The sequence below is a fragment of the Nelumbo lutea genome, chromosome 6 (genome assembly GCF_056320005.1).
Source record: "Nelumbo lutea isolate HS-2025 chromosome 6, American lotus-T2T, whole genome shotgun sequence".
Lineage (NCBI taxonomy): Eukaryota > Viridiplantae > Streptophyta > Magnoliopsida > Proteales > Nelumbonaceae > Nelumbo > Nelumbo lutea.
The window spans coordinates 38,553,835-38,624,510 of NC_142689.1; the positions used below are offsets into that span (position 1 = coordinate 38,553,835).

Consider the following 70,676-nt stretch of genomic DNA (forward strand, 5'->3'; position numbering starts at 1 on the left):
AGGTTTAAGTTGAGCATCACTCCTTGTGTGTTAACACCATTTAACCTTACCCTAGCAAGCTCAAATGTTAAGGGGGACAAGTAGGTGGATTTCTTGCCCATTTGCAGGAAAAACTAGATGAACTATAAGGTGATATCAGAGTTCAACAAGGTGATTATAGAGGAGTATTTGTGTGGTGTTGGGTTTGTCATTTATTTCCCTTGTATTTATGATGCGGATAATGTGCATGAATATTGCATTAAGCAAATGACTAAAGAGGGGAGAGACAGAAATAGAATTCTTTGTCGATTATAATGATGAAGATGCTAGGATGGGTGAGTATACCTATTGGACTAGGGTGCTAAATATTCTAGATAGCCATGGTATGTTGAAATTCGTTGCTTATAGGGTGAACTAGTTTCTAAAACAACTTGGCTATGATGGGATAGTACCATAGTTCCTTACCGTGGACAAGCAAGATGCATTCTCTCATCCCAACCCAAACTTTCCATTTGGAAGGTGCATAAGCCTCCATTCACGGTGTATGAGAATAGGTTGATAGTAGATCTGAATAAGTTATGAGCTTGCAACAATAATTTGAAATGCTGATAGAATTTTTCACATAAAGATCAGGGGCTTAGCATTCATTGGCCCCTCTAAAGGGGTAGTCGTAGAAAAGAAAGAGAAAGGCCCTGGACTTTAGGCTTATTGGAGGTAAGCATGTTAAGCCCCCAACAAAGAGGTGGACATCAAAACGTAAGGTCCTTCTTGCAATGATTGGGCCTGGTGTTATGACCTTTGCAAATGTACCAGTGGCTAATATTGGAGAAGTGGGAGAAGAGGTGCAAGTTGAGGCAATGGTGGGAACTTTCGAAGAGACCCTGTGAGTATCACTAGTAGTAGCAAGGAAGGAGTGGAGATCATTTCCATTAATAGTGAGGAAGAGGAAGGAGTAAACATGTGATGAGGGGGCTACTCCACCTTGCAAGCCCAACACAACTAAGGTTAATAAGTGTAAAGCTTTGGTGGTGGTTATGCCAAGGCGTAAAAAGATGGTATGTCGCCTACGTAATGTGAAGGTAAATTGTGAAGCACTTAAATTTTGAATTGATATTTTATTTGGTTGTGATTTAGCTATGTTTTTGTGCAACAAATTAAGGCATCAATTGACAAAATTACATATATCCATTTAGAAAACAATGCTGTGATGGAGGCAGATGTAAATATTGTATCCTCAAGCACCATTGAGGTATAAACTGAATGTTTTTATATTGTTGCATTGGGCTTGTATGGATACTTACTAGTTTATGATTGTGTAGGTTCATGGTCTTCTAGTTCACCTATTGCTATGATAGACTCTTCGGCAGTTCCTACTTCTAATATGGTGAGGGAACAAGTTGGGACCATGATGGTATTTGCCTTTATGTCTCCCACCATGCAGTTGGAATCTATCGTGGAAGTTAGAGATGGCGAGTGCAATTCTTCATCACAAAAAAGCATGGTTGCAGAGGTCAATGCTAGGGGTACTGAAGATATAGTAGATATAGAATTGGCTACATTGGATCAAGAGTCTGCAATTGTTGTTGAAAGACTAAGGAAGGAATATAAGGACCATGAGATGCTATCATAATCGATTGATGTAGTGGATCCCATGGTTTCAAAGGCACTTTTTTAAATATTTACCATTGCCCTATAAAATGATCATGTTGCTTCAATTGAGTTACCTATAGGAGTAATGGCTTCTGTGCTTAATACTTTAGCTGCATTGATATAGTATATAAACATGAAGCCTATCAAAGAACTAAGTTGGATTGAGTGCGTGTTGTGGATGAAGACCAGCGACATGTTTGAGCACATGGATTTTAAGGTGAATCTCAAAATCGAACAGGTTGCCCAAATCACTCACTGTTTATGGAACTACTCATTGAGCAAGCTATCTCGAATATAAATGTAAAGTTATTTTTGCGAGTCTATGACTTCAGCTAGAGACATTGGAGGACAAGGATTCAAAGTGCATGCGAGAACGAGATGGATTGGTGTCATATTTAGCAAAATTGTACAAAAGGCATTGATTCTTTAAAAGGTGTCATCACTGCAAACCAAGTGGTTATGTGGCTAACTATTATATTTGTAGATTAGATTGATGATGACACACAAGCAAAACACATAGGATCAACAATCTCCTCATGTTGATGATGACAAAACATTGATGAAAATAATAATAAAATAGTTAAATTTAGTATGACAATACTACTCTCTAAGATCATGCTACATGAGACAATTAAGCACAATAATGCATATAACGAATTTAGCTCAGTCAACAAGACAAATGAATAATGATTTAAATAATAGCATATATTCAAATAATTAGCCATACTTGACAAGCAATGGCTATTCAAACTAATAAATACTAATGAGCATAAGAGTAGTCAATATATATAACAAATTGCTAAATGGTTTTAATTTTAGCATATACACCATTTAGCTCCCCTAAATCATTAAGGGGATTCTCTGACTATTAACCATTTAAACAGAGTCATCTAATGGGGAATATTCTTCTTTTCATTTAGTTTCCTCTTGGATCCATCATTTGGATCAAACATTTCCCTTGAATCATTATAGGGAACCCCTTTAAATTAATATGGGATATTTTTTTGTATCACTCCCCCTAAGTTGTTGCATATTCATATATTTGGAGGTGGAGCTAAATCCCTCCTTTTTCATCCTCTTAGGAGATGAGATGATTGTCTCCTTTTTTATATTGGATAGATGCATTTCTATTATTGTCATTTCTTCCCATATTGGATTATTACTTTCATAGGAGGTAGTTGTAATTCCTCCATTTTCACATAACGGGAGTTGATACACTCAAATCTCCTTTTGCATGTATATGGGAGATTAACCAAATCCTCCTCTTTTATATGGAAGTTAAAATTCAAATCTCCTTAGAAATTGAAACATCCAATTCTCCCTTGCTAACTAGGAAAATTAATTTCATCACATTAGCATCTTATTCCTAATTTCATTTCATGCAATAATCATCATCATTTACATTTTTATCAATATCATATTTTCTCTCCATTTTGTCATCAACAGAAGGGCAGGTAGCAAGGGATAATCATTAATCTCATCATTCATCAGCATTTATATAATAAGAAAGGAACTAAGGCTTAACAATTGGACTCATTAATACTTGGGATTAATACTCCAACACCAACTATTAGCAAATGCTATTCTCTCAAAATGAATCACGTAAACAACATAGCATATGAGAGATGCAAATTATATATCATTTATCAAATATGAATTGGACATTCATTTATTCATATAAAGTCCATTTTACCTAATCATTTTGTTGAGAAGGGTGTGTCTTAACCTTCTTAAGAATTCACATGTGCTCACAATAATGATACACTTTGAGGATTTAGTGTTTGAATCCTCCCTTTCTCAAATGCTTTTCTTAGTTCACTGTGCCATTCTTTTGTCTTGATCATGATCAACATGATATGAGCATTCACTTGCTGTAGAGATTTTTAAAGTATGAAATTCCCCCTTTCACAAATGCCTTTTTCACATTGTGGCATCATCAAAACACATAGGTATACATCAAATGAATGGATAAGCTAATGATTCACAAAGCATTCTTTCCTGAAATGAATGGATTTCATCTTTCTCTACCTCTAGCTTATTTCTTGCATGACCCAAGCAATCAATCACTAGATAATACAAGATTAGTAGAAAGGGAAACTAGCTTCTCATGCTCATCCTTGAGATTCACAACTTTCGATTGTAGTTGTCCAGTTATTTAAACTAATTTGAGCTCTTTGTCATGTAACTTTTGCATTCGAGCTTCCATTTCTCTCAACTTCAAGAGCACTTGTTCATCTTCATAAGATATCCTCTCATTTAGACTAGCTATCATCTATTGCATCTTAACCATCCTACCGGTCATGTTATTGAGATGTTATTCAAGTTGTAGTGTCATGAGGGATGATGTAAGAGGGAGGGGTCTTCAAAAGTTATATCTGAAAGATAGGACAATTGGTGCCCACTAACTTCATTCTAAAAAATTCTCGAAGTTCACATGTATGGGACTAATTAAGGTTACACTCTTTTTCTTTCCTTCCCAAACCCCTTCTCTACCCTTCTTGAGATTCGTAAGTTTTATTACTTTGATATTAATTATTTTGCAACCCTCAACACCAATGTTCAACTCATTCAACATATTTACTCTAAGTCCCGTAAACATCTATTCAACAACATTTCATAGGGCAACAAGGTTGTACCACTTGCTGCACTCTCGTCCATATGTCTCATTCTGACGTAGGGCAAACTAATGGGGGTTCCTGTCTTAATATAGTACAATAGTAGTAACTCTACTATGGAGATTTGGTCGAAAGAGACATCCTTTGGGAGTAAGGCTTTTTCTACAATTATGTAAACACTACAACAAAATTGGGCTACAGTGGAGGATTTTATAGCGACAAAAGTATAATTACCACTAGACCTGTTCATGGGCCGGGCCGGGCTTTTACTCTGTATTAACAGAATTTTCTAAGGCCCGAGCCTGAGCCTGGCTCGACCATCGGGCCTATAACTTGGGCCCAAGCCCAACCATGACAAAAATCCCAAAGTCTGGGCCTGGGCCCGAGCCCGAAATTTAGCCCATATTGTTAGTGGCTGAATAGAGAGAGAGAGAGAGTATAAAGAAAAGAATAAAAAATGTATATATTGAATTATAAATATATATTTTAATAAATATTGTATTATTTATATATTTTATATAATATATAAAATACATATTATAAATTTTATAAAATATATAATGTTGAGTCGGGCCAGGCCAAGCTTTTTTTGACAAATCCTGAGCCCGGGCCCGAAATACAATCGGGCTTATTGTGTTAGGCCCGAGGTCAGGCCCACGGGCCTAATTACATGACCAAGCCCGATCGGGATGCGCGCCAGGCCATCGGGCTACCCGGCCCATGAACAGGTCTAACTGTCACTATAAATCATGTTTTATAGTATAATTTCCAATAAAAGCTATAATATTGCGGCGGATGATATACCGAAGATTATGTAATTGTCGGTATATGCCTTTCTTAGCAGCACATAATGGCAACTACCACTATAGATAGTTGACGATTAAATTAAAATAATAAGAAAAAATTGAGAAATGAAAATTTTATAAATATTGGGCGGGTATATCCCCACGCATAGTTAAGCAAAGAGAAACAAGGGTTTTTAATTTGACAGAATTGTTACATTTGCTCTATTGCTTGTATGAACTGCTTGTGTACGTTTGAAGACCAACGAAAGAAGGCTACCTCTACCGTCTAATGTCGGCACCATGCATCCGCTCGAATTAAGTGGTTCTACATCTAGTAGTGTCTCTGGCATCTAGTGTTGGCATCATGCATCCACTCGAATAGTGGTTGAGCGAACAATATGAATTTCACAATTGTTAAAGGAAACTTTGCCAGCGTTCTCATTCATAGAAGACAACTCCTCTGCAAACAAATCGACCCCACCAAATCAATGCAACCTACCGGTAGTCTCATTCTCTTCCTCCTTTTTCTCTTACTGAAAGAATGGTAGGATCCATCTAATGGACACCATAAAGGTTGCGGAATGGGTGGGCGAATTTCAAAAATTTCCTACCTTCTCCCAACTGGGAATCATATTCCCTAAATTTAGAATACAATATTCAAGGATTCTATTTGAACCATAATCAAACAAGATCTGTACCAAAAGATAAAAGGGAGGAATATACCTTATCCGGAGAAGCAGTATCTCCCAAAGTTGGTGTTCACGCCAAAGAATGCTCCAAGATCCGTTCCTGCTGAAGATGACACAACTGTGGATGGAACAGAACCAGCAGGGTGCGTCCTACACACTAGATCCTTCACAAGAATCCTCTGGAAACACTAAACACTGAATCCTTTTAGTCTTTGTTGCAAGACTAATGTCAAGAACAGATTTCTTGACTTTCTTTTTCTGCAAAGATCTAATCTTGCAAAAAAACAGATGGCGGCGGCAGGAGGAGAACTCTAAAGGCAAAAAGGCTGAACTGCCTTTTTCTTTTCTAGAGTATGAATGAGATCCTATCTCAATTCGCAGGAGATATCTTATATCTTCAAGGTGGTTCGAAAATCTGATATTTTCTCTTTCTTGCTTAGGGTTTTTCCTCCTTTCTTCTTGATTAAGAATCCTCCTAATTAGGAGTTATCCCAATCCAAATCAGTATTTGGATAGGGGATAATCTTAATCCTATCTGCAGATAAAATTAGCTTACTCCTAATCTTATCAGGAGGTTACCAGAGTCAAATCTAATTTGAATTTGGTCTCCAAGAGTGGATAAGGCTAAAGGCGCAATCCTTTTACTAACATTAATCTCAGATTCGCCCCAAGGATGGGTGATCATATCAGCCCACCTCGAAATGGGCTTCTGTCCCATTAAGTGTTCAGTGTCTAATTACTTTCCAATCTGCTGCCCAGTTGGGCTTCTTTGTATGGCGTGGGACCCAAGCATTGATCTACACACCAGCCACATGGGTTCGGCCCAGCTTTTAATACAAGGCCCAGCCGAATTCACTGAAAAACTCAATGAACCCCTTGAGTCCATCATATGGACCCTATGGGCCCAACACTTACATTAAGTGGTCCCTGGGCCAAGCCATCTTATAAAAACCCAGGGACTGTGGGCAGGTGCAAGATTAGCCCATCAGGTATTATCCTCAATGGTCTTACACTTAACCTCTCAGCCCTTAATGATCAAGCACTGCCCGACAAGAGAGGACCTCTCCCTCGGCTGCAAGGAACAGTGCTGCACTCTCCTCTCACATGGATCCCGGGAATTAAAACCATTTGCAAACAATTCGAAACCGTACATATATATATAAATATATTAATTTTGCAAAACAAAATTCCAACGATTGAAATCAACTGCCGGCAGCTTGGTTTCCATCAGAGAGAGTGCATTCCCGATCATTACCCTTTGTCCGACAAAGTGGCTGATTCTGTCACTATGATCACCCACTCAGATGAATTCTCAAACTGCCCCAACATACCCAGGTTTTGATCCCCGCTAAGGATCTCACTGATTGACATATCAAAGGCAGCCTGATCCAACACCTAGTGAAATGTCATAATCGAGTCTAGGGGTCAGGTGTAACTTTCCAGTTTTGCCCATCTATCTCCAAGGTCCAGGGCAATACTGGAAATCTGGTCCGGTTCAAGGATTCAAGTAATCCCATACTGCATGTGCATCGGGTCTTACCCTGATGGCTGAGACAGGCCATCCCAACACTTGGTGGCACACCAGCATCAGCCTTGGCAGGATAAATCTCCCCAGACTTATCCAACGGCTGTGAACATTTAAAACTAACACGAGTCTCTATAAATGTCCAGTTTTAGGGTTTTACACAGAATTAAACCAAACAATATGAATCAAACATGCACTTTATTTATTTCCACTAAATAACAAAAGTACATCAAATCAAATTGAAGCTAAGGGCATACAAAACTGTCTAACAGCTAACAAGTCTGATTCATTGATTTAACAGGACAACCAAGCACTATCATCTTTTTCTAAGTTTGAAGAGTGCTTTGCACAAGATCAAGCCAAAGGAAAAAAAAAGTGTTTCAACAGGGAACAACATGGAGGATTTGCATGACATTCAAAATAGCTGAATTTGGGTATCTTATCATGTGAAAAAAATCCTCCCCTAATTTTCTCCTATTCATGTTCTATTCTCATTCTTAATGGTTGGATGTTTTCTATTTTTTTAATTTTCATGTGGTTATTTTCTATATTAATTTTTCTTATCTCAAACTTTTAACTTCAATGCTTTTATTACCTTAACAAATATTGTTGCTCTGGTGTTGGGCAGGTTCATATGTGGTGTAGAGAAAGTTGAAAAACTTTAAAAGGTAGAATCTATATGCTTCCTCTTAATTCCTTTTCTTTGCTCCTTGTTCTTGGTGGTTCATCTGAAGTTTTAAGTTTTGTTTTCTTGATTAACTAGTGATCATCAAAGCTAAAAATTAATTATTAATAAAATAACGTAAATTTTCCGCACTTTGCCACTCAAGGTGTTTGTCAAAAGTTCTTTGGGCTCAAAATAAGACAAAAGGGACAGGAATGAAAAGTAATTAATGTAAATGAAAACTAGAACCAATTTTGGGCTATAGTGTCCATTGGGAGCCGCTTTGGAAGCTTGAAGGATAGATGGATTAAATTATCCTTCATAGACACCAGAAAGCATATGCACAAAAGAGATGCTAACCAAGCTAAGGCATTCTCTGCTGATCTTAAGACAATGAGTAAGGAGATGGCTCATTTTAAAAGTTATAGATGGAATGGACTTGTTTAAGGGATGAGATGAAGGGGTTGGCAAGATCAAAATTGTTAATGTTTCATTTGACCAATTGAAGAGCCTTGTGTTACTAACATTTTCCAAGATCCCTTAAAATTTAAAGCAACGAGTGTTATAGACAATGATAGTAAGTCTTGGTATTTGACAAACATAGTTTGTTTGTTCCCTCACTACATTTTGGATATGAACAAGTACATTCTAGCTGGGAATTTGGTTAAGCAAATCAAATGTGTACTATAGAATCTGTTTAAACTTGGGCAGTCAGATTTGGGAATGCCTGAAGTGTGTCAATATCTTGAAACATCCTCCTATTACTTCTACCTTGGGATTTTACTAAAGGAGTACAAATTCCAATGGCTTAAGAAATTCCTTGGCATAATATCTTTATAATTATCACACCCTTTATTTTTAAATAGCAATTTCAAGGTTGAAAAAAGTTATAGATGACAATTCCTAACATTTAACTTTTTGATAGTAAAATGCTCTAGATTTGCATGGGGCAAAGTTTATTAATATTACAAGTACTTGCATAAAGATGTGGCAAATGGAGAATGTCATGAAGAGGTATATTGGGAATAATCAGGAAAAACTCTTTTAGTGGTTACCTCTCCTATGGTGGTATAGCAAATTAATGGTATAATTGCAGGTTTGGAGGGAATTAATGGATGATAGAGGTAAACCTTGTACAAAACTAATGACTTGATTCATCCTAATCGTAGGATTCCAGAAAGGGGGATGTACTATAGTGGGGCAGCACTAAGACAAGGTATATATGGTGTGGGACCCCCTGTCATACTTAGGAGAATGAATCTTTAGAATCCATAGGCATGTAGCATGGGTTGAGATTTTGTATCAATTGGCATCCCTCTTACTATTGGGTCATTCTTTTTCTTAAATGGTTTTGACTAGTTGAGAGTTTTTTTTTTTTTTTAAGATGTAAGGTAAAATAAATTTGATCCATATAGTTTGTTTGGTGAAAAAGAAAAAAAAATTATCAAAAGGAACTCTCCACTATAATATTCCCTACCAACCCCACTTTCTCCTCCTCCCTGCAATCGTTGTCCTCTTCTTCTTTATCAAACTCAACATCATTTTCTGTACCATCTTGAATTAAGCATTCCTGAAATCTCATCATCATGCCCAAGTGCCTCTAGCAACTCAAGTTCAAGTATAGCAAGGTTTTCCTCACTTATCTCTTCCATCACTATCATCCATAGATAGGTAATCTTTTTAAGGCAATATAACTGGAACATAGTTATTGAACTAGAGCATTTGAATTCCCAAGTATCCAAGTAAATTAAATAAAAAAATACTACCATAATACAACCAAGTTATTGTTGCATTTCATATAGGCTTTAAAGATATAAATTTATGAAAGAAGATAAATTATTGAAATTTGAAAAACTTTAGCCAAAATCTATGGCTGCATGGCTCTCAAAGGAACTTTGTTAACAAAAGTGAAGAGAAAAGAACATAGAGGGGCCCCAACTCTTGGAAGAGATCCAAAAGAAGAGTACACAATAACCAGCATATATTAACCTAAACAAATCAGAAAAATTGAAAACACCATCCTCTTGGCTGTACCCTAGGCCCAGTGCCCCCACACAATAAAATATCTTCCCACTCCCTCCCTAGCTAAACTATCTGCAATGTGAATTTCAATGTTTGCATCTTTTACAAATTTTTGGAGTTATGCTTTTGACTACTTAAAATATTAATCCTGATTTTCTCTTGAGTAGTTGGTTTCATGATTTGTCTTCTAATTTAATGATGTTACACTGAAACAGAACTTCAAATTAAGGTCAGTACCCTCTTGGAAGTACAATATTAGACCTACTCCAAAAGAGTACTCTTGGAATCCCAAGAATGTTGAGAAGTGAAAATTTTCGGTAATTGTAGCTACAAGGATTTTCTTGTAGGTTCTCTTTAGAACACTGTAATCTGAGTTGGCAATCATGGAAATGGTCCTTTGTGTGTGCCTTTTATAGGTCAAGATTCATTTCTCTATATATAGTTATAACTAATTATCATTATTAGACCATTGAATAGAAACTTTCCTTTCTTTGCTTTTTCCTATTGTTGTAGGTAGCTCATCCTTTAGCCTTCACCTTCGACATCATTTATGGAAGCATGAAGCCCAAGTATCTCAAAGTAACTCAGGTTGTTCCTATTGGCATTTTAATTACAAATATGTTTATTCACTCCAATCAAATCCAGATTTTTTTTTTGTGGATTCTGAATTATTTATAGTGTATTTTTCTAGATATTCTTCTCACTAATATTATTGTGAACAATAAATTTTGCCCTTCTTGTGGTTTAGTAGCTTTAGAAGAAATTTAGGAGTAATGACAAACCTCCAAAAGGCTCAAATAGGAATACAATATTAGTATGAATCCTAAGGTATTCAGAGCCTTTTGCTTTTTATTCCTTGTAGTAGCCATAGCCTACCTTATCCAAATCTTTTAATATTCTTTTGTTTTTATTGTTGGTTAATTAGCTATTGTAAACTACTATATTTTGCAGACTAGTTACAAAGCTTTATTCAAGCCATACACATGATAAAGAGCATAAATTCATCAAGTTGATGGTTAGATTAAGATGAGGTCTCCTAAAGCATATGTTTTCAAGATTATGGGAGGCTGTAGCAAGCAATGTTTTTCCATGAAGTAGGTACTGACCCTGTCTATATTCACCTCTTGTACAAGGTTGGTGGAAAGGGACCTTTCTGCTTTAAAAATATTACCATCCTAGTAATTATAATCTCATATTTTCTTATCATTTTAGGATTCCTTTTATAATTGAACATTGTTTGATTAAGCCTATATTGGCTTGTTCTACATTTTTTGGTCTTGTCTTCCTTGAACAGAGGTCTCCTCGCTTTGTTCACACTAGAATGGAGAATTGCCATTGGAGGTGTTCAGATAGATCTTCTTTGCATCTCATGCCATGGAAGGTTCGTATGCTTACTAGATATGTGTCTATTTGCTCTTTCTAAACAATATATACTTATTAGCTATTTGACCACTTTGTTACCTTGCTTCTTTCTTCAATTTTGTATAATTTAGTCTTAAGAATAATAATTATTGGTACAAGTTAGGCTGGGTTAGGTCAGGTCAGGGTCAACACTAACCCAACCCAAGCTATTGAAACCTCAACTAAAGCGAAGTTTTCTAGTTGGGTCAGTATTGGGTTGGCCCAACTTCTCTATTTCCTTGTACCAAATGTCTTTCCTTCTTAGAGTTAAGAGTCAAGGTAAATTAAATAGTTATATATAAAAAGGACATGGTTATCATGCTTATGAAAACTTTTGCCTTTAAAGTTAAATTCTTTGACATGCATGTGAGATACATATATATGCAAGATACATGAATATTTTGCCCAAGTCTAGGTTACCACAAATATGCATCATAAATTGCTAGCTAGTTAGCTGGCCAGTTTTTGAGAATATACTATAGCCATGAAAAAAAAAAACCTGTCTTTCCTGTTGCTTTAGGTGATTAGTTCCCTTTTCTTAAAGAACCTTTATTAATTGGTCTTAATCTGATGGTTAGTATACCAATGGATTTGTTGGCATGATAATAGGATCTCTCTATCCTAGTGATGGTTATTGGGATTAGTTAGGTTGTGATGGTTTATCCCTAACCACGTAGGATACTAGTATAAGTTAAATACTTAATCATTTGTCTCTAATTGTTCTAATTATTCTATTTGTACAATTATTGTCATGTGTCTCATTTCCTAATATAATTGTGATTGATTTAGTTAATGCTTTTGAGGATCCCATAAGGAGAACTGAAAACAAATAATTGAGAGAAAAATGAAAAGTAGAGAGATCTTTTGGACTGCATTCAATAGCTGACTTATTAGGTCATAATTGGGTGGATACCACACCCAATTACTTCATTCAATGGTTTACTTATCAAGTAGTAATTGAGTGGATGCCATACTCATAGGATGGACCATGGGCACCCTTGCAAATGTTGTATGGTCATCAATTTATGTAGGTTTTCATTCTATGTTAGATTTTATTTTTTTTATAAAATCAAAATCTAATTTTTATATTTTTTTTTGCCCTTCAAATTGAATGCAAATGTAAGGAATGACAATAGATATGGATGAAGAGATTTGAGATCAAGATTTTTCATTTTTATTATGTTTTATTATATGTAACAAGATAAAATGAAATTTGTGATACATCTTTTACACATTGATGTATGGAGACTATATTTTCATGTACTTTTAGTCTTTTAATTAATATATTATTTTTATAGAAACTTATTTGCAAATTTGATGCAATGTGAAGATAGAAGAGGTGGTCTTTCATGTAAATATGTTATAGGTTGGAAAAGGCAAAAATCTATAATGTGAAAATAATAACAACAAATACTATTGATAAAATTTTTACCTATAGTGGCAGGTATATCTATCACTAAAAATAACTTTTGGACATATAGCAGTGGATATATTTGCCGCTATATGTGTGACCGCAATTGAAAATAGCCATTAGAAATTATTTATTGTAGTGGAAATATTTGCCACTATATCTCAAAGCATAGGTTTATTGTGGCAAATATAACAGTCTTTAGCGGCGAATATAACTACTGTTGTTGATTATGCTATTGCGGCGATTATTATATCTGCCACTAAAACCTATACCAACACGACTTACAGCGACGGATGCTAATCTGCTGTAATTATGCCACTATAGGTCTATAGCATCGAATATTTCTGCCACTACAGATCAAGTCTGTTGTAATGAAATCATCTTCATGTAGATACTAAGGCTCTTAGTTTTGGGTTTATACCAGTCGTTGATTTCAAGTCCTCAAAAACTTCGTATAGGGCTAAGACATTCAACTTCAAACTTATTTGGCCATTCTTTCTTGGAATAGAACAATGGTCTCTAATTTGAGATTCCTAATAGGTCTCCTAGCTCAACTTGTTCTTAACCATATTCTAACCCCTTTCAGAAATGAGTTGATTTGATTGTCAGTAATCCCCATATTGAAACTATTGTAGAAGTGTCTTACTAATGTGTAATAGACAAGTTTCTTGATTTTTAAGATTCTATACTAGTCTACTTACTCAAAGAGGCTAGAACATTTACTCCTTCCTTAATTTAAAGCATCAAAGTCTACCCACTTTCCATCTAGGATTCTTCTATGGAAAAAGGTATCGACATTACCTCTTTTTGTCTTTAATGGTTTGAAAGTTGGGTCCTTTACTATCCATTCCTCGATCTTTCCATGCTAGACGTTGCCTTTTTATGTTTGATGGAGAAGCCATTATGAGACTAGCAAAGTTTGACTAGTGGATGGTGAAGTGTTTGGATAGGCTTGGGCACTAGCTAAGTGGTACGTAGGTGTTGATAGACTACATATATAGTCGACTACCAACCCATATCAATCAATTGCCAATAGTTATCAGTTGATTAAACATAAAACCTGAAATAATGCTATCTTGAGCTGATCTGTAAGTTGTTTAAATTATTAATTTTATTATGCTTATTCTAAGAGCATGAATGGTTAGATCATTTAATGGGTTTATGATTGGATTGAGATGTAGACATCATCTTAGATTGACTGCAAGATTTTTCTTTAAACTTAAGCTAGTCAATTTTACCCAATTTAGATCTCTTTTAAGTTGAATAATGAGTTTCCCTTTTGAATTTACTTTCTTAACAGAATTACCTAGATTTTTTCTTACTTTTCTCCTATTCTATATTCTACAAACACTACCTTTAATCAGAGTGCCAGGTCTTAATATTACCTCATTATGCTTACTTCCTTTGATGGAGTGAATCCACTGGTTGCTTAGAGATTAATTGATGCAACTTCATTTTCTTGATACAACATGTCCCAAGTGATGTCTCCATACTTTGTGAACGATGTTCTAACATCTCTCTCCTATTGAGACTGAATTTGAGAATGTGAAGGAGTAGCTTCCTTTCATAGAACCTCTAAGGAAAGACCATCATTACAAGATTTTTCATATGTTGCCTCTTCTTTCTTCTTCATAGTGCTAATGGTGTGAGGAACATCAACAGATAAATGTTGAATGTCTTGTTTTTCTTTATTATTCAAAGTCTAGTCATAATCTTAATTGTGATCCTTCATGCAAAAACATTAGATACTACCATATTTATTGGGAAGATGTCCAAGCTATTCTTGGATCAAACCTCTCTTTAGGAGGTCTATTTCTCTTTTATTTGTTTCATCCCTAATAGATAGACCTTTCTCTATTGCTTCCCAGATCACCACAAGAAACAAGAGTTTTAACAACCAATAATTAGTGATTGATCCAAAAACTCGTTATAAATCATTAATAATGTCAAACTTTATGTATTGTTATTATTATTTTATAAAACATGATAATTTAGTGGCCTATTTCAAAACCCATCATTATCGATGGAAGTGATTTTGTGCTAACTTGAAACATTAAAACATGAAACTTAAAGTAAATATAGATTCCATCATTAATTGCAAAAGAATTGAAGTAGTAAAATAGCTGCTTACGGGGATTTTTCCACTGGTTCAATATTTCCCTTGAAGTCTCTCTCTCCATCATCCCATGCACTCTCGAAATAGCTTTTTCCCTCTTTCTCTTTAGCATTTTTTTATCCTATTTCTCTCTAGTCTTTGGCATAGCTTACGGTCCATACACAACTTAGATGAAGTCGGTACTGCACAAAGGACATAATTGATGAGAATAAAAATTATCATATTTTTATCCCTAAATATATAGTCTTTTACACTTAATTAGTACTTAATTGAACTCATTATTCTTGTATTTCGATTCAGAGCATGAAAGAAGGCATCAGGAGAAAAACAAGATTAATCGGGTAATTTTGCACAGTTTCGGCGCTACGTAATAATCTGGGCATAAATCCCCCATTCGGAATCCAATTGAGATGATTCAAGATGCATTGGAAAGATAAGGAAGAAATCTACAACTTTCATGTTTTGAGTTTTGATAGATTCGGGCTGCATCGAAGTCAAAATTGGGCCCAAAGTCTGAGCAAATTCGTAGGGAAGCCCAATTCGTAGCAGAAACCCAACTCGCAAAGAAGCCTTTGTAGCTGCCCAATTCGTTGAGGAAGCCTAATACGAATGCAAGAATAAGAAACTGCAAAGAGTCCTATCAAATTTAATTTTCTGATGTAATTCTAGAAAGATAAATGAGATTGAGATTACTAAATAAAGAGATAAGGATAGGATTAGATTAAGACTTTCTATTTTTGAGGAAGAACTCCAAGGAGTTGGAAACAACCCCTCCTCCTAAAGCTATATAAAGTGGGGTTGGACTAGCACTAGGGCATCAATCAATTTCTGGAGAAATCCTCCAAGAGAGCTTCAACCTTCAAGAAGGTAGTCAGCAACGCAGGAGGAGAAAAGGAGGAAGGTGGCAGCAAGGAGAAGAAGTTCATCGATCTCAACCTCAAGGGGCGACATCATGAGTTCTTTCTTATACCTTGTTTGTTTAATTTCCTTTATCATGAACTAATCTATTTGTAGCTAGGGCTGTGAAAAGCATAACCACGACCATGGATTGATTTTTATTTAATTCAGCTGAGTTGTTTTTATTTTCATATTGTCTATGAGTTATTATGCATAATGCAATTAGGAGCTTGGCCACCTCCTAGTTGATTTGGTTTATATGAATGAATCAGAAGGGGAATTCATATAAAAGACTAAATAATTCATAGTGTGAATTGAATGGTATATAGGAATAATACATGATTCATCTGATGACACAGGTTTTTCATATAACTTAATGCACTTTCTATCTCGAGAACTCTAATCGAGGGATCGAAGGGTTACTTGATAGAAGTAGGTCTAATATATCCTGGGAGGGAATATCAGATAAATTATGAAAGACTTCAGCTTATGAAAATAAAAATCATCTTGGTTAATTTAATAAATTGATGTTCATTGGGATGGTTAGGTGGACCAATAGTCCTTGTGCTTTCAATTAAATCGTTGCAAGTTCAATCGTTGATTGCCTTTGTTTTTATTTCTGTTCTTTCTTTTTCTATCTTTAATTTTTAGTAGTTCCTATTGTTAGAATTCAGTTGTTCAAATAATTGAGGGAAGTTATATTCTAATACTTATTTTGTTAAATTCTCGTGGGAACGATATCTTTATACTACTTGATAACTAGCGCTTTCAAGTGAATGCCTATAAGGGGCATTTTTGTCCTTTGAGTTTGGAATTGTATTTCCCCTGTTAAGAATCTATTAATAGGTGACTAGGCAACAAGGCGCCCCCTGTCACCCAACCTTGCCCTGGCAATTGGCGCCTTGAAAACTATGTGCCTAGTTGAGTGTTGCATTAACTACTTTTGTACAATTCAGCTTGTTATCAATTGCCAGTTTTGACCTGCTATTGTAAACAAACTAATTCCAATTTGTACCAAATCATGTAGGCTAGAGCCTTTTCTTATAGTTCAATTGCTAGTTTATAATGGGTTCCTATTTCCTATTATCAACAAATGCACATGCAATTGCTCTAGTTGGACTACTGGAGGAATCAGTAGATGGTCTTTCTTTTGTGGAACACACCCTAACCTAACCTAATGTTTTTCTTTCTGTTGATTATCTTATACTGGTTGTGTATGTGGAGAAGAGCAGTAGTGGGGCTAGCTGCTCTCTTTCCTCAATTGGGGGGAGGGTTGATAGCTCTCTTTTTCTGTAATTCCTTGTACACCTTTGGTGTTTCTGATTTAAATAAAATTATGATGTTTCTTATCCAAGAAAAGCACCTAACTAGTTGTAACTTAGTTTTATGAACTCTTATTTGTTATCTCTTTTTTCATTTTGATGAAACTAAATACATGAAAACCAGGATAATAAAGTTTCAGTCTTGTAAGAAGCTTCTAAGTTTTTGCATTCTTGTATGCACTCGTAAATGCATTGGTCAATGACTTATCTCCAATTCCTGACTTTCTTTCTTGGGTCCATGACGAGGTCTTTGCCTTGTTGATAATTGAATCAAATTTTAGTGTCATAGTCCAGTAAAATCGAGCTTGATTCCAACATTGAAGTGAAATCAAATAATGTTGATGTCACCTGATGTCTTTTAAATGAATGTGGTAATTCTTGATCTTACACACCAACTAACCTACATTTTCTAGGTTCAGTTTAGCATAAACCAAATCATTTTTCTTTTTCTTTTTTTGGTTTAACACAATTCAAATTGAGTTATTCACATTCTAGATGGATTTCTTGCTAATTCAGCTTTAGATTTTCTCATCTGCAAGAATCAATTGATACCTTATGCTTTATTTGTTTTCATCTTGTTATACTTAAATTGAACGAAATATTATTCTTGTTGGATAATGAGATTTGCTTTTCCTGTCATGGACATCTTACAATAGTAATACAAGCTCTTTTTTTGAGTAATTTGTGCATGGCTTTTTATTATTCTTATTGCTTGTTCAATTGGAAGAGTATGAAATTATAAAACAAAAAATTATGAATGTTCTTCATCCCTTTGTTTAGGCTATTGATCTTATGTACTTAATTCGTTATCATAGGTTCTATTTTATGGTTCTAAATTAGGTGGTGAGAAACCTTTTAGCAAGCCTTCTTCACATGTTAGATGATTTTATCAAATCATTTACTCACTGATTTGAGCTCCTACCATGTTTATTTGGCAACAAATACTGCTAATAAGTTCTAGAGTAAGGTGGTGATAGATGACCAGACAGGAGGCAAACCTCTTACATTACATTCCAATTACGAAGACTCAAGGGTTTTTTCTTCTATTGGTTCAGAAAACTTCAGGGCATTTAATTCTACATCAACTAAAAGGTCCATTGAATTCATTTACAGAAATAGCGATTTGCAAATGGACAGTGGAAATCCAAAAAGAGAGGTTTATATTTGCTCTACCTGTCATGTATTTACTTTTTTCCTTGGTTGTTTTTGGTTGATATTTTCTTCTTTTAGGAACAAGTGGCATTCCCTGGCCTGGGAACTCTCGGTGTTATATCTGAGGCCACCACCATGTCCGGTGAGTAACAAAATACAAGAGGGTACTGCAGTCAATCCAAATACAGCTTCAACCATTAAGGAGACCACAACCTCCTTAATTACTTGTTCATTAAAAGACAAAGCAACAAGTCATTCATTCAGCCACTTCAACTATTTCAAACTTCCCCTTAAGTTTGATTTGAACTACCATGATTCATTGTTTATTGTATTGATTTTGCTTCGATAGGTTTAGGAGAGTTTAGAATTTGTGGATCATACACAAAATTTGTTTGGACACATTGAAAATTGTAATAGAATTGTCCTGTCAGGAGATGAATTGACATCTTGAACAGTGAAATTTGTCATCTAAGTGGATCATTTTCATCTTTAAGTTTTGCTTGAAAGGTTTACATGATATCAAATTATTCTTGGCCTTGCATATAGACCATTATCAAATTGTTCTTGAAGGTTTCCGTGATATCAGAATAAATGTCTACCATGAGTACTATAGTCCAATGGGTGGTGTGAATGATGATCTAAAGAACAGGAAGAACAAGACGAAGCCATTCTTGTAGGTAATATCAAACTCCTCTTTTGTTTTCCATCTTGGTATTGTTTGACTGGTTGTCCAAGCTCAAGTACTCATTGGTATTAGCATTATTGGGACTTTCATTCCTGTTCTCATTTCTAGCTCTATGAATTAGGAGCTTCGAGGATGGCCTTAGACTCATCAAATTTCACACAAAGGTTCATGACAGAAATAGAAATTTACCTCCAAGAACAGTTGAGTGGTGTCGTTGGTTTGGCTTTCTCTTGCCAGGTATACCAATTAATTTAGTTTTGATGGAATAATGTGTTAAACTGTTTTGTATGCCCTTAGTTTCAATCAAAATTGATGTACTTTATGAGTTTATTGTAAATGAATAAAAGTGCATATTTGATTCATGTTCCCTTGGTATGTTTCTGTGTAATACCCTTAAATCGGACCTTATTGAGACTCGTGTTAGTTTAAAATATTCACAGCTAGTGGGTCGGTCTGGGGAGACCTATCCTGACAAAACTGACACTGTGGTGCCACCAAGTCGGTTGGGGTGGTTTGTCTCAGCTACCGGGGTGAGACCCTAGGCACATATAGTGTGTGATCAATTGAATCTTTGAACTGGACCAGATTTCCAGTATTGCCCTGGACCTTGGAGATTGATGGGCAAAACTGGAAAGTTACACCCGACCCCTAGACTCGATTATGATACTGCACTAGGTGTCGGATCGGGCTGTCTTTGATGTACCAATCAGTGAGATCCTTAGCGGAGGTCAAAACCTGGGTATGTTGGGACAATCCGAAAATTCATCTGAGTGGGTGATCATAGTGATAGGATCAGCCCCTTTGTCGGACAAAGGTAATGATCGGGGATGCACTCACTGTTGGAAACCAAGACTGTCGACAGCCGATTTCAACTGTTGAGATTTGTTTTGCAAAGTATATTTTATATGAGATATAGAAGTATATATATTGTGGTTTCTAAAATGTTTGCAAAAAGGTTTTAATTCCCGGGATCCATATAAGTGAAGAGTGCAACACTGTTCCTTGTAGTCGAGGGAGAGGTCATCTCTTGTTGGGCAGTGTATGATCATTAAGGGCTGAGAGGTTAAGTTTAAGACCATTGAGGATAATACCTGATGGGCTAATCTTGCATCTGCCCACAGTCCCTGGGTGTTACAAAGTGGTTTGGCCCAAGAACCACTTAGGGTAAGTGTTGGGCCCATAGAGCCCATTTGATGGGTTTCAGGGGGTGCACTGTCTTTAACAGTGTATTCGACCAGGCCTTGTAACAAAGGCTGGGCCGAACCCATGTGACTAATGTGTAGATCAATGCTTGGGTCCCACGCCATACAAGGAAGCCCAACTGGGCAGCAGTTAGGAAGGTTGAATGAGCACATAAGCTTAATGGGCCTAAATCCCATTTCGAACTGAACTATTTATTTAGTTAATTAAAGGGGCGAATTCTGAGATGGATTAGCAGATAGGATATGGTCTTAATCCTATCCACTCAGAGAGTCCAGATCTGAATGTGATTCAGATCTAGAAACCTCCTAATGGGATTAGGATAAAGTTAATCTAATCTGCAGATAAGATAAGGGTTTATTCTTATCACTAGAAGAGAAGGCTGATCCAAATATGATTTGGATAAGCACCTCCTAATGGGATTAGGAGCTGATCTTTTAAGTTAACAAAAGGAAGGAGGGGGTGGCAGCCTTGAGAAGAGATACATTAGATTCTTTTTAGTGCTAAAATCAAGAAGAGAGAATTCTGCACCCTGCGAATACTCTCTTGCCGCCTCCCTGTTCTTGTCGCCCTATTTGCCAGTTCGATCTCCAGTTGTGGGAGAAGTCAAGATTGGATCTTGACATCAATTCTTTGAGAAATGATTGAAGAGGAAGCTGTGCTCACGTACCATTCTACTGATTCTTGCGAAGGACAGAGTTCTTGGGGAAGAACACTGCTGATTCTGCTCCATCCTGCACTGCGCCATCTTCAGTGGGAGCAGTCTTTGGATCCTTCCTTGGGCGTGAACACCTTCGTTGGGAGATATTACTTCTCCGTATCAGGTATAATTCTCTCCTATTCCTTTTGGTTCAGATCTAGTTCAGTTTAAGGTTCAAGATTGATCATTGAAAATATGATTTTCTAAATAGGGAATGTGATTCTCAGTTGAAGGGAGAGAAAAATTTTTGAAATTCGCCCCTTATTACCTTTGTCCGACAAAGGGGCTGATCCTGTCACTATGATCACCCACTCAGATGAATTCTCAGACTGTCCCAACTTACCCAGGTTTTGACCCCCGCTAAGGATCTCACTGATTGGTACATCAAAGACAGCCCAATCCAACACCTAGTGCAGTATCATAATCGAGTCTAGGGGTCAGGTGTAACTTTTTAGTTTTGCCCATCAATCTCCAAGGTCCAGGGCAATACTGGAAATCTGGTCCAGTTCAAAGATTCAATTAATCCTACATTGTATGTGCCTAGGGTCTCACCCTGGCAGCTAAGACAGGCCACCCCAACCGACTTGGTGGTACAACAGTGTCAGCCTTACCAAGATAGGTCTCCCCAGACCAACCCACTAATTATGAACATTCTAAACTAACACGAGTCTCATTAAGTGTCCAATTTAAGGGTATTACACAGAAACATACCAAGGGAACATGAATCAAATATGCACTTTTATTCATTTACAAGTACATCATTCTGATTGAAGATAAGGGCATACAAAACTGTCCAACAGTGACAGCATATATTCTCATCGTTAAAAACTTTTAATGACTGAATTTGAACGTTTAGCAATGGATTTTCTAGTCACTAAATACCTAATTTCTTGTAGTGGATGTTATAGTCCGTGGAGATTAAGTAAATCTTCATCCTAGCCTTCCAATAGGTAAAATCAACACCATAAAAAACTAGGGACTAAAATATTAAATATCCCTTGGCAAATGGAGCATTAAATTGGGTGGCCACCAGCTATTAAGCTCGTGGATAGGTGAACCTACCCTGATATCACTTGTTGGAACCGATAACTTTATCCAAAAAAGAGTGTTGGAACATAATTCGAATTCACAAACTATTCAACAATTAAGCTTAGAACCCTTTCCCTTAATCTGAACTAAAGCCTTTTGACAATTAGTTATAGTGGAAGTATAAGGATTGGTCAATAAGGTTCAATAATTGATCAAGATAAAAAACTTGAATCAACCAAACTATTAAACACAAGGACATGCAGCTACAAAACAAATAAAGAAATATGGTAGTAGGAGCTACAAGGGTCAACATCAACAACAAAGGAAAATAGTAAATATATATAAAGATGGATAACAAGAAGATAGCAGTTGATAAATAAATTAAATAGTTAAAGAACTATAGCTTGGTATCAAATTAGTAGATATACAATTAGTAAACAATAAAAACAATTTTAGAAATGTAAGGAGAAGTTGAAATGTAAATAAATGTAATAGTAAATGGCAGTTGCGCAGTTGCACCTGGTGATATGTGCCTTTGTATCTAGAGAGAAAGAGAGGACCAACCACAAACAAGTAGTAATGAAATGGACCTACTTTTCATGATAGTTGATATATGGACCAACTATCAAGATAATCAAAACTAACTACAAAATGTAAGTGTTGTTAAAATATAAATGAACAATAAACCTAAACAACAAAACAATAAAAGAAAAGGTAGATAATAAGTTAGTGTAGTGAACGGAGTTAGTAAAGTTTGTAGTTTAAACTGCACTAGCCTTCCTTATATCTTGCAGATATAAAAAGAAGACAAGAAAATAAAGTGCAAATTTGCAAGATCTCAAGGTTTCAAGTCTTGTAGTTAAGACAAGTGGGTAAAGAAAAATAAACTATAAACTTGAAAGTAAAGAAACAAAATCAAGAAGACATACCAAGATTTTTATAGAGGTTCAACCAATCTTGCTTACTTCCTCTACGTCAAACCACCACTCAGGATTATCCACTAATTGACCGGACTCCCTGTGTACTAGCCAAGCCTTTACAACTAGTAGGATTTCATGGGTGCCTGATATACATTTTTAGTCTACACTAGGTACCAATAAGATCCAAACTAGTTGTCAGCACTCGATTTTTTCTCGGTCCACCGCCTAAACCTCTAATTCACCCCCAATTCTCAAACCCTTGACCTCTCCAAAACACCCTAAAAACTCAAAAATCCCAAATTTCACCCCAAGAGCCCTCAAATCCACCGTTAGACCTACCCGATACCTATCTAATGGCCCCGATCAACCCCCACTTACACCTCAACCATTAGGTTAGACCCAGGACCTCCCAAAACACCTACCCATGAAATTTGAACTCAAAATTCCTTCCTTCACCCATCCATCAAGCGAAGATTCCTTTTTGACCCCTCTCACACCCACAACCCATATCCACTTGATCCAAACACATATAAACAAATCAAGCCCCACCAATCAACTCAGAATGTCCGAAAACCCCACCCCGTCAAATTTCAGTGAAAAATACCTTCATTTACCCTTCCATCTAAGAAGATTTCATTTCAGCCATCTCATTGGCCCGCACATGCACGGCCCCACTCCGCGATCAAACCCATCTCAACCCTTCATTTGATGGACCAAAAATCCCTGCCATTGAACCAAAAGGCAAAGCTTGACCCTCCTAGAACCGATTTGACCCATTTCCATAAAATTACCAAAATACCCCCGACAAAATTTCCAAATTACCCCTCATACCAAATTCCCAAATTACCCCTTGCACCAAATTCCCAAAATACCCCTTGGACCAATTACCAAAATACCCCCTCATCCAAATTCTCAAACCCCTAACCAAAATTACCAAAATACCCTTCATTTTAAATACCCAAAACTACCACCAAAATTCTCCTCATACCTTAAATTCCCAATTCCCAAAATACCTTGGACCAAATTACCAAAATACCCCTTCTTCCAAATTTATGAAATACCCCCTTATTCAAATTCTCAAAATACCCTTTGACCAAAATTACCAAAATACCCTTTCTCTCAAATTCCCAAAAATCCCCTTTATTTCCAAATTCCCAAAATTATCCCTTCTAAAATTACCAAAATGCCCTTCACTCCTCAAATTACCTAAATACCCCTCTAAGCTTACTCATTTGAACCCCAAATTACCAATTTGGCTTCTAAACCCAAATTACTAAATTATCCTTTTACCCCAAATTACCGAATTACCCCCAAGACCATAAATAACCAAAATTCCCCCCTCATCCCAAATTATTGTTTTTTACTCTTGAAGACCCATCTTGGCAAGATACCCCCCAAACCCTAGCTTACCTACCAAACCCCCCTTTTCTTTTAGGTTCAATTTAGTAGCATTACAAATGCAAATATGTATAGCATAAATACATACAAAATAATACAAAATATAAGGTTTTGCATTCTACATATTTGCATTTCTACTCCTTCCAAACTCAGCCTTAATTTTTTTAGAAGCCCCCTTTCCTTTCCATTTTAAATGGAAAGCACCGTTCCCAAGAGAGAGAGAGGTCGAAGGGGAGGAGTTTGGAAGGGGGCTCTCTTAGTGCTTTCCTTTTGAGGAGCTGCTGAGTTGAGAATTAAGAAGGTGAGAGTAGGAGGTCGAAGGAGTTCGACTGAGTGAGGGAGACTAAAGGAGAGAGAGAGGGAGAGAGAGCATAGGAAATTAAGAGCCTGAGACAAAGAGAACTGAGAAAGAGAGGAAAGTAGAGAGAAGGAAGAAAGGGATCGGGCGAGAGCAGAGAGTTTCAAGAGAGAGAAAGCTCAAGGAGAGTAGAGACGATGAGAGAGAGTGTGCATAAAAGAGGGGGAAATTGAGAGAATGACAAAGAAGAGAAGGTTGTAGAGGGACTATTGAGTTGAACTAATTTCAGTGAGAGGGCGAGTAGGGTTTGGTATCGGGGAAGAGGATCTCTTTGATTTTCATCTCCAAACTAGCGTACAGAGAACGTTGATAGTGTTGATTCATTGGTCTTGTTGTCGTATTATACTTTTAGCGATTTCGACTTAATAAATCCTTTACCTCATCTCCTCTTGTTCAAAGTTATTTTTGGAAAATGGTGAGTTAGCTTTTTTTATTTTGTTTTTCTTGTTTTTTTTTGTTTTTCTCTCCTAGCAGCTTGTTGTCTTTGATTTGTTCATCTTTATCTTCAACTTAAATTCGAACTCGAGAACCATCAGGTCCTCCATTGGCTGAGAGATTGTTGTGATTTTCTTCTTTTATCCTTCAGCCCAGTTAGCTAAGTACGAAGGTGGGGTTCTGATAGAAAAGAGGTGAGAATTCATCCTTTTGCTTAGGCCCCTACGTCCAAAAGGCATCGGTTTGGAGGGGAGAAGAGAAAATGTTGTATCATTTTGAATCTATGGAGAACTTGGGCTCTCATTCTGAATTGAAAACAAAGAGGGAATTTCAACATTCATACTGACTAGAGAGAGGGGTGCCTAACCCCTTCCCTCTCTTTCTCTCTCATCTTACCCAGAATAGCCTTGTCTCGGTCGAGCAGTATGGAGTAACTATCAGTTCCGGAATGTTTTACCGAATACAATTCCGGGAGGCCCAACACTCCCAGTTATTTGTTTTTGATGGGTGGTGACTCCATCTCCACGTCATGAAGTGAATTGCTGGGGGGAATTTTCCCAACGTTCACACTAGTAGGGCTTCTAAGTGCTTGCAATACCTTATAGTTGGGCTTAATAAAGATGCTAAGAAGACCTTAATGGTGTTCAACAAATTTGAACAACTACCTGCTCAAAGATCTTCCACTAGTAACATAGGAATAGGCTTACAATGCAATAGTAGCCTCTTAATAAGTATATATAGACTATTATAGTTCAAACTAACTTAGTTGCTAGAGTTCCACAAATGCTTAGATCAAGGAAGAGAATCCCAAAGATAGGTTAGGAAGAGCCCAAAGGCTTCAACAAAGATCACCTCTAAAATAGATGAATAAAGGGATTTTATTCATGGTAGACGACGTTTTAGGTACAAAGATCACCTCTAAAATAGATGAATAAAGGTTGCTAGAGTTCCACAATATGTGCAAGTGAAAGCATAGGTTGCTTTCACAAGTTTGATTCAAAACTTGGTTCTCAATATCTTGTTTTTGAATCAATTAAGAACCTCTATTTCTAGAAGGTTGAGATCAAGTGACCATTTTTTAGCTATTAAAGGGATTTTACCTCTTTAGGAAATGATTTAAATTTCCTCAGCTCATTAGAGGCTTTTCGGATTTAGTAATAGCCATTGAAGCCTTCAAACGATTAAATTTCTTCATGGTAGACGACTGCACTATTCAGATAGTCAACTATAACACAAAGGGGTGAATCTTATTTCTCTTTCAATTAACTAGTTCCTCCCTATTAATTGACTAGCAAGTCTGTAAACTCAATCAGTCTCAGTAGTGGACACATCTTCTTAAACTGGGCACTTATATGCCTCAATTGTCACAAATAGTCAACACATCATTCTGGGTGGTTGGCACATTCTTATAATCTTAGCAATGTAAGCCTCAACTATCACAATTAATCAACACATGTTTCTAGGTAATTGACACATTTTCACAATCAAGGAAAATTTCCCTAACAGATAGCCCTAAACACTTAGAAACCTTGGCATATTTTGCCCAAAGGTTTGGAAACTTTTCCTTTGGATATCAAAGATGTTTTATTAACTCTTATAACATGATGAAGTTCAAGAAAGCCAAGAACCAAAACCCAAAAGGATTGTGATTTCTAAGGATGACTAAGTTTAATCTTGTTGAACATTAATGAAATGCATCATACAACTAACTAACATCAAGATTCTAGAAAAAAATAAAAACAAATAAATACAACTTAACGTATAATTTTGAGTCCTTGATGAGTTGTTATAATAAATCAATCTTTAGCAATTCTAAAGCCTTTGGGTTCATGGATAGTCTTGAAGCTTGATTTCTTGGAGCTTCCTTTGTTAGAGAAAAGTTAATGATGGTGTAGAAACATATTGAAGCATTAAAAACTATTCAGCAACACAACTTCCACTTAATTATATCTAGAATTTTAGCTTTTTATAGCATTTAAAGATAAAAAGGCTTATTAAAGATGCAATACATTTAAATACACCATTAGTACTCTCAATGTATTTGTTATTACCAAAACACATAGGGTCAACACTATGTACTTATTTCTTCAAAGTTTTAAATTCCGTTTCCAATAAAAGACATTAAAATAGATCAATTCTAGGCAAACAAGATTCTTAATGTGTAATGTTGGTGAGATACACTACGGAGAGTTAGTGATATTCTGTTTCCAATAAAAGACATTAAAATTAATATGTTTTGTCTGTAGGGGAATTAAAAGAACGATAATCAATGAAGTTAGTGATATTCATGTACATCCTTATAGATGTGTAATTTAGTATTATTGTGCTATACTTTGTAGCTGAAACCAATATATTCATCACATATACAAAGTATTTGAATATTGTTTAAAAGAAATGACCTATTGACATATAAATTTGTTTTGCAAATGTCATAAGGGTATTTTGACTTGGTGCATTGCTTATGTTGCTTGCATGTGAATAAATATGGAGGAATATACATGTTAGGTCTCAGGACTGGTTACCTAGGGCTTTTGAGGTGCTTGGGACTAGTTATTTAGAACTTTTAGAGTGTTTGGGACTGGTTAGCCAATGCTTTAAGGTGTTTGGGACTAGTTACCCAAGTTTTTTTTATGTTATAACTTACCCATGACTTTTTCTTTCTAACTAGGACTAGTTACCCAGGGCTTTTTATTGCTACTTAGGTTTGATTACCCAATGCTTTAGATCATCTAAAGGTGATTATCCAGGAATATATGGTGCCTAGGACTAGTTTCCTAAGCCTATATGTAATTGCACTATGTCGATGTCAACGACTGGTTACCCAGGGCTTTTTATTGTTGCTTAGGTTTGATTATCCAATGCTTTAGATCATCTAAGGGTGATTATCCAGGAATATGTGGTGCTTAGGACTAGTTTTCTAAGCCTATATGTAATTGCACTATGTCGATACCTACGACTGGTTACCTAGGGTTTTATACTTGCGATTTGAGCTTTTACACATTTGTTAGTATTCATTATTAAATATAATAAAAGAGTGATGTAAGTGAGTTTAACTTGCAATTTTATGCAAAAACGTGGAAGGAAACTATTCAAAATACTTTATAGAGAAAATAATAGACAATTGAAAACAATGTTCAATCAAAGATAAAACTTTCAGAAGGATTTTACACTTCATAACACATGAGTACAACTATGATTTGGTACAAATAGGTGAAAAAAGTTATTAATGTTATACTTTCATCCAATATCCATTAAGAGTTTCATTTTGTTCGTTGATTAGAAGGTACCATAATACATAAAACTTAAATGGTGCGCCTTTTTATGATGTATAGTCTAGTCCAATTTGGTGTAAATTTCTTGGCAGACTTTCCTTGTTGTGCATCTAGGGCCATCTTCAACACTTTATCTCATTTGAAAGTTTTAGGCCTCACCATTTTTGTTGTAGTTGTTAGTCATGATTTATAAGTTTCTTCATCCCTTTTGTGTTATATGTTTTTCCATCACAAATATGACTTTAGCAGACACCATTTGTATTTCAACTGGTAAAATGTCCTTATGACCATAAATAAGGAAGTAGGTTTTTGTTCATTTTCTTATAAGCTTTTATAGGCCCATAGTGTTGGAAAGCTTATCTACCCAATCTCTTTGGTGGTCTACTACTATTTTGCTCAACATCCTTAACAAAGTTTATTTTATAGCTTTATCTTGTTTATTTACTTAAGGATAATAAGTCATGCAAGTACTAAGCCACACACCATACTGATCTAATATGTCCTTGACTTCTTAATTTCTTATGGATAATCTGTTGTTTGTCAAAATTTGCATGGGGATAACAAAGTAGTGTATGATGTGTTGTTTGATAAAGTTGGCTACATTAGCTATGACTATTTTCTTTAAGGGAATGGTTTCAACTGATTTGGTTAAATAATCAGTTACGATTATGATGAAGTGGTATCCTTTAAAGGGTGGGTTGATTTTGTCAATTAAATCTACTCTCGAGTGTGAAAGGGCTAGGGTGGAATGATAGGTTGTAGTTAATGGGCATGCAGGTGTGTTCTTTAGGCATGGAGATGAGCTAGCAACGTGACACTTATTGTCATGTTTGGTTGTATTGTCTATCATTGTGGGCTAATAGAATCGTAAGTGTAGGATGTGATTACACAATGTAGTTTGTCCTTGGTGTGTGGTTGTTTCTTGCTACTACTTCTAGGATGTTTTCTATTTCTTCTCCAGCTAGACATCACAAAGGTTTGCACTGAAGGATCTAAAATATAACACCGCATCCTATACATAATTTTTTTTTTCTAAACAACAACCACTTTTTAACTATCTTACCACTTAGCAAGGCTCTAGTTGGGAGGTAGGTAATGCAGAATTCTCTCCAATCTGTAATGTTTATGACTAGACACTCATATTTGTTGCTTATGAGATACACTTTTTGTAGTCATTCTGAATCTTCATCACATCTCTTCTCATCTAAGGCCAAAAGTTGATGTAGTACTCCCACAACAAGCCTCATGTGTTTTTTCTTGAGTGCTATTACACTTTCAGTAATGCCTAGACATCTCACTCGTATATCACCAGCCATTTTGTAATAAAAGACACCACTAACAATTTGATGCCTAGACATCTCACTCATATATCACCAGCCATTTTGTAATAAAAGACACCACTAACAATTTGATATCACAGAAAGACTTTATTGTCTTTAGGTGAAGAAGATGGGTTTTAAGTTTTTGTAGTATAAGATAGAGCTAGTCGCCTTCCTTGATCCTATCATGAGTGGGGACATTTTTTCAATAAAAACCTTGTATCTTGACATAGATTGTTGTGCTTTCTGTAATGCATTAAATCTTGGTGCCTAGGGTAGCCAAGGCATTGATGCAACTTTTGGCTTTATTGCGATGTTGGTAGGTAACAACTAGGTCCTTAGTCAATTATTGTAGCAATGTTCTATAGGGTGAAAATGAAAGTTCTTTTGTTGTTGTGCTACCATCCATTTACCTAATCATTATCTAGGAGTCAATAATAATTGTGATTTTCCTAGCCTCTCTAGCTATTGTCAATCCTAGAACTAACTCTTCATATTCTATCACATTGTGGGAATAATGGAATTATAGCTTAAAGGATTAGTTTGTGGTATATCTAGAATGTGAGGTTAGGGTAACTCCTGTCCCTACCAAAGAGTTTATACAACTTCCATCAAACGTCAATTCCTCGTTTTAGCTGTATTCGATATTATGCTGGGCGGTAGGGGTGAGCAAAAATAACCTAAAAATTGAATCGATCAAAAAATCGATCGAAACCGAATAAAAAATTGGTTTACCGAATTGGTGGATTCGGTTTCGGTTTGATGTTTTCAAAAAACTAATAGTTTCGATTTGGTTTTAGTTAACCTTTAAAAAAACTGGTGGTTAACCGAATTGACCAATATTTATACAATAATATTATCTTTTTATTTTTTTTTTGAAAATCTAATAAAAAGTTCGGTAGTTTGACACTCTCAGACTGCTGAATTGAGACTTTCAGGTTTCAGGCTTTTTGCCTTTCTCTTCAAAAGGCTGGCAAACTGGCGACTGGCGAACAAGCGAACACTGCCAAACTGGTAATCTCTCTCTTCGTCCCTAATAAGCCTCCTATCTTTGCCACGCCTTTCCAGTTTCTAGTTTCCCCTTTCTTTCCTCTCTAAGACTGTAAACTTTCTTTGTCACTCTCAGTCTCAGTTCTCTTCTTCCCCAACGGATTGACAGCCTCTGACGCTCCGCCCTTCGACCGAATAACCGACGGCCTCCGACAACCGAGTCACCGTCGCCTCCGATAATCGAGTCACCATTGCCAACGTCTGACCAAGCGACCAACTGTTCCACTCTCTGTTCTCTCTCTCAGACTCTTCTTCTTCTTCCCCAACGTCCTCCTCTTCTCTCAGTCTCAGTCACTCATCTCTCTCAATCTCTCATCTCATCTCAATCTTAGTTCTGTTCACTCTCAATTTGCAAGCGGGAAGGTTTTTTCCATTTTCTTTTAATTTTCAATGCATAAAAAAACTGAAAAATTGAACCACAATTAACCGGTCAACTAAATTCCGAACCGGCCTCAAATCCCTAATCGACCGATTAATCGGTTGCATCAGTTCGGTTCGGTTCGGTGAGATTTAAAAATCGAATATCTCGGTTCGGTCTAAAAAATCACCTCACGATTCGGTTAATCGAACCGTGAGCACCCCTTGGGCGGAGAGCCATTTCATTTCCACGGATTTGAAGCCGGTTCTGAATTCAAATCCATTCCGATCGCGGGTTCGGGTAAACGTAAGGGACACGTTTACGGTTTACGTTTGGAGCATAGCCGAGTGGTTTAGATCCGGGATGCCGATTTCCCACCCGACCACGCGACCGTCGCGGTTGTCACCAGGTCCACATCCTCTGTCAAGAACATCAGTCTAAGTCTAAGACACCGACGTATGTTTCCACCTCCTGCAATTGCTTCTACCAATATTCCCATCGTTTCCTTCAGAACGCATACACAAGCAATCTTCAATATCAGCCATCCAACTACTGGACCATATTTTCCAAATATCTACCATCATTCACTTATCTTTGACAAGCGATAATCTTACCCGCTAATTACACGGCTGAGATTTACGAACGTATGCTATTACTATGCTGCTTCTAAATTTATAATAAAAGTTCGTACAAAATAAAAAGGATATTAAAATAATAAAATCGAAATGATTGCGGCGGGGGAATTATGAAGGTCTGAGCTCTCTTTGCTGTTTCGCTGACCTAAAATTGCCTGAGGAACGACGAATTCAACCAAAATCAATCGCGCTGGAAAACAAAGACGAAGGAAATTATAATATATTTCTCTCTCTAGATAAAAAAAAAAATTAGAATTTGGACAATAAGAATCAGTAACCACTAACTAGGGTTTAGAAAATAATAAAAAGAAGAAAAATTGCTGCCTGTCGGTGGAAAAATGAAAATAGAGGAATAAACACAGCAACACGGAGAAAGATTGTAAGGGATCTCATCTTTTTCTTCTTTCCTTCTTGAACTTAAATTCTTTCTTGCGGAGCCTCATAAGTGATGATCTTGATTTGAGTTAGTTCAGTATATGGCTATCAGCAGATTGTGAGCTTCTGAGAGCTCGTCTTTGCACCGCAATTCTGTATTTTTTTAAATAGATTCGATCACATCTAATCACGATAAGTGATTTGTGTCTGTGAAGAACTGAAGCGCCGATCGGTTTGAAAGGTTTCTGTTGTTTACTTTCCGGTATTGTGTTGATGACGAGGACGAGTTCTGCTGCAGCGGGAATTGGTGGACTTTGAATCGGTAACGTAATAGTGTTTATAAGATTTATTAGCGGCAGACGTCGGTTGAAGTTCGTACAGATTTTATGCAATGGTGTACTGGAATGTTTGACTCAAAGGGGAAGCTTTGGAGTTGCATAGCTGGTCTTTCCTTACCGGGTATTTAGTTATGAATTGAGCGGTTAATGCAATTTTATCACCACCGGGTTGACCATCTTGTACCTAAAACGTCGAATCTTTCCTTTTCTTCGTTTTCCTTAAAAGCTTATGACGTTTTCTTTTTCTGAAATTGTTTGACCAAAGGCATCTCCTAAAGAGGAGCAAACTGGAGCTTGTTTGAAACAACGGATTTAATCAACATATCATTAATAATTTAAATTACTTGGTTAATTTAATTATTTTCATGGATAAGTTTTGCCAAAGTTTCAATGGAGTGCGAGCTGTTCTCTTTGAATTTGGTGAAATTTGAACTTCAGTGCGAAGGTGGGAGAGTGGTAAATGAGTATATTCAGGAAAATTGTTAAGTCGCAAAGAAAATTTGTGATCTTTTATAGGGTAATTTGCTATTTCTCTATTTGATGCAATTTGGCATTCCCAGGTCGATGGGGCATGTAAATTGATATTGTTCTGTGCCACCAACTCCTCACAGATTGAAATGATCAGAATACACAATAGTTGATTGAAGTTGTTTGGAAGACAATCAAATTGGACTTTTTAGCTGAATGGACTGATTGCGCAACTCCAATAAATGTTGGTTAGAGTGCCACAACTGTACTAGCATTCTAAGGATTTAGGACATAAACTATATTGGGATGGGTTGTCATTGCTCCAAACTCACAGCATGTTGTTGGGATACACAATTTAAAGGATCAGTTCTTGAGGCTCCTGAATTTGGTGAGTAGATCATCGATTGCTTTATTCTCTCTCTGAGATTAGGGAGAAGAGTAGGTATGATGACTTCCTCCTGTTGTTGCAGAGAATGAGGGGGGAAATCAGGTTGACTTGCCTGTATTCCGTGAATACACTTTAGATCAGCTCAGGTTTGCTACATCTGGCTTTGCTGTAGAGAACATTGTGTCCGAACATGGGGAAAAAGCTCCAAACATTGTCTATAAGGGGAAGCTGGAGAATCAAAGGCGTATTGCTGTCAAGCGCTTTAATAGAATGGCTTGGCCTGATGCCCGACAATTCTTGGTAAACCTTTCTTGACGTCATAAAAGTTTTTCTTATTGGAATTTTGGATTTTTTTTGACAATATAAATAACAGAACGAGTGACCGCTTTGATCTTTGTTTTCTTGCAGAGTTCTTTTTAATATTTGTCCAAACTGCAAAATAGTACTACTTGAATGCATGCTAAGTTGTATATAATTTCATAAGAAGTAATGAAAATACCAAATGTGGTCCTAGGTTTGAGACGCTTGAGCCTTTTGTCCCACCCAAAACATTTAATCTTCTTATTCAACCATAGCACTGTTCAACTTTATGCATGATCTTCCCTTTCCTTTTTTCGCTGGGGGGGGGGTAGAGTTTCCTCAAAGCTGTTTTCGTCTTTGTTTAAAGGGTTGTACTTATCTATCTTTGGTAGATGGACTGTTAATCATATTTTTTTTAAGCGAGTTGCCCTCTTCCATGACTACCATTTATTCTGGTGCATTACTTTCAGTTGTCTGGTTTCATTTTTTATGTAACAGCAATATAAAAGCTATTCGGTAACAGATTAAATGGCTAAACCAAATGACTTATTGCTTTATTTTTTTTTGTTGAATAAGTTATAAAGGAGTTTTTAAGATGTTTAATGCTTGAAGCTGAAGTTGGGTTGATAATGTTTCCTTTGACTACTTTATTATTATACTATTTTATTCACCAAAATACAAAGCAATAAGTCATCCAGTTCAGTCACTTCAGCCATTGTCAAATGGCCCCTTAGTTTTCCCCTGCCTATGATGAGGACCAGTGCAGTTTGAAGGAAGATAATAGCAGCACAATTGCATATAAGGTGCTGGTGTGGATTGGTCTTTTGGATCCATCTAACATGCTTTCTGTTGAGGTTTATTAACATTCATATTGTATCCTCTTCCATTGCACTGGTTTAGTATATTAACAATCTATGCTTTGGCTGTAATTTTGAGTCTCTTCCAATACTTTCTAGATATACTTTGATTTTCCATCAATCCGGACCATAACGTGGAAGCTTTCTTTTAAATTTAGGAAGAAGCAAGATCTGTTGGTCAGCTCCGCAACCGTAGATTAGCAAATTTGCTTGGTTGTTGTTGTGAAGGTGATGAAAGATTGTTGGTGGCAGAATATATGCCCAATGATACGCTAGCAAAACACCTATTTCATTGTAAGTCTCTGGTACATGTGGTACTTCATTGTTGACATTGTGTGCCTTTTCAAGCTTTTAGAAGCTTTTTTTTTTCTTTTTTTTTTGGTTCAGAATTGTCATTTTGTACAGTTCAGCCAAAAACAAAATCATTTATCATATTAGTTGAAGGTCAACTTTGAGCTGATGTATTTTCTTGATTTGCTGGTCTCCTATTATATATTAGGCACATGTGTTTAGTATTTCTATGGGGAACACCTAAATAATTTGAGGTTCTTTTCTGGATTGTAGTATCTCTATTTGTCCTTTTATCCGTACTTTTACATTATAGTAGGAGAGCCAGTTTGTCAGTTTTCCATTTATTTTTACTGTAAAGAATTCATAATAAAAATCGCATTACCTTCACTCTATTAGTTTATGTTTCTGTGAAATACTCCTGTGTTTAAGATGAAATGGAGAAAAAATCTCTTTTTTTATTCTTGTGACATTACATTCACTCTTCTAGTTTATATTTTTGTCAAATACTATTTGAGCTTGAGAAGAAATGGAGAATAATCTATTTTCTTGAATCTTGTGCCTTTTTGAAGTCTTCAAATCTGGTTATATTTGTGTTCCAATGGCTATTTATTCTTCACCATTTGCTTGTTTTTTGATAAATAAAATATATGTTTTGAATTTATTTTCTGGGGTCAAATGTTATCATCATTTGCTTAGTTGATATGCATGTGATTATTTCTCTATTTCATGTACTAGTTTTGAAGCATTTTTTGTTGTCCCAGGGGAAACACAGCCTATGAAATGGGCAATGCGATTAAGAGTGGTTCTACATCTTGCTGAAGCACTTGAATATTGTACAATCAAAGGGCGTGCCCTTTATCATGATCTTAATGCTTACAGAGTTTTATTTGATGATGTGGGTATTGTAATTTGCAGTCTGCCTTTCTGCAGTGAGTTTATTATTTCATTACTCACATTGTTTTCAACATTATATGCCTATTCTCACTATTGTTTTTAGCTAATTTTATTTGATAATGTGCACTTTTTTCCAGATTTCCTTTTATACAGTTGTAAAGAGTACTTTATATTTTTTACCTTGTGTATTGCCATTATACAGGATGGTAACCCGAGACTTTCATGCTTTGGCCTGATGAAGAATAGTAGAGATGGAAAAAGTTATAGCACGAACTTGGCATTTACCCCACCTGAGTATCTGAGAACTGGTATGTACCCCTTCTAAACCAGGGTTTTTTTCATTCAGAAGTGACACAGACTATAGAGTGCTTTCTTGAATAGTTTAATCATGTGGATTTAGGTGAAGCTAGATATAATTTTGCTTTTCTCATGGATTCAACTCTTTTGGTTAATCATGTAGGATAACTAGGGGTTCACCTTTTGTTTATAGTGAAATGTAGGGTAGAAAAGGGTTTAGGAGGCTGTGAGATAGGAGGAAGAAGCAACTTACATAGAGTTAGGCCCAAAGTTTGTTTATGAACAAGTGATTTTTTTCTCACTTACTTGTTACTTGTTCAGTTGTTTGTCACATTCTTAAATTGTATCATGAACTTGAACTTAATTTTTTGTCACCTCCTAAGGTTATATCATGGCTTTGACTTTTTGACCCTAGTAACTAAAGTAAATAGTGAAGCAAAACAAAAACCTTATTTAGTGTGGACATTATGACCATAAACCAAATTGGTTGATGCGATACAAAGGGAAAATGTCCTACTAGGATAAACATGGTGGGGATTAGAAGGTATGAGCTATTAGAAAGAATGGAGTTTGAGAAGCAGTCAACCTGGAGAATATTTTTGAAGCTGAAGCAAAAAATCTGCTTTTCGAGAAGACTAGAGTGAAAGGAAAACTCACGCTGAATATCAGGGAGATGATGAAGGCCATGGTACTACTGGTAGGGGCTGAAGCGGTTGAATGGCTCCAACTTTTTGTGGAGGGTGCACTTCATACTAGCAAAGAGATAGACTGGAAGATCTTGAAGAAGGGGAAAAGAGGAGGTATATTGCAGAGAGAAGTAATAACAAGGTTAGATTCTTGGCTATTTTGGAGCTTTTTGGAGAAAGGAAGAAACAATTAGTCTTTTTTCCTGAAGGAAAAAATGGCTCAATCTGGATGGAGATTAAAGTATCCTGCAGGAGTTCTTGAACTTGAAGAAGGAAGAGAAAATCTTAGAAAAATTTAAAGAAGTGGAGAAATCTACTCTTGAGAAAGAACTGGGTGCAAGGTTTCTGGTAAATGGATTGGGTGTTTGTAAAATAGCCTACATAGATGAGAAGGAAGATTGAGGAAAGAAATTAGTAGCTGTAGTGAAGAAGAAACCAGGGGATAGGAGGAAAATAGCAACAGCTTTGATTAAAAAGTTGAAGTTGAAGGGTACAGTCTATCACTCAGTTTGAGGATTGCAAAGCTTTGATTGACTTGCTGGAGGACAAAGTTGAAGTTAGTGCAATGAACTTTCAGTTAGTTGAGGAAACAATTACAGTTATGAAATGGTCCCCTGTCAAAGTTTGAAGGACTTGGAGGTGGTGGATGGAGTCACGATTAGGATTTCTGGTCTACCTTTCCATCTGTGTAAGAGTTTTTTGAGTCTATCTTTATGTAAGGCTCGACTTGATAGTGTATTCCTGTTAGACCTCCGGTCAGCAGCCATAAGATCGAGTGGAGTTAAACTAGAAGAAGTCCCAAGGAAGATTGAAATTTTCATTGATAATCTTTTCTACTCAGAATGGCTCCTATCCTCCACTGAAGCTTCATTGTGGAGGGAGTCCAGAAGGGAGGAGGAAGAGAAGGTAGAGGAAGATTACTTATGTGGAAATTAGGGATTGGCTGAGATTTACACATTTTTGGGAGTTCAGGAAAAGAAGAATGCAAAAGGTTTGTTAACAGGGGAAAGCTTCGAGCGTGTAAGACAAGGAAAAGTAGAGTGGAGCAGGACCTACACCGAAGCTTTGACAGGTGGAGTAATTACAAGAAAAATGTTCAACAAACATGAACCGGGTTCGATAGGTGGGGATCACTTGAGTAGACATGTGAGAGTAGAGTTGGTCAACTTAAAGGCCTCTTTGAATGGGCCCATCTCATTAAAACCCAAGAAGAAAGGGCCTAAGGTTGGGAGCTCTTTAGATCAAGTTGGGCCGAAGTTAGATGAGAGACTGCATGAGCTGTTAAGTGGTCATGGGACTGAGGTTGGGGTGAAGATGGTAGACCATCTTTCAGGTCTACCATCATCATCCAAATCAATTCTGTGTCAAAGAAGGCTGGCTCAAATGAAACAATGTCAAAGAAATTTTCTTGGAGACCGAGGCTAATCTCTTACTCCATGACTCTTGATCGTACTAATCCAAGGTTTGATCGACAAAAAGAAGATGGAGATGTTTTCAATTTAGAGTGCATGAACTGCAAAGAAGAAAAGGATGAAGGTGAAGTCTTTTCTAGGGAATCCAGTATAGCTAGTGTGAAGAGTAGCTCGAAGAAGACTCTAGAACCATGGAAGAGATTGGGAATGGAAGGTGATGAGGGCGGATTTGGCCCTCCAATGATATTGTGACACATGGCACCTCGGAACAAATAGGTGACACCCGGAACCACTTTGGCAACAACTTGCCTTAGCCAAGTTGATGGTGTCCCACTTGGTGGCCTGGCCCAGGCACCGACCTGGTGACTTGCAAGACGTGCTCGCCAACGAATTCGACATGCATATCCAAACACGCCCGCGATCCTTGGAAGTTGGCCCATGTGCCGAACGATCCGGAGGGTGGTCAACATGCATGGCGGTTACCTCCAGGAATCTCGAACCACTTAGATGACCTCGCAGAAATCTCGGATATGGTGCGTGAAGCCCACGCCCAACAATGCCTATATAAAGGCACCAACCCCAGAAGCAAGGGGAGAGGTGAGCAAGGAAGCAAGAAAGTAAGCAAATTCTAGCTCTCAGACTTTGTGATTTTTAGCTTGCAGTCTACTATGAGAGTACTGACTTAAGCATCGGAGCGACCTCGCCGGGTTAGCCACCCTAGGTTCTCTGACATTTGGTTCCTTGCAGGTCTCTAAAGACCTGCCTGGCTCGACACTATAGTCAGCTCGACACTATAGTCAACTCACCATCTAGCCTGCTCGGCTCAACTCAGCTCGGCAGCCAAAGTTCTCCATTTTGGCCTCTGAGTCATCGGCCACTTTGGAAGCAGACCAAATGACGAGGTACTTAGCCAAAAAATGATACATGATCAAAAATCGATTCTTTAATTGGCGCCGTCTGTGGGAAACGCTACAAAAAGCTAAGTTCTCATCCTCTAAAAGGCTAAGTACCTCTTCTTCTAGAAAGCTATGTCCTCACTTTTTAGAAACTAAAGCTCTCGCTTTATAGTTTCCATTTTTTATGAACTCAAAGACTATGCAGGAAGCTAACAGACTAAACAGCTCTACAAACTTTACTTTCAATTCAGATAAAACCTCATCAGTCCTCTTTGCAAGGTCCCCTCTACAAAGATGAGCTCTTCGTGGCTTCCGCGGGAGTTGGTGGCCAACAGACTACATGGGCGCCCTTGCTGGTTGAGCCTTCCAAGGCTCCCGTGCGAGCTAGTGACCTAAAGTCAGTAGTGCTGCCCCCGTAGGTCGAGCTCCTAATAGCTTCTTGTAGGAGTGGGTAACTGACGTCACTAACGAGGCTGATGCAGCGCAGCCATAGCTCTAAGGAGCCGACCTGGCAGCCTGGTCCTGACGCGACCTGACGGCCTGGCCTAGGCACCGGCCTGGCGGCCTGGCCCTGCTGCGAACTGGCAAACTAATAAAAGACCTCAGCACTACGATAAGTCCCAATCGCCTCCTCGGCATGGGCATGCAAGTCCCAGTTGCCTCCTCGGCATGGGCATATAAGACCCAGTCGCCTCTTCGGCATGGGCAAGATCAAGGAGAGTGGACTACGAGTCGCTCCCATAGCCTAAGGGCCAAAATATCACATAAGACCCAATCGCCTCTTTGGCATGGGCAAGATCAAGGAGAGTGGACTACGAGTCGCTCTCACAGCCTAAGGGCTAAAATATCACATAAGACCTAGTCGCCTCTTCGGCATGGGCAAGATCAAGGAGAGTGGACAACGAGTCGCTCCCAAAGCCTAAGGGCCAAAATTCCGAACTAGCGAAGACCTCCTCACCATATAAGACCCAGTCGCCTTTTCAACATGGGAAAAATCAAGGAGCGGACTGCGAGTCGCTCCTAGAGCCTAAGGAATTGAAATGACGCTTATGAGCTCATCGAATTATTCATTCCGGGCCAAAAGGAGAAATCTACTACCTTCGCCGAGTTACTTTCGGCTCGGGAGTGGGGGCAAATGATGAGGGCAAATTTGGCCCTCCAATGATATTGTGACACATGGCACTTCGGAACAAATAGGTGACACCCGGAACCACTTTGGCAACAACTTGCCTTAGCCAAGTTGATGGTGTCCCACCTGGTGGCCTGGCCCAGGCACCGACCTGGCGACTTGCAAGACGTGCTCGCCGACGAAGTCGACATGCATATCCAAACACGCCCACGATCCTTGGAAGTTGGCCCATGTGCCGAACGATCCGGAGGGTGGTCAATGTGCATGGCGATTACCTCCAAGAATCTCAAACCACTTAGATGACCTTGCAGAAATCTTGGATATGGTGCATGAAGCCCACGCCAAACAATGCCTATATAAAGGCACCAACCCCAGAAGCAAGGGGAGAGGTGAGCAAGGAGGCAAGCAAGTAAGCAAGTTCTAGCTCTCAGACTTTGTGATTTTTAGCTCGTAGTCTACCATGAGAGTACTGACTTAAGCATTGGAGTGACCTCGCCGGGTTAGCCACCCTGGGTCCTCTGACATTTGGTTCCTTGTAGGCGCGTGAAGCCCATGCCAAACAATGCCTATATAAAGGCACCAACCCCAGAAGCAAGGGGAGAGGTGAGCAAGGAGGCAAGCAAGTAAGCAAGTTCTAGCTCTCAGACTTTGTGATTTTTAGCTTGTAGTCTACTATGAGAGTACTGACTTAAGCATCGGAGCGACCTCGCCGGGTTAGCTACCTTGGGTCCTCTGACATTTGGTTCCTTGTAGGTGCGTGAAGCCCACGCCAAATAATGCCTATATAAAGGCACCAACCCCAGAAGCAAGGGGAGAGGTGAGCAAGGAGGCAAGCAAGTAAGCAAGTTCTAGCTCTCAGACTTTGTGATTTTTAGCTCGTAGTCTACTATGAGAGTACTGACTTAAGCATCGGAGCAACCTCGCCGGGTTAGCCACCCTGGGTCCTCTGACATTTGGTTCCTTGCAGGTCTCTAAAGAGCTACGAAGCTCATCAATCCAGCTCACCTCACAGGCAGCTCGGCCCCTGGTCAGCCCGGCACCTCACAGAAAGCTCGGCACCTGGTCAGCCCAGCACCTCACAGGTAGCTCAACATCTCATAGGCAGCTCGACACTATAGTCAGCTCGCCATCTAGCCTGCCCAGCTCAACTCAGCTCAGTAGCCAAAGTTCTCCACTTTGGCCTTTGAGTCATCGGCCACTTTGGAAGTAGATCAAATGACGAGGTACTTAGCCAAAAAATGATACATGATCAAAAATCGATTCTTTAGAAGGCAATCCCATGGGTAAGGTGAATGTTTCGACCAAAGGCAGAGGTTCTCCTGTCTTAATTCTAGAACAAGGCTAGGGTGTCTGTAGCTTGAGTACAACTTCTACCAACTCAGATGGAAAATATACAAACTTTCCCCGTTCCTCTGGTAGTGCGACACAGCTTGGTTTGGAGGAGATTATTCCAAGTAAATGTCCTCTCCTTCACAATTTGGGTGAAATTAGAGATCTTTCAAGTCTTGGTGATTTTGGTATGATGTGTCATTTTCCTTTATTTCCTCAAGTTTCTTGTGCTAATTCTTCCCCTTCCTTAGTTGTCGTTGTTGAGCTTACAAGTGATACCATTTCTATTCTACAATCTGCTTGTCCATTTGAGTCGTAGAAAGTAACAAAAGTGTTAGGGGATGTGGAGGCTTTAAAATTTTCTAATGGAGGGGAAAGGATTTGGAGATTAATAATGCAAACCTTTAGACTTTTGGCAGAGGAGGAATTAGGTGCTAAGTTTGATAAGGAAGAGGAGGGTGATACTCCAAGTCCTGATATTCAGGTAAGGGGAATGGAATGCGAAGGGGAAACTACTGGTGCTAAAAAGTCAAAAAGGAAGAGTAGGAGGAAGAGTCATAAAAAAGAGAGAGCTATAGATCAAGAGAAAAATAAGAAAAGGTTGAAGGAGAGACACCTAAGAGGAGAAAGAAGAAATTGAGTGAGGTGGAGAAGTTGAGGTTGCATTGGGAGGAAGGGGAAGAATTGGACTATGTTTGGTCATATAGAGGACTAAGTTGGGCATTTGCACAGTCTTGGGGGGGCCTCAGGGGGAATCCTTACAACATGAAAAATGAGGAGTTGGATTGTATAGAAGAATTAATTGGTAACTTTAGGGTTACAATTAAATTAAGGAGAAGAGAGGATGGACTAGAATGGGCTTTAACCAAACATGGAAAGGGAAAAGTTGTGGAAGGAGTTAGTAGCTATAGGGGATTGTGGGAGGATTCCTGGTGTTCAGGAGATGATTTTAATGTCATCAGATTTGTTAATCAAACAAATAACCCCAACCATAGGATCACCTTAATCAAAAGATAAGTTCAATCACTTTGTGAATTCCATTGCGTTGGGAGAATTTTCAATGTTGCAAGCTAATTTTACTTGGTCTAATTTCCAATAAGAGCCCCTCTATTGTAAGTTAGACAGGTTCTTGTTCTCTTTTAGTTTTTTTTTTTTGCCCTTATAGGTTTGAGAAAATGTGGTTGCTACACCCAAATTTTATAAGGAAAGTGAAAGAGTGGCGGGATCAGTGGCTTTTAGATGAAAGGTTACATATTCTATAAGAAGCTACACAAGTTGAAAGCCAGGATAAAAGTTTGGTAGAATTAAAGAAAGAAAGGAGATTATCATCAAAAGGATTCAAGAGTTAGATGTAGCTGGAGTAGAGAGAAGATTGAGGGTACAAGAAAGAGAAGAGAGATGGAAGTTGAAACATGACCTGGAGGAAATCCTTAGAAAGGAAGAGATAAGTTGGAGGAAAAATCAAGATGTAATTGGTTGAAGGAAGGAAATGGTAATACAAGGTTCTTTTACAATTTGGCTAATGGAAGGAAGAGGAAGAATAATGTATCAAGTTTGGAATGGAATGGAGTAGTGCTTACACGAGAGGAAGATATTGCAAGCAAGGGCCTTTGTGAAACATTTTAAATCCATTTGTGGTAGTCCCAATAGAGTGAGCAAGGTTCAAAATATCGATACAGGGCGATACGCCGGTATGGCATATCGGCCTGTACTGGTACTGTTTTTGTTTTCTATTATTTTTTTTGAATCTGGTTTAGAGGGGCCGGTCTACCCCTTGAACCACTCGCTGACCCAAAACACCCCTTGTAGGGGCATATTGGGAAGGCTTCGATATGATACGTATCAGCCGATGCGGGCGGATACGTGACGATATTTTTAACCTTGAGAGTGAGTGAGAGTCTAATTGATTTTGAGTGGCAGGCTGGAGAGAGGGAGTTGTTAGATCCCTTAGAGAGATCTTTTGATGTTTAGAAAATAAAAGATGCCTTATTCTCTATGGAAAGATTAAAAGCCCTGGGTCCAAATAGATTCACTATGGTCTTTTACCAAGATTGTTGGGATATACTAGGTGGTGACTTGGTGGAGGTATTCTCGGAATTCTTTGAAAGAGGCGAAATCAATTCTGGTGCAAATGCTACTTTTGTAGCTTTGGTCCCAATATAAAACCATCTCTGAAGTTCTTTCTTTGAGAATCAGAAAAGTCTTCCCCTCCTTAATTTCTCCGAATCAAGGGGTTTTTGTGTTAGGGAGACAAATCATTGATCAAATCCTAATTGCCAATGGGCGTGTAGATTATAGGGGAAGAAAAGGAGAGAAGGGTCTGAGATGTAAACTTGACCTAGAAAAGGCGTACGATTTGGTGGACTAGGATTTTTTGCTAGAAGTTTTGTGGAACAAAGGTTTTGGAGGGAGATGGTGTAAATGGATTAAGGGATGTATCACTACTTGTCACTACTCTATCTTGGTACATGGTGTAGCTAGGGATTTCTTTCTTGCTAAGAGGGCCTTAGACAAGGAGACCCTATATCTCCTTTCCTTCACCTTGATAATGGACGTTTTGAGTGTCCTGATTTTCAGGGTTGACTCAAGTTATTCAATTAGAGATTTGAGAGTTAGGAGGCAAGAAGTGATTGTCACTCACAATATGTAGATGATATCATACTTTTTTGTGAAGGGGGATCCAGAGGTTGTGATTGTTAGTGACAGCATTTTGAGAGGGTCTCCTTTCGGTAAGAGCGGAATTCCTAGCAGCAGTTTATGGTGTGGGAAAGCCAAAGAAATGGGTAGTGGGAGTTTAGTCTTTCCAAAGTATTTTTTAAGCTGAGACAACTTGGTTTTAGGGTGTTATTGGGGTGCCAAAATGGGGCAGTTGTTGTTTTGGGCCCATAAACAGCTGCAAGCTACACTTCCCAAGGTTCCCCCGACCCTGGTCTCCCCTGACAGCTTCTTAAGATCTTCTTTGTAAGTTTTGTGTTTGATAGATTCTTTGTAAGTTATGATAACATATACTTGATGATCCTGCATACCATGTTTTTGTTAAGTATTGGCTCCATTGATGACATGGACATGGTGATTTTGGAGTTAATAATTTTGCAATAATCTTAAAGTGATATGCTTATTGGAAGGGTTGATTCCAAAGACATGACAGTAACACCCCTTAGTGTTTGAATGCTACTTCTTTTAATTTATGTTGTGTTATGATTTGACCTGCCTTGGAGTTCTATTTGTCTGAGATCAGTCACGTAGAGAGAGGTAGAAAGGTGGAAGAAAGAGAGAGAGAGAGAGAGAAGGAGAAAGTCTAGTTCGAACTGGAAGTCAAAAAAGCCTAACTCCCATTCGGCTAGACATGTGCTTTTATTATTAAAATAATGGAAAAGACATATGTGCCCTTATTTAAGTAAGGAGCACTGGTTCTAACATAATATTACAGATCAACAACCTTAATATAAGTATAAAGACCGAAATACGCCTACGCTAACACTCCCCCTCAAGCTGGTGAGTATATATCATATAATCCCAGCTTGTTACATATGTAGTTCACTCTTCCCCGACTCAACCCTTTTGTAAATAAATCTGCCCACTGGTTTTCTTGTATTAACGTATGCCGTGTCTAGCTCTCCATTCAGCACCTTCTCCCTTACAAAGTGACAGTCAATCTCAATGTGCTTGGTTCTTTCATGAAACACCGGATTAGAAGAAATATGAACTACAGTCTGATTGTCACAGTAGAGCTTCATTGGAGTATTGATGTTGTACCCTACTTCCTGTAGAAGGTTCCTTAGCCACACTAATTCACAAGCAGTATGCGCCATAGCCCTATATTCTGCTTTTGCACTACGTCTTGCCACGACTGTCTGCTTCTTACTTTTCCATGTCACCAGGTTACTCCCCAGGAAAGTGCAATAGCCTGTGGTAGACCGCCTATCAAACATAGAACCGGCCCAGTCAACATCAGATTACCCTTATATTTCAAGTTTTCTGCCACTTTTGTATATCAAACCGTGATTCGGAGCCCCTTTTAAATACCTCACAATTCTCAAAACTGCATTCCAATGAGGAATTTGAGGTTTCTGCATGAACTGACTTACCACACTAACCACAAATGAGATGTCTGGCCTAGTAATGGTTAGGTAGTTCAGTTTACCTACAAGTCGTTGGTATTTGCCAGGGTCTTCAAACACTTCACCAATATCACTACTTAGCCTAGTATTTGTGTCCATAGGTGTTTCAGTTGGTTTAGCACCCAACAAGCCTGTTTCTTCTAGCAAATCAAGCACATATTTCCTCTGGTACAGATTAATACCATACTTAGATCTCGCTACTTCTATCCTCAAGAAATATTTCAGTTTACCAAGATCCTTTTTCTGAAAATGATCCTGTAGATAAGTCTTCAGCCTATCAATACCCATGTTATCATTCCCGGTAATAACAATATCATCTACATACACCACCAATAGTATTTTTCCTCCTGGAGGGTCATGATTGAATACAAAATGATGAACTTGGCACTGTTTCATACCAAACTTCTTTACCACCTCACTGAACCTACCAAACCATGCTCGAGGAGACTGTTTAAGCCCATATATAGCCTTCCTTAGTTTGCAAACCTTACCATCCTCCCCCTGAGCAACAAACACTGGAGGTTGCTCCATGTAGACCTCCTCGAGTAAGTCACCATGCAAAAAGGCATTCTTGATATCAAGCTGATATAGCAGCCAATCATACATAGCGGCAAGAGAGATCACAACACGAACTAATCCTATCTTAGCAACTGGTGAGAAGGTCTCTGTGTAGTCAATACCATAGGTTTGGGAGTACCCTTTTGCAACCAATCGCGCTTTCAGGCGTTCAACACTACCATCAGGCAGATACTTAACTGTATAAACCCATTTACAAGCAACAACTTGCTTCCCAGGAGGAAGAACGGTGAGGTCCCAAGTATGATTATGATGAAGGGCTGAAAGTTCTTCCATCACACGACACCACCCTAGAGAGGCAAGGGCTTCTTGGACATCCTTAGGGACAACAACTGATGATAACAAGGTGACAAACTGGCGATGGGAGGCGGAAAGGTGAGTAAGTGAAACATAATTAGAAATATGATGAAGTGAGCAAGTGTGTTTACCTTTCAGCAAGGCAATGGGAAGATCAAGCTCAGATGCTGGGTTCGGGTCTGGAGCCGGATCTGTTGACGGTGATGTAGCCGGAGTAGTAGTAGTTGGTACGTGTGGGTGATGTGTATACACGTGACAGATAGGTGGGCGTTCAGTAGGTGGTGGCACTGGAGGCAAGGATTTGGTCACGGCTGGAACAAGGGGAAGAGGGTCGGCAACGGGAAGTGGAAAAGGAGGAGGTGACGAGGAGGAAGAAGCATCACCGGACCCCAAAAAGAACAGAGTAGACTCAAAGAAGGTGACATTAGCACGCACAAAGGACCGTCGAGAACTAGGATGGTAACACTTATACCCTTTCTGGGTCCGAGAATAGCCAAAGAAGATGCACTTGAGAGAACGGGCATCGAACTTGTCGTTCCAGGGACCCATATTATGGACGAAGTAGACACACCCAAATACCCTAGGAGTAAGAGGAAACGAAGACAAGGCGGGAAACAAGATCGTAAACGGAGAATGACCATCAAGGATGGACGTGGGCATCCGATTTATCAGAAAGCAAGAGGTAAGCACCACATCACTCCAAAAGGGTTTGGGAACATTCATGTGATGCATGAGGGATCGTGCTGTTTCCAAGAGATGGCGATTCTTTCTCTCAGCCACCCCATTTTGTTGTGGGGTGTAGGTACATGAGGTCTGATGTATAATGTTGTGTTGGTCCAGGTATTCTTGAAATGATGAGGATAAATATTTACGGCCATTATCAGAACGGAAAACTTTAATGTGAATACCAAATTGATTACGAATCTCAACATAAAATTTCTGAAAAATGGTAAACAATTCATTTCTTTCTTTCATTAGATAGAGCCACATCATCCTTGAAAAATCATCTACAAAAATGGCAAAATATCTATATCCATTATATGACATCACTTTATAAGGACCCCAAACATCGGAGTGAATAAAAGAAAAAGGACTCGACACACGGTTATCAACCCTAGAACTAAAGGGAACACGATGGTGTTTCCCAAACTGACACGACTCACAATTCAAAACAGAAAGTTGACTCAAAGACGGAACCAAAGACTTCAAAACTTTCAGTGACGGATGACCAAATCGATAGTGCCACTGGAGAGGAGAAAGGAATGACTGGAGAGCTGTTGAAGTTTTTCCACCACTGTCAAGGTAATACAGTCCACCAGTTTCATGCCCTCAACCAATATTCATCCCTGCCTTGAGATCCTGAAAAACACACATAGATGGATAAAAAGTAATGGAGCAATTAAGTGATTTGGTCAGTTTACTAACAGACATAAGATTAAAAGGCAATTTAGGAACATATAAAACTGAGGATAGGGATATAGGGTCTAGGTCAACATTACCAACACCACAAATTGAGGATGTGGAACCATTAGCAAGGGTGACAGATTGTGATGTTGAGCAATGAGATAGGGAAGAAAACACACTTGGAGTTCCAGTCATGTGATTGGAGGCTCCAGAGCCAATGATCCAGGGATTGGGTGTGGATGCCAAACAAGCCATACCTGAGTGAGCGAAAGTAGCCGTGTTCTGCTGTGATGTGGATTGGATAGACCTCTCATATTCATCACGGGGAACACTCACCATCTCTTTCATGGGACCATCTGTGGATGTAGGAGGTATCTGATCAGATAAACGATTCTCTTGTCTAAAGCTGTAACTGGTGTCACTAGTCACAACATGATTGGCCCAGGTTGAGGGTGGACCATGTAGATCATAATAATAGTTAATGGTATGTCCATCCATACCATAATGAGCGCACCTCCTCGGGCCTGAACCACGTCCTCTACCACGGGCTCTCCCTGAATCTCTGCCCCCAGTACGACCACCACCACGATTATAAGTAGACCCACCATTGCCACTTTGGCCATACACCGGACCATTACTACCATCACGGCCAGATTGAGCTCCCCGAGCTCCACGTCTAGTACCACGGCCTCTCGACACACCAAAGACAGATCTATCTGAGATATTAGAGTTCTCAGTAGATCCGATAGAAGTCCTCCAGAGTCGAGCAAATACCCCTTCTAAAGAAGGGAGAGCTGATCCTCCTAGTATCTGAGCCCGTATTGGTTCATATTCCGATTTCAGTCCCACCAAAAATTGAGTCACATCAAGCTGTTTTCTCTGTTGTTGCTGAATTTTGACATCAGAAGTGAGAGGGTGATAGACATTCAACTCATTACGTATGTTTCTCATACTGGCATAGTACTCCTCAAGACTCTGATTACCCTGTTGCAGATTAAAGTACTCCTAATACAGTTTATACACTCTGGTTGTATTGTCCTAACCCGAATACAATTTCTTCGCATGGTCCCACACATCTTTGGCAGTGTCAAGAAACATGAAATTTACACTAATCCTGGGTTCCATACTATTCCATAACCATGTGATGATCTGAGCATCCTCTTGCTCCCAGTCTTCATACTTGTGAGAGTCAGTGGAGGGTTTCTCCTCTCTTATGTGTTTTGCCTTTTTCTTTGCCTTCAGAAAGACTTCGACGGGTTGAGCCCAAAGCACATAATTCTCTCCATTTAGTTTAGTGGAGGTCATCTGAACATTCAGGTAGTCTGTAGGCACTATCACATTAGGTTTACAATCACTGTTATCTCCCATTCTGTTATCACTGATTCTGCACACTTGCTGAATTCTATTATCACTGAATTCTGCACACTGCACACGACTAGATCACACTCGTCACACTGATTTCAACACTTGTTGCTGAAAATTGTACTCTTTACACCACAAACCCTACTCCTGCGGCTACCTGAAATTTCACCACTATATGATCACAACTCTTCCTTCAAAATACGCAAAAACAGCATAAACCCTAGCACGCTACTGTCTGAAACCCCAGCATATGATCTGAAACATACTTCCTATTTGATCCATAACGGAAATCATGCATAGAAATCTCTTACCTTATCACTGAAGGAACAACCACAAGAGCAGAAAATCAACCCACACAAGACAGCCACTACACCACACAGATCGGCCCTCTTCTCTTCATCGATTAGGGGAGGGCTTCTTAGAAACCACAACAACCGACCACAGAAGACACGACTGGAGGCATAGAAACCTCCAAGGGGAGAGGACGATCACTCCTTTTCAGCCCTTTCCCTTATCTCCAGTTGAATGGAGGAAAATCAAGAGAAACCCTAGATTGGGTGCGCAGAGAATAGAAATCTAGGCAGATTCGAGTGGCTCTGATACCATGTTATGATTTGGCCTGCCTTGGAATTCAAAAAAACCTAACTCCCATTCGGCCAAACATGTGCTTTTATTATTAAAATAATGGAAAAGACATATGTGCCCTTATTTAAGTAAGGAGCACTGGTTCTAACATAATATTACAGATCAGCAACCTTAATATAAGTATAAAGACCGAAATACCCCTACGCTAACATGTTGCTTTTGGATGCACTTAGCTTGGCACTTGTTAAGTACTTCACTTCCTGATAAACTGCCAGATAGACGTGGCTTTAGATATTTGCTCCTCAGTCTTGACATAATGATGGAACCTTTTAGATTTGCAGTTGCATGTATCGTATTGCTTTTAATTAGTTTATTATAGAAGTACAACCTATTCTCCCGCTGTCAAATCCTGTAGTTGATGATTCTCTTTGTTCTATGTGGGCCATTTGGAAGGAATGTAACAGGATGACTTCTGATGGTATCTCTTCTCCACTCTTAAGGATATGTAGTAACATATGCTGTACACCATGTTTTTTTAATCTTCTCAGATTGCCTTGTTTTCTTTGAGGATGCCTTATCCTCTTTTGCCTCTGTACATAATAATGGGAGATTTTTGTTATTTGAAACAAGTTCTAGAAGAATGAGTTGTGTCATCAGTTTGTTGAGTGTTTTTTTTTTTTGCCATTTTTCTCTATCACATGACTTTAAATCATTCCTCAATTTGCCTCTAAAACTGCTCTGTCTTGCTTAACATCCCTGTTGGTGGTCGTATACTGTTGATGGAATCACTGATTATGCAAGATAACCCAATGATATAAAAAATTTTCAAATTAATTAAGAAAATCTTTTGATTAATAAAAAATGTCTTGCCTCGATTTCATCAAGGCTCTGCTATTCTCCTCACCCTTCACGGCAGAGTTTCTGTGCTGCGACTGCTGTCCCTGTCCAGTTCTGCAATGTTGCTTCCTGGTATCAGAAAGTTGAATGACTGACAGCTACCTTGTCAATTATAAATATTGCTTTTCTATCCTTTCTGAGAAAAGAGGGGAAAAGTTGCTTCCTGATTCAGTGTATAAATTTTCAAACAAAAAGGGTAAATTGCAGATAGGTACCCTGTACTTTGGGGGTAGTGACGGATAGATACCTCGAACTTCTAGAGATAGGCACCCTGGTCCAATGCCATTAATCCATGTCACTGTGTGCAATGAAATTACCAAAATGCCCACATATATTTTGAACACCTGTCTAGCTTTATCTCATGCAACAACTACTATACAGCTATTCCAACAACAAAGCAGCTTCTTTTACTCTATTTTATTATTATTAATCACCAGGTTTATCCCAAACACTTAGAAAGAAGGGTAGTTTTGGGATTTTGGAATGTTTAAACTTTAAAGTCACACATGACTTCACATACTGCAGATAATTGATGGAATACTAACAGTTGGACTGGGATATCTATTTATGGGAATTGGGGGTGCTCAAGTGTTGCATTTGAAAGTTCAGGATGCCTATCTGTCACTACCCCAAAGTATAGGGTACCTATCTGTAATTTACCCAAAAAAGAAAAAAATTAAGAAGAGTCCTCCATGTGCAATTACCTAGTATTCTTTTATCTGATACTATTTACTGCTATTTCTATTTATAGCTATTTGTTAATTCATGTGATATCAGTATGAGAGCATACTTGACCAATCTAACTAGTGGAATATTTAATTAGATAGCTCTTATGTTTTATGTTATCAAAGTTGTCTTTCAAATTGTTTATGTGATTTTAACCTGTTGTCTTTATTCTGCAGGAAGAGTAACACCTGAAAGTGTAATATATAGCTTTGGCACCCTTTTGCTCGATCTTCTCAGTGGAAAACATATACCTCCCAGCCATGTAAGTTTTTAGTTCCTTCCCTAATGAGGCCATTCTGATAAAGCATATAAAAAACAACGGCTCAATGAGTAGATGGATGCTGGGATATCCTATTTTCCATCTTTTCATAATAGATGGCTCTGAAATTGACATCAATGTTCTAACTTTGAAAGGTGTGGGAGGCGTATGCCCGGGCCTCCAGGCAAGGTGCCCTCAAAATGCCCTGAAGTGTATGCTTTAGAGTCAGCAAAGGTTCAAGAGGCATATGCTTTCATATGCCTTTTGCATGAGGCGTGCTAGAGGTGTACACCTCATGCAAAAAGACAGAAAATAAAAAAGAAGAAAAGAAAGGAAAGAAAAGGAAAGGAAAAAAAGGGAAAGTAAAAAGAAAGAAAAGAAAAGGGAAGGAAAAAGAAGGGGAAAGAAAGTTTGGGTGGGGGCTCTGCCCCCAGACCCCCTTGGCTGGGGGAGGGGGTGTCTTGCTCCACTCCAGCTCACTCACCTCTGCTTCAACAAGACCCCCCCTTTCAGCTAGTGTTACACTAATATGTATCTTCATTCTTCTTAATATAAAACATCTTTAATAAAAAAAAAATCCCCTTCCTCTTCTTCCTCATCCCCCTCTTAAGGATTCTTACGCCTCTTACATTCTGAACTGCACTTCACGCCTCCAGGTAGTGGAATGCCTTGCGTTATGTCTCTGCATTTAGAACATTCATTGACATTACTGGGTGCAATGTTTAAATATGCACTGCTAGGCAGTTGGGTAACCATCTGATGTAGCTTGAAGAGATGAGAGGTTATCAGATGAGCCTGGGATTCATGTCCTGCAGATGCTCAAAGTACACAATTCCTTTTAGACTACCTGTTTTGTGGCCTTTGAGCACTGCAAGCGTGAGCCTGAGTATTTTGATTTATGTAGCTTGATTGCATTGAGGTGCATCAATTATGTGGCAAACCTGGATTGGAGAAAGAATGCTGGAGTTTGGACTTTGTTTTGGGGATATTTTCAGTAAGTGGTTCTATTTTATTTGGTCAGCTGGTGATTCCTTTTTTTTATTGATGTGGCACTTCCAAAGATATGGTCTTTTGTTTGTTGTTGGATTTTGCCAATTATCATCATTTTTTTGCACTCTAGTCAAAAGTTTTGTTACATGGGTTCAGATGTGGTTGTTGTATGTGGATATGTGTCCAGAAGTCATATCCATCTGATCCTGAACTCTTGGGATAGAGGGACTTGTCTAAGATTGGTTTGTTCATAGGTGATGGGTATGTAATGACATTATATGATGAGAAACAAATATTTAATTTCCAATCATGCAAACAAGCTACTTATATTTTAACCAATGTTTTAAGAGGTCAAAGGCAGGGGTGACACATAAATCTTGAGGCACTTTGAGGTATAAAATTGAGCTCAGCCTTAATCCCAACTATTTGGTATTTAGAAGTATCAGCCTCAATAACCCATAAGTAAATAGAAATTTCTATGTAATCCTGTATAGCTAATTTGGTAGACTAATGGTCTGAATTTAGTTTTTTGGAACCTACAATTCTATCTTTGATTGGCATTATACACTATTAGCAGACTTCATTTATCAAATTACTGAAATTTTGTTTAGAAGCTACTCCTTGTCATTTACAAATTACAATTTCAAGTACACACTTAATCAATTTATCTTGGGTGTAAATTTAAGATAATATTTCACATTGTTTTATCTATTTATCTACAATAAAAGTAATACTCTCAAATCCTCAACACCCCACATCTAATAGACAATACCACATCAATTAGATTGCATAATTTTAGTTTTTTAAAAAACTTATTACCAATATATTCATGAAAAACTATACTAACAGTGCAATATAACTTATCTTATTCAAGCAAATACCTATGGTATTAACACAGTCAACTTTGATAAGAAAAAACTTCAATCACATTAGCATGTATTCTATGCAATTCTGTCAACACATTATCCCTTTCTATTTCACTTTAATGTTTATATAGAACTGAAGAAGAAGAATATGAAAGAAGGCACCCCTATTCTCATATTATAGATGAGAGAAATCATCATTTGGTAATGGACCTTTTCAGAGAGAACATCTTTCAACATTTCCAATTGAGTCTGCTGCTATGTACCTTTTACCTGAATTCAATCTCCTTTGATTGCCAATCTGTTTTCTAGTTTGAAAGAGACTGCATGAAGTTCTCTCCTATTTAACATTCTTGTTCTCACTCAAACAAAAGTCCTAAGCCCCAAAACTTGGATTCTGTTTGCCTTTGTTTTCCACTCTTTAACTTCTCCAATTACTATTTCACCCTTTAAAATCCTAATCTAATGGCATTGATTTCTTTTTACAGGTCCACCAGTTGAGGCATGCACCTCACACAAAACAAGCCTCAAGCCAAAGGTGCATGCCTCACATAATTTGAGGCTTAAGCCTTGCATACAGTCCAAAAGGCTATTAAGACAAGGTGAATTGGCTCTGTCTTGCCTTGAGGAATAAGCCTTTTTGCCCAACCTCACAGCCTTTTAAGCCCATGATTTTAACTGAGATAGGCTTATAAATATTCATTATCTATAAAAAAAATGTAAATTACAAGAAAATGCAATGTAGTTGTGAAAAAAACTATATTTAAAATCCATATGGCATGAGGTTAAAGGGGGATTCCTGTTTGAACATTGCATAAGTTAAAGTTTCAACCTCTAATTGCAATACTTCCTTGACATTCTATTTTGTGTTACTTACATGGATATTTTATATCAGGCTCTAGACCTGATACGGGACAGGAATATTCAGATGCTAACTGATTCCTGCTTGGAAGGACAATTTTCAAATGATGATGGAACTGAGTTAGTACGCTTAGCATCCCGTTGTCTTCAAGTTGAGCCCCGAGAAAGACCAAATCTCAAGTCATTAGTGGCTGCTTTGACTCCTCTTCAGAAAGAAACTGAGGTCATTCTCTTCTCTTTCTTAGGTAGTATAGCATTTTATTCTTTCTAGCAACTAGGGATTTAGCAATTTGGCTGCTTTCTCTGCAGATTATGACCATTCTATTTGTTTTCTTTGATCTTTATTTTTTCCTCTGTCTCCTCTTCACGTTGTTTTGTCGAAACTCAATGTGTGACAACTTTGCACACTACAATACAATGTGTATGATAGTCCTCAGGTTTCAGGATGCTGTTCAATTTTGAGGGATTTTGCTCTATTGCTTGATATATCATGCATTCTTTTTTCTTTTTATAGTATGTTTATTGCTTAACTTATGAGTCATGCTTCAATTGTTTAATGAGATAATGCAAGTGGTTTGTGTAAAGGGTACAATCTTCCTGTGGTGATACTGGAATGCACTTGTTATGATGGTCCATTATGAATTCTTGATCCGCCAAGTCAAGTTTAACCACTAACTTGTGTAACTCACCAATCATGCCCCTTTGGGTAGGGGTGCTCATGGTTCGGTTAACCGCATCATGGGCCTTTATTTTCAAACTGAACTGGTGGTACTGGTTTTCCAAAAACCAGTAACTGAAACTGAACTGAAGCCGATCGGTTTGGTTAACTGCCAGTTCAGTTTATCGGTTTTTGGTTTTTCAATTTCATAATATTATATAATTAATATTTAATATTCATTATTTATAATATTAAATATTATATTATAAATAATAAATAATAAATAATATTATATGTTTATAATATATAATACAAATATATTCATTTATAATATAGATAATATAAAATATATATAATATACATAAATATATACAAATATATGTATACCAGTTGGTTTTTTCAGTTTTTCTTGCTCACCCCTACCTTTGGAGGTCACACAGTTTGTTGCTGGTTGGATCCCTTGATCAGCCAAGTCAAAGGCTGATATTCTTCAGAGTACATCTTTGGTTTTTTCCTACTTGTATCAAGTAGAAAACTTTTCTATGTTTGGCCTTTTTATAGTTACAAAAAAAAATGAATTGGACTTCTATGTTTATTGTGCATAAAACAAGGGGAAAGTTGTCTCCAGTGAAGTTACCATGACTTTGTTCACTTTATGAAATGACATAGTAAAAGAGAAGGCTGGTATTCTGTTAACATTTGGCTTTATAAACAAAGTTGGATTTGGCCAAGAAAGGCCTAGGTAAGTGATATCTATTTGTAAAGTGTTATTCCATTGACCTGAACTGAATCTGGGTCTAAAGAAGCCCCAGCCAAAAAATTTCCAAGTTCAAGTGAAGTGGGAGTCTCTGGAATATATGTTTTGATGCTACATTATCCATATATATGCATGAGCAAATATATAAATATGCCTACTCCTGTTTATGAGAAGAAGCCTTTTTCCTATACAAACCCAGGCATGTGTGTGCACATATGCAGACTATGTACATAACAATTTATTGGTTTGTATTAAGGATGGTGGCCCAGAACATAGTTATTGGTTAATAGGCACACATTTGAATACCAAGAATGGTTAATGGAGCTGATTTGGTTACCAATTGAACTTGAACTTTGAGGATTATCTTTTCAATCAAAGTATATATTCTGCAGGTTCCATCTCATGTTTTGATGGGTATTCCTCATGCTGCTGCATTCTCACCTCTATCCCCACTTGGTGAAGCCTGCTCTAGAATGGATCTGACTGCCATTCATGAGATTTTAGAAAAGACTGGGTATAAAGATGACGAGGGAACAACAAATGAGGTTTGTGCCCAATATCTCAATCTCATATTTAGTAATATATTTATTTAAGTTTCATTCCCCGGTTATAGTCATTAATTTATAGGTAGTCCAGTGGTTGCTTTTCATGAACTCTTATTTGAAGTTACAAGTTTCAAGGGCTTCAGAGTTTTTCTATGAAAATGGCAGATCTTGATTTATGTGGCAATCCCAAAATAAGTGTAATGATGCTTAACTAATGATTTTTGCTATTTGCCTTAAAATTTAGAAGAATTATTGAATATCATCTTAACATAATGTGGAGCTCTTCCTTACCTGCTTGCAAATGCATTTTCTACTTTTTTTAAGTCAAAGAGTGGGATGGTTTGAATCTTGTATTATTGCTATTTATTTGGTAGCTAGCTGGTTGAGTGTCTTGAAAAACAATTAACTGTTCTGCTGGCTTATGTTATCGTAAACTTTGTTGCATGTATTTTTTTCGTATTCAGATTCATTATTTGCAATCTGCTGCCTTAATTTCTTATTCTCACTAGGGGTGATCATGGGCCAGGCCGGATTTCTGGGCCTATGACTTTAAAACACATTATATTAAACATCTACAACATTTTATATGACATTTCATATTTGCATAAAATATATATTATACTTCATATAATATTCAATATTATATTTGATATAGGTGCATTGCAGGCTCCAGACTATAAATGGTCGCCCCTAGTTCTCATGTATTTTCTTGAAAATTTGTTTTCATGCATTAATTCCCATTTTTCTGCTAAGCCTAACACTCTCACCCCCTGCTTATAATATTAAATCATGGTCATATGGCGAATGTGAAACTTATATAGTCACCTTAGATTCAGAAGGTTATTTTGTATTCTCTTTCCTCACAAATTTTCCACAGCTGTCATTCCAAATGTGGACCAACCAAATGCAAGAAACATTGAACTCAAAGAAAAAGGGTGATACTGCTTTCCGACACAAGGACTTCAGAGTTGCAATTGAATGCTACAGCCAGGTTGGCTTCTGTTTACCACCCTTTCTTCTATTGGACCATTATATTTTACTCTATCCCGCACAACCTCTTTAAAGAAACCCACTTTTTTTTTATCAGTAACAATATCAAGAATTTCATTAATTAAAAGCAATCAAGTGCAACAAGAGGTTGTGAGTGTACATATAAAAAAAGACTTTGTGAGCATAGCCCTACAACCTCACCCCATCATCAACTACTTATTACATTTGGGTCCAAAATAATTTTGCCTTTTAAATCCCTATTTAGCCAAACTATCAGTCACACAATTAGCCAATCTGTGTACCCATTGGACTTCTAGCTGCATGGCTCTTGAGAACCATCTAAAGCACCTGATTTCATATCTGTAGTTTCATACAAGATACAACTCTACTACTATTCATTAACCAACTGAAAACCACTTTGGAATCATCTTCGATAATCTATCTTTCAGCCCACATTTCCTTGGCTTTTTGCACCCTAAATGTTGCTGCCAAAAGTTCTGCCTGACTGAATCTCCTTGACCTATTGGACCTGAGTGCAATTCAAGTAACCCATTCTCATCCTTTATTGAGGTCCTTTTAATTTTTGGTTTTAATTCCTGGAAAAACTATCCAATGTGAAACGTGAGAACAGATCCATTGTCTTCACCCAGTGTGCTACCCTCACTATAATACCTTCAATCCCTTCTTTTATCTTTCCCCTTAAAAATTCTTGCACGTCCTGCAAGGTCCAATCACAACAGCTCTTGTGCATGGGAAACCCACATTTTAAGAAACTCTTGATGCATCGTTTTCTCATTTATCTAAATTTCTGAGTACTACTCTTCCATCTTTATCTCTGAAAATTTGGCAAAGGTAATGTGAAAAAGTGAAAAAAATTGATGCATTTATTTCTAAAATAGAGAACCACTATGGGAAAGAAAAAAAAGCACAAAGAGGACAGTCCTTATTGGATGGAGTAGCTCTTTAATACCTGTTGTTGCTTATTCCAATTAACGAGTGATTATCTCGTTGCAAAACTTGATTGGTCCAAAAGCATGGTCTAAGGCATTTCATATTTAGATTTGTGGTTTTCCTTTTATTTTCTTTCTTTTTATTTTGGTGGGGGGGTGGCAGGTGGGCAATGTTATTGCATGTTTACTTCAGAGGAACTCCATCCTAGGAAAGATTCTGACATGTTAACTTTAGATAACCGGACCAGACCAGTTGAACGGCGACCCCTGCCTATATCCAGTTCAGTCATACCCTAGAAGCCAGAATAGGTAGAAAACCACCCAAAGCAAGCTGACCAGATGGTTTAACCAGAAAACTGGTGAATCGGTCCCAGTTTCCTATAACCACCTAGGTCTCAAATGTGTGGAATTTTCAAAATGCAAATGACAAGATTTGAATCCATGACCTTTTTACCATGCATATTACCATGTTACCATTAATCCACTTCATTATTTGCGTCCATTTATGAATCTTTAAGGTATATATTACATTAATGCACATGTATTTTAAAGAAAATGTGAGTTAGGAGTTTTGAACCCAAGTCAATTACTTTAAAAATCAAAGAACCAATCATCTTTCACTACATCCAAACATAACATTATTTGTATAATATATTATTTAATATTTATGTGACAGTGGTATATATATGTATATGCCACGCTTATAATGGTTTGACCTCCGGTTTGACTGCGGTTGAACCTCCCCCCTTTCCGGTTCTATGTCCGGTCTGGTTCTTTGAACATTGGTTATCTCAGACTTCAAAGTGCTCCTCTCTTCCCCCCCCTCTTGGATTTTACTGAATGATCTAGTAGTTTAATAATGACCTAATCAGATTATTACAAATTTCATTATTTTCAACAATTGTAAAATGTATTGCCACAGTCCAGGGGCAAAATGAGAAAGAAAACGAGGCACAATGGTTAGTTGTTTAACTTTTCTGATCATAATGATTCCTTAGACTGGAATGATTTGTAGCTAGCCACTAGACACTCCATGTTTACAAGGTGTCAAGGTATACTTATCTCCAAGGTCTACCCAGTGCGTATTTCATATGTGCTTTACATGATAGTCTTTATTGCAATTCGAGCATGAGAACTTCTTATCATAGAGCCAACAGTTTTCACATTTTGCAGTTCATTGACGCTGGAAGCATGGTTTCTCCAACAGTTTATGCCCGTCGTAGTCTGTCTTATCTCATGAGCGACATGCCCAACGAGGCACTTGCTGATGCAAGACAAGCACAAGTTATATCCCCTGGGTGGCATACAGCATCCTATCTTCAAGCAGCTGTATTGTTCACACTTAATATGAACAATGAAGCATATGCAGCGCTTAGAGACGGTTCGGCCCTTGAAGCCAAAAGTAATGCTGCTCTCGGACAATAAGTCTAGAAATTCCTTCACTTATGACTGGCTTCTTCTGAAGTTAAGCTACAAGGCATCTGAACATTCAGGGCAGTATGATAAAGCTTCATCCTATTTTGAAATCCAGTGATAAAATGAGGGAAAAAAAAAAAGAATTAGTTGCCCTATATTTTCATTTTGTATGAAGGGAAGCTTTTAAATGATTCTCTGGCCTTCTTGACAAATGGTCAGTGGGTTTTGGTCTGTTAAATGATGGTAAAGGGGGGCTCACTTTTTATTAATTCTTTTTCCCATCTGGTAGATTATCCCTCACAAGAGTTGACCAAAGAATTTCAGATATGAGAAAAGAATTATCACATATTTAAAGGGGTGCTATTGCAACATGTTAGGTTTGTAGAAGGATATGAATGATGCTTTACAGAACAGATGGGGGACAAGATTTGTTAGAAACTTGTAATTTCTGTACAGTAACTGGTTCTGGTTTGATTTGCTATGTGAAAATGGGTGTATTCTGGTGTTTTCTTTATTGTGTTTACCTTTTTGAGTCCTTGGTTAGAGTTTATCATTCATTTTCTGTTTAAAATTACTTAAAATTATACCGATATAGGACAAGCAATTAACTTGCCAAAAAGAAAGAGGACAAGCAATTATGATCATATACTGTTGATTGTGGAATCTGTACTACAGAACTAGCACCACTAAAGAGGCTAGTAGTCAATGTTGATTAAAGGTTCGCTACTAATGCATTCAGGCATGTTAGACTCATAATTATTATGAAGTACGGACAGATTGCTTGTGAATTGGCGTCAATTTCGCTCTGGCCTATAAATTCTGATCCGGGGCTGGACCTTCTTTCTACTTAATTGTTAATAATTTGTTATAAAATCACGAATTAGAAATCTGAAAAAGGGTTATGAGTCATATCAACTGTCATTAAAATGCGAGAATGATGGTTCAGTCCGGGATTGGAATTTATAGGCTCAAAGTACTGTTAGGTGTCAGTTCGACAAATCCATACTTTTTCATATCAAAATCATAGGTTGGTAGGATCTCCAACTCGTGTATCAGAGACCCAAATCCCGCTGCCAAAAACGCATGGAGGGTGATGTTACGTATCTAGTGGTTTAGTAATTGTGGTTAATGAGTTTGTGGGATGTTGTGTGTGAGTGAATTTACGGCGTAGGTTAATGGTTTAGTGGTTTGTTGATTACTTGAGTTACAAATAAAAAGGTTCTTGGGTGGGCCCAACCCGAGCTCGGGCTGACCTATCCAGCAGGGCTTAAGATTTTAGTCCTTCGGTTGGGTTGGCCCCAGGACTTCGGGTTTTATTATCTTTCGGATTGGGCCTGGCCCTTACCCCCAAAGGCCAAAGCCGGCCTAACAAGTGACTACACACATTCATGCATCTCTCTCTCTTTCTCTCTCTCTCTCTCTCCCTCAGAGGGTTCATTTACCATTTTTAGCTTGTCTAGGGCTCATTTACCACTTTAAGCTTGTCTCAGGCATGACCTCAAGTGCATCAAATTGTGAGTTGGGCCTAGGTTGGGATCATCGGGTTTGATCTCAGGTTTGGTTTGAGTTTGGGGCTTTGGGCCTTCAAGCCTAGAAGTTATTTTTCTAGGACTAAACTGCCCCTTCTTAAAATCCTATCCATAAGCTCCATTATGTTCTCCTGCACTCTTCACTCTTTGGTTCTCAGTTCACCTTTTATTACCAAAACAACTCTTTAGTTCTCACTACATCAGCCTAAGGGTGCAATTGAGCCGAGCTGAGCCAAACTTTGACATGTCTTGGCTCAGATCAACTAAAATACTACTAGGTTTGAGCTTGAGTTCGGCTTGAAAGTTCAAAAATATATAGATTTTTATATTATATTATATATTTATACATTGAACTAGGCTAGCAAGTTTTCAAGCCAAACTTGTCCTAAGATTCAAGTTCGATTTAAACTTGAACTGAACCTAATCGAACTCGAGCCCAAACTATTCTATTAGAGATCAGTTTGATTGCATCCGTTCTCCAGCGCTCTCTTCTGAGTCTTCTCTCCCAAAGACTAATATATTGCAAGAATTGTTTTATAATGAAGGTTAGAAGTTGATGTCCATGCATTTGGTGGGTCTTTCATTGTGAAATGCCTTTCTTCTTCATGTTATACTTTATACCTATATACAGTTCCATATGTTTTCCATGAGGTAGTGTGAATATTATCTTAGCTCTTAATATCTTCTATAATTTGATTCTAAAACTGTTGCCATGTAATTTAATGAGAATATTGTCATACCTGATTAATATTTGATTCCATATAAATCTAAAGCGGGATAATTGAGAACACTAAAGATAAGGATTTGGACTTGCTACAGAATTAAATTTGTTCAAGATTTTGCAAATTTGACCACCCTACACCTCTCTCTCCAACTCACGCCCACTCTCTACTCTTTGGGTTTTTCTGAATCTGAGACTTTGGTAGTGTTCCAAGGTTCTAGCCTTTCGAAATCTTGACCAAAAAACATAGGACTTAATATATGGAAGCAAATTTAAATGATAATGCAGTAACTCCTATTTGCGTTCCCATTGATCTGGTCTAGGGGTGCATCCACAGATTGTGCATGATTATTCTCTTGTGGGAATTATTTGGACCGATCTAGCTACTAAGGTGTGGAAGGAGGTAAGTAAATTAAAAATCTTAATTCAGGTACTTATCACATCTTACTGACCATGAATAACTTGAATCTCTCTTTGGGAGATCTTGATTTCCAGATCCTAAAACCAAATCGAAAGGGAAAGAATGACCATATTTACATTCTTAGTTACGCCTAGTTATAGAGATTCCATAGCTTCCTAATATAAAGAACTCAAAGAATGAGATAACTGAGAGACTTTTTTTAATAAAATGGGAATGAGTCCTACATATAATATAGGAATATATTATGATCAGAAACATTCAAAGCTTATAAAAGAGCATCATCTGCCTCTTCGGCCTACTTTATATGTAAGCCCTCTATTCAAGTCTCAAAGTTGAGCAATGTTTTACTTCGATTGGCTACCCATAAACCAATGGTCAGATCATGGCGATTCATAAGAACATATTGCACGACCAAAAGACCAAACTAGACCAAGCCAAAGGCTTATGGGTCAAAGAACTCCATAAATCATAATGTACTTTGGACATATAGGATGACACCTCGAATCACCATTGGCGAAACACTTTTCAGCCTCGCCTTTGGCACCAAGGTTGTCATTCTAGTAGAGATTTATCGGCTGACCCTAAGGTCTAAGTCTTACAATGAAGTAGGGCACAATGAGAAACTCAGAAGTAATTAAGACTTAGTGGAAGAATCCTAGGAATACCCATATTAGAGTTGGAGTCTACCAACAAAGGGTTGCTCAGTTTTACAACTCTCAAGTCCAAGGACATTAGTTTCAGGAAGGTGACCCCGTACTCATAAAGGTCTTCGTCGCCAAACCTTGTTCAAGAAAACTTGAACCTAACTAGAAAAGACTTTACAGGGCATCCAAAGTGTTAGAGCCCTGGACATATCGACTCGAACACCTTGATGAGAGGCCAATACTTCATACTTGGAACATAGAAAGCCTCAAAATGTATTACCATTAATTTGCACCGGTGTAACCCCTCACTATTGATGAAAAGCTTATCTTTTTCTCTACTATTATTATATTTGTTTTTCTAAATGTAACACCTCAGTCATAACTTAATAGCTCGTGTATAAAGATGTTGAGCTCTCAAAGCCCTGACATTAGATGCAAACTTGAACTAGGAGGAAGAAGATGAAGAAGAAGAGGAGGAGAATAAAGGTTTGAATCTGTGGGGTGTGTGTACTGTTCACTCCCATAAAGAAAGATTTATATTAAGAATAAATTACACATATGCCCTTAGCATGCCCAAATACAAAAAAGACCAAGGAATACAAATAAGCTCGTACAAGTAAAACATATTTTCAACATTCTCCTTCAACATGAGCATAGATATGTATTATGCCCAACTTTCCAAGACTGTTGTCATGTTTTAGTTTTGGAACCCCCTTGGTTAAACAATCTGCCAGTTGATCTTTTAACTTGACAAAGGTAGGTAAATCTCTCCACTAGTAAGTCTCTCCTTAATAAAGTGTTTGTCCACTTCAATATATTATGTGCAATCATGTTGGACAGGACTATGTGCAATGTTTATGGAAGCTTGATTGTCACTGCATAGCTGCATTATAATTTCTGCTTGTTTTTCAATCTTTATCAGCAAACTCTTCAACCATAGCAATTCTGATACCATGAGTCATTGCTTTGTATTCAGATTCAGCATTGGATCGAGCTACAACAGATTGTTTCATACTTCTCCATGACACTATATTGCCACCAACAAATGTACAATAGCCCGAGATAGATCTCCTATTGTCTAAAGACCCTACCCAATTAGTGTCAATATAAGCCTCAACCTTAAGATGTCCATGGTTAGTATATAGCATTCCTTTACTAGGACAACCTTTCTAATAGGTAAGTATCCTATTTATAGCCAACATATGAGATGTTTTAGTCGTGTACATGTATTGGCTTACAACACTTACTGCATATGAAATATTAGGCCTAGACAAACATAGATAAAGAAGTTAATCAACCAATCTTTAATAAGCACTTTTGTCTGGAAGAATATCTCCATCTTCAGCATTCAATTTATGATTGGGATCAATTGGAGTTTTAGTTGGCTTGCACCCCAATTTTCCCACTTCTTAAAATAATTCAAGGGAATTTCTTCTGTGATATAAATATTCATTTCTTTGATCTTGCAATTTCAATCCCAAGAAAATACTTAAGAGCACCTAGATCCTTGATCTCAAATTCAGAAGCAGGGAAAGATCTCAATTAAGTAATTCTAGAGGTGTTGTCCTTGTGACCACAATATCATCAATATATACTATTAACATAGCCAAATGGTCATCAACAACTCAATTTTCGCAATGACTTTCCTGAATCTATAAAACCAACTTCTAGGAAATTGCTTGAGGCCATAAAGAGATTTCTTCAAACAACATACTTTTCCCTCACTATTAAGGCAGCTCACACCAGGAGGAAGGTCCATGTAAACCTTTTCTTGAAGATTACCATTAAGAAATGTATTCTTCACATCCATTTGATACAAAGACCATGAGAAGTAAGTGGCAAGGGAGAAGATTACTCGAATGGAGTTTATTTTAGCCATACGAGCAAATTCTCCTAATAATTGATGCCATAAGTTTGAGTATATCCTTTTTTCCACTAGTTAAACCTTATATCCCTCAATTGGATCATCAATCCTATGTTTTATAGTGTATATCCACTTGCATCCTACAAGAACTTTGTCTTTAGGAAAAGGAACTATTTCCCAAGGTGATTGCATTGCCTGGTCCATGGCATCTTTCCTCTAAGGTGATTGCATTGCCTCTATAATACTATGAGGAATGGGCACAGAAGAAATAACAGAGATGTATGGAAAGTAGGATGGTGAAAGGGCATCATTAGAAACATAATTATTAATAGGATAGTTAGTACATTTCCTTTCACCCTTCTGAATAGCAATAAAAAGATCAAGGCCAAAATTCAAGACATCGGTTTCAGGAACAGGAGGCTCAGAATCAACAAGGATCATAAGTTCAGGATTACTTGAGTCTAGTAAATTAGATTGTCATGGATAGTCAGTTTCATGAGCATCCTTCTTCCTTCATCTGATGAAGCACTGTTTCCAAGACCAAGGTCAATACACAAGAGGAGGAGGAGGAGGTGGACAAGAATATTACTACTACAATTAAGGGAAGGAGATGGACAAGATGTAGAAGTTGGAACAGGTAAACAAAAATGAGTTCAATCTTCACTAATATTCTCCCCCTAAAGAGAAGTACAAGATGACTAAAAGAAAGGAGTTGATTCAAGGAAGGTGACATCCTTGGAAACATATCTTCCTTCGTCTAATGAAGCACTATTGCCAAGACCAGGATCACTATACATGAGGAAGAGGAGGTGGGACAGGAATATTACTACTACAATTAGGGGAAGGAGATGGACAAGATGTAGAAGTTGGAATTGGTAAACAAAGAGGAGTACAATCTTTACTAATATTCTCCCCTTAAAGAGAAGGAAAAGATAATTGAAAGAAAGAAGTTGATTCGAGGAAGGTGACATCCTTGGAAACATATCTTCTACCAGAATGATGACCGAAGCATTTGTAGCCCTTCTAGATGGAAGAATAACCAAGAAAGATACATTTAACAGACTTTGAATTAAACTTAAGCCATGAGGGACTCATTTCATGGACAAAGAAAGTGCAACCAAAGACTTTGAGAGGACAGAAGACTGGATCATTAGGGAAGAGGAGTTCATGGGGAGATTGAAGATGAAGAATTCTATAAAGAAATATGTTAATAAGGTATACGGTTGTTTCAACTACATCTCCCCATAAGCAAGTTGGAATATGCACTTAGAACAATAAGCCTTGAGCAACTTCAATCGCATGTCTATTATTTCAGTCAGCCACTCCATTTTGTTAGGGAGTATAACTACATAACTTTGATGAATTATTCCCCTCTCTTCAAGGAGGGTTCATAAGTTCTTAATGTATTCCTTTGAATTGTAATATCTTATAATTTTGATCTTCTTCTCGTATTGTGCTTTTACCATATTAAAGAAATTTTGAACAATTGAGGGAACTTCATCCCTGCTCTTCATTAGGTATAGCCAAGTGTATCGAGAATAATCATCAATGAAGAGAATAAGATACTTGTATCCTCCCATGCAACGAATAGAATATAGGCCCCATAATCAGAATGTACTAAATGGAAAGCAACATTACTTCTTCTATTACTAGCAAAATATGTGTTTCTACATTGTTTTGATAGATGATAGACTTCACATTGAGGACTCGAACTTTATATAGACTTATACAAATTAGGAAACAAAAGTTTTATAGAAACAAAAGACACATGTTTAAGGCGAAAATGCCACAATTTCAAAAGACTCAAATTTTCATTTTGACAAGAATCAATTTGGCAGAATAATCCTTGCTCAGGGGCTTGGTAAAAAAAGGTAGACTCCATCTACTTCATGTTCACTTTCAGTCGTCTTTCTCATACTCAGGTCCTATAAAACACAATGAGAGGGAAAGAATGTCACAAAACAATTATGAGATTTTGCAAGGGATCTAACAAATAAGAGATCTTTATGTAATTAAGGAACATGAAGAACATAACTTAAAGAAAGATTAGGTGTAAATTTTACTTCACCCAACCCTGAGATTGGAGTTTAAGATCCATTTGCTACAGTAATCTTACCTTTTCGAAGAGTTAACATATATGAGGTAAAGTAGAAAGGCATGCTAGTAATATGTGCACTAGCTCCAAAATCCACGATCCAAGAGCTAGAAGAGGAAGGATGACAAGCAAATTCAATACCTATTTTAGAGCTGAAAGGATTGCTAGAACCAATAGGGGTAGTTGACCCACTCTTCTCTAGTGAATCAAGAGTCTCTTGAGCTTGTCTATCACATTACAGGAGTTATGTGGTGAAGGCTAGATACAAGTAGTTTGATTGTCACCACCAATTGTAGCTAGATGAGCATTACCCTTCTTCCATGTTTTAAACTTTTCAAGTTTCAACTCTGGGTGAAACTTCCACACTTGTCCTTGGTGCGTTTAAGCTTCTTTTAATATTCACACACCACTTCATTAGTCTTCTCACTTGCAAGAAACCTGCCTGTACTCATCCTATGTTTAGAAGACATAAAGGCAAAGTGTTTAGTATTAGTGTTTTGCATCATAACAACCCTTCTACTCTCTTCTCCTTGCACCAAGGAATATGTTGTAGCAACTAAAACAATATCACTACTGAAGATAAGTTACTTGGTGAAGTCAAACTTTAGATTTAATCCAGCTAGGAAGTCAAACAACCTATTTTCCACATATTTTCCATATTGCTCACTATCCTCATGGTCCTTCCATTCTAGAGCTTCCAAATGATCAATTATTTCTCAAAGAGATTGCAAAGAGGAGAAGTACATAGCCACAGCCCTCTCCCTCTGATGCATACTATCAGCCTCTCTTTGGAGTTGATAAACTCTAGTAGTGTTTTTAACCTAGGAATAGGTGGTTATCACCTTATCGCAAATATCTTTTAGTGTAGAGAGAAACATATAATTCTAAAGTTATATGTGGCTGCAATGAGCATACCATCCATGACATTACCAAAGGACTATCTTGTTTCCACTTGGCAAACTTCGGGTCTTCAGGATTTAGTCTAGTCTCCTTGCTCATGAGAAATCATAGCTTATCCTGTCCTCCAATAGTAAGCTTAGCTGATTGGGACCACTCAAGGAAGTTGGTCCATAGTGATTATCATCCCACTAGTGACATCAACACATCTAGGAAGAACACATGAGATAATTTAAATATCTTTGGGAGGCTCCATAGCTCCGAGAGCACCAAGCCCTACTCCAAGAACACTCTTTCACCATTTTAAGGCACCCTAGCCACAGACGAACCAAAGACAAACCCCAACAATCGGGTCTAGTCATAGTTTAGTAGTAAAAAGGGAAAAATAAGGAGTTGATGACAAAATAGAAGGGAAAGAAAAAATCTCTAAAAATTTTCTAGGCGTCATAAAAATGCAAAACCAGTTTTTGTATGCCCTTAGCTTCAATCTGATTTGATGTACTTTTGTTATTTAGTGGAAATAAATAAAGTGCATGTTTGATTCATGTTGTTTGGTTTAATTCTGTGTAAAACCCTAACACTGGACATTTATAGAGACTCGTGTTAGTTTTAAATGTTCACAGCCGTTGGATAAGTCTGGGGAGATTTATCCTGCCAAGGCTGATATTGGTGTGCCACCAAGTGTTGGGATGGCCTGTCTCAGCCACCAAAGTAAGACCCGAGGCACATGCAGTATGGGATTACTTGAATCCTTGAACCGGACCAGATTTTCAGTATTGCCGTGGACCTTGGAGATAGATGGGCAAAACTGGAAAGTTACACCTGACCCCTAGACTCGATTATGACACTTCACTAGGTGTTGGATCAGGCTGCCTTTGATATGCCAATCAGTGAGATCCTTAGCGGGGATCAAAACCTAGGTATGTTGGGGCAGTTTGAGAATTCATCTGAGTGGGTGATCATAGTGACAGAATCAGCCACTTTGTCGGACTAAGGGTAATGATCGGGAATGCACTCTCTCTGATGGAAACCAAACTGCCGGTAGTTGATTTCAATCGTTGGAATTTTGTTTTACAAAATTAATATATTTATATATATATATATATATATATGTACGGTTTCAAATTGTTTGCAAATGGTTTTAATTCCCGGGATCCATGTGGGAGGAGAGTGCAGCACTGTTCCTTGCAGCCGAGGGAGAGGTCCTCTCTTGTCAGGCAGTGCTTGATCATTAAGGGCTGAGAGGTTAAGTGTAAGACCATTGAGGATAATACCTGATGGGCTAATCTTGCACCTGCCCACAGTCCCTGGGTTTTTATAAGATGGCTTGGCCCAGGGACCACTTAATGTAAGTGTTGGGCCCATAGGGTCCATATGATGGACTCAAGGGGTTCATTGAGTTTTTCAGTGAATTCGGCTGGGCCTTGTATTAAAGGCTGGGCCGAACCCATGTGGCTGGTGTGTAGATCAATGCTTGGGTCCCACGCCATACAAAGAAGTCCAACTGGGCAGCAGATTGGAAAGTAATTAGACACTGAACACTTAATGGGCCAGAAGCCCATTTCGAGGTGGGCTGATATGATCACCCATCCTTGGGGCGAATATGAGATTAATGTTAGCAAAAGGATTGGGCCTTTAGCCTTATCCAATCTTGGAGACCAAATTCAAATTAGATTTGAATCTGGTAACCTCCTGATAAGATCAGGAGTAAGCTAACTTTATCTGCAGATAGGATTAAGATTATCCCCTATCCAAATACTGATTTGGATTGGGATAACTCCTAATTAGGAGGTTTCTTAATCAAGAAGAAAGGAGGAGAAACCCTAACCAAAAAAAAGGAGAGAAATACAACAGATTTTGAATCAAGAAAAATCGCAAGAAAGGTTCCTGCGAATTGAGATCAGATCTCATACTCCAGAAAAGAAAAAAAAAAAGGCTGTTCAGCCTTTTCGCCTTTAGAGTTCTCCTCCTGCCGCTGCCATCTCCTTTGCAAGATTAGATCTTTGCAGAAAAGAAAGTCAAGAAATCTGTTCTTGACATCAGTCTTGCAAGAAAGACTGAAATAGATTCAGTGTTTAGTGCTTCCAGAGGATACTTGCGAAGGATCCAGTGTGTAGGACTTACCCTGCTGGTTCTGTTCCATCCACAGTTGTGTCATCTTCAGCAGGAACGGATCTTGGAGCATTCTTTGGGCGTGAACACCAACTTTGGGAGATAGTGCTTCTCCGGATCAGGTATATTCTTCCCTTTTGTCTTTTGGTACAGATCTGGTTTGATTATGGTTCAAATAGGATCCTTGAATATTGTATTCTAAATTTAGGGAATATGATTCCCAGTTGGGAGAAAGTAGGAAAATTTTTGAAATTCGCCCACCCATTCTGCAACCTTTATGGCGTCCATTAGATGGATCCTACCATTCTTTCAGTGGTATCAGAGCCACAGGTTCGAATCTTGAACCAAAAGAAAATCAGATCTGACCCTACGCAGATGGATAGAAAGTGTTCTTTCAAGATTTGCGCAGATTGTTTTCTTTATTTCAAGAAACTGTTTCTTGTTAAGGGCGATTGATCTGAAATTAATTTTTATTAAATCCAAAATTTATTTAGAATTGTTCTTTATTTATTTTGATTTAATGGACCGTTCGAACCTGGAGATCGCAGTGTAGATTTGGCGCAGATAGTTTGCGCACCCTTTTTCTTTCTTTTTATTCATTTCATTTAATTCGGTTTGTATATTTTTTTATTTTTAGACTGAATGTATAGGGTTTGATCAAGAATGTAATTAATAGAAATAGGATTTCTGTTATTTTTCTTGATTAAAGAAGAAGGAAGAAGAAGAAGGCGCTGGAGATTTGCAGTTGGAGAAATCGCTTTCTGCGATTTGCAGTTTGTGAAACTGCAACCCTTGTGATTAACCTCTGTTTTGCAGGTGGTGTGAACAGTCCATAGTTTGATTTGTGATTGTTTGAAATCAAAATTATTAATTTCAGATCTTTCATGAA

The 70,676-nt window shown here is 37.8% G+C and overlaps 1 protein-coding gene across 14 annotated transcripts; it reads left to right on the top strand.

Annotated features, from left to right (window-relative positions):
• The first annotated feature begins 31,729 nt into the window (after positions 1–31,729).
• LOC148848632 (serine/threonine-protein kinase BSK3-like) lies at positions 31,730–60,018 on the top strand. 14 transcript variants are annotated; one of them, XM_088951464.1, is made up of 12 exons: positions 31,730–31,966; positions 32,178–32,421; positions 32,861–33,156; positions 33,239–33,456; positions 34,472–34,607; positions 35,366–35,499; positions 35,701–35,806; positions 51,392–51,477; positions 54,223–54,411; positions 55,996–56,148; positions 57,026–57,139; positions 59,262–60,018. In XM_088951464.1, the coding sequence occupies exons 3-12, from the start codon at positions 33,075–33,077 to the stop codon at positions 59,511–59,513; spliced, it is 1,470 nt and encodes a 489-aa protein (XP_088807590.1). In that variant the 5' UTR covers positions 31,730–31,966; positions 32,178–32,421; positions 32,861–33,074; the 3' UTR covers positions 59,514–60,018. The 14 variants fall into 14 exon arrangements, with proteins under 14 accessions (XP_088807590.1, XP_088807593.1, XP_088807597.1 ...); XM_088951467.1 differs by having other exon boundaries at positions 32,912–33,156; XM_088951471.1 differs by having other exon boundaries at positions 31,827–31,966; positions 32,178–32,284.
• The last annotated feature ends 10,658 nt before the right edge of the window (positions 60,019–70,676 follow it).

Excerpts from the sequence above, each read along its gene's own strand:
- LOC148848632 (XM_088951464.1), top strand. The coding sequence starts at position 33,075 with ATGGGTTGTCATTGCTCCAAACTCACAGCATGTTGTTGGGATACACAA. Across the intron at positions 34,608-35,365 it reads AGCAAAACACCTATTTCATT|GGGAAACACAGCCTATGAAA; the intron begins GTAAGTCTCTGG and ends TTGTTGTCCCAG. Across the intron at positions 35,807-51,391 it reads ACCTGAGTATCTGAGAACTG|GAAGAGTAACACCTGAAAGT; the intron begins GTATGTACCCCT and ends TTTATTCTGCAG.